Here is a 72,089-nt window from a genome sequence, read left to right on the forward strand (position 1 = left end):
AAAGTCAGCTCAGCATGTCATACTTTTACGTATAGTAATTTTCAGTAGCATAATGTATCCTTGCACGTTTGTAACAATTGAGCATAAAACTTATACATGCACCTTTTCTCACAGATCTTTTACTTTCAGTGCAAGCAGCAAATGCAAGTAGTACAGAAGGTCACGACAACAAAGGGTTTTATAACTTGTGTCTTTAAAGGATATTCTGACTGAAGAGATATTTAAGAAGCTCTTCTATTTCACCACTAACTATTAAGGAATAACGATCAGAATTCTAGAAGAGGGAACAATCTCATTTAAGTGAATCTGTAACTCGTAAAGACAGAAGGCAGGTCGGTGACCTAAGAGCAACAGTCTACTTGAGATTTAATTTTCATTATGTTGTTCATGAACACCCAGAACACTGCACTATAATGCACAAATGGATACTGACATGGATCCTGCCAATTTTGCTCTACAGATCATACTTTTACATTATCTTTCTAATGGGCACTATATCTTTAGCTTGCAATGACATGACTCCAGAGCAAATGGCTACAAATGTGAACTGTTCCAGCCCTGAGCGACACACCAGAAGCTATGATTATATGGAAGGGGGGGATGTAAGAGTGAGAAGACTTTTCTGTCGAACTCAGTGGTATATGAGGATTGATAAGCGAGGCAAAGTAAAAGGGACAAGAGAGGCAAACAACAACTACAGTAAGTAATATTTTTGCTTTTCCTATTTCTAAGTTTCTATAAAGTTACACATCATTTTCTCCTATTCCTTGATTTATCCTAATTCCAAAACAATTTTGTATAGTGTACTGAGCATTGTATAAGACAAGTTTTCCAATTAGTCCTACAGCAGGACATTTGTTATTGATTTTGAAATGCGTCATTTTAAATACTACATTGTAGATCTGCTAATGTATTAGTTACAGCTGGTAACTATTAGCAAACAGAGAGCCTATTTTAACAAGTGAATTAAGGTTGTAAGTATGAAAATGTATAACCACAAACTCTACTCATAAAATACTTATGAAACATCAAATCACATTTATATAGTCCAAAAACTACCTAAGGTTTGGTGTGTTAGAGTTAACAATTAAAACATATGCAATACTAGAAAGTTAAATGGAAAGAATTATGTAAACTCTCTTGCAAAATCTTTTAGATAGTTTGCCAAGCCAGGAACAAAATCTATTATAGTTTCTGCAGTTCATTATTACAATGATCATGATGCTGAAAAAATACTCTTTCCCCTTTCTTCCAAAACCATGACTCATCTAGAGAGAATGGACATACAATAGTTTGCAAAGCTCTACCAAATACAAGTTTCGAACTGGTAAAAGAATTGTTGTACTGATCTGTGTTTTTCACACAAACATTTATCTTCCATTTTAAGGCATCAATTCTACAGTCACTTCTTTTTGCCACTTTGGCTTTCATGTTATTACAAATATAACATTTACTTAGAAAAACATGACAGCCACTTGAAATATCATTATTAAGATACAACAGGAAAATATATAGGATTATATTACATATTTCAAAACAAAATTGTAAGGAAAGGGAGGCAGAGACATGCTGGTCTAGTGTACAACCAACTTAAAAGACAAATATATTTCCAAGGATGCGATTAAAAACAGTTTTCATGTAGGTTGTATGTATTATTGTGCCTTTTATAACAGCAGCAGCAAAAGGAATCAATAAATCAAACTTCAAGAACTGTTACTGTAATTCAGCTTTCAACTGAAGCTGCCTGATTATTTTCTGTAAGAACAGCACTTTTGCATGCTAAGCGCCTGACTAGTGGGCTTCATAATTTATTTCTTGCCTTCACGACTACATTAAGTGCTTGGCAACTTGCATGGCTAAAACCTCATTGACTAATGTTACTGTTTCTTTTAAAATTTGTTTCCATATGTCTCCTTTCTTCCTGCACTATTACGTAGTGAATAACCATATTGCTCTGAAAGAAAACACATGGCCAGCAGCCAAATAATTTATTTGGTCCGTATTCAAGAAGACTCCCATTGAGTTTCAGGACATTGCTGCAACAGAGATCCATAGGGCTAGTTTTGAAGTGAAACGTGTTCCCATAAAAATCACTGGGAAAACGGATGCTAACTGTTGAAATTGTTTCTTCTAAATTTTTGAAGATAAATGAATATCAACAGTACCTTTTTTTTTGTTTTTGTTTCTGTTATTATTTACAAACACTTCACAGAGATATGACAGCACAGGGGAATGAATAATTACAAATTTGCCTTTTTTTGTTCCATGATGCTGAAGTAAAAGCTTTGTTAATAAAGTAAAGGTTCTCAGTTCTCTGTAGGATGCTGGAGCACACTAATGACACCATGAAATGTTCTGTAGTGAAACCATTAGAGGATATCAGATCATCTTGTGCTAATGGCAATCCATTTTCCAGTATTTTTCTGAACAGTTTATGAATATTTAGTCATGGTAATTAACGATTACAAATTACAGAAAGACAACCTAGTGCTGTTAAACCTTTCATTTATACTGGAGTGAAAACAGTTTTGAATTCTTTTTCTGGTAAATGCAACAAGTAGCAGGAGAAAAAACAATCAATACTTGAATGGTTTATCTGGTAACTGATGTGTGCTATGATGATTTGCCTCCACTACATTTAGCTAAAGTATGTGGGAAGTCTCCCACCATCTTAAGTTTATGTCTCTTGATGTAATTGATCTATTGTACACTAGGAGATAATATCAAAATGATTTTGTTGGACAATAGGGAAATATAGACAAGGAGGACTGGAAAAATGTGAACACTGATAACCTGGATTTTCTGAGAAACTAAAAAACTAAATAGTGTTCTGAGAAACATTTTTTGTCATACTGTCTATTCAAAAAGGCATGTGAGCAACCTTCTTGAAGATGTGTTTATGGCTTTCTACTAAAATACCTATAAAGAAAATAATTTATCCTATGAGGGGAAAAAACAAAACAAAACTAGCACACACACACACACACCCCCCAAACCCACCTGGAATAATACACTCTCTCTAAGCAGAATTTTTAACATTAGAAGACTAAACAGGATACCTATATGCAGGGGCTCTGAAAAGCATAATTTAAAAATCATAACTATTACAAAGATGTATTAACCTGGGTGTTCAAATGTTCTTGTTCTCTAATTTCTAGTTCTGAAAGTTAGTAAAAGGGAAATCATACCTGTTTCTCAGGATGGAATCCTAGAACAATTGCAGTCAAATTAATCAATGGGTACAAAAAGTGTTGCTCCAAGAAGTGTCTTCTTATTTTGCCCTCATTTTCCACTTACATAATAAACAAAATGAAGCCTTTTCCCTTCTGAATCACTAACATGTGATACTAACATGAAAAAAAATCACATGAAAATCATATTTTTAACTATCATAACTTAGCTTCATAAAGGAAGCTTCATTGACAGCTTTGCAGACAGAGTCAACTACTTGTTTTCAGCCCATGAATTGTGAACATGAATAATGTGAAGAGCAATCTTCACATTGAGAAGTGTCTGTAGAATATCATCATCATAATTCTAGCAAGTGCCAAAATTCACAGAGCTTCTCTCATCAGTCAAGACTATAAATGTAAGACTGCCAAGATGGTGAGGAATTAGGGTCTTTGTATTTCAAACTTCTCTAGCAAGTTACAGAACATATATACACATCCTATGAAAGGAGTAGCAAAAATAAAGTGTTAATATTTCTTAAGATTTTAATTCAAAAGCAAGTGTATTACATATATGTAGCCTGAAATTCCATGACAAAATTAAACATTGAATCAAATCCTCACTCACCAATTGCAATTACTCTGTATTTATAATTAGTTTCAAAATGCATTAGAAGTTAACTGCTTAGTCCAATGTACAGTTTCAGTGAAAGCAAGTTCTTGAATCCCATTTACAACAGTGATGCCCTTGTTAGGCATCCAAAGAATATTTTTCTATGCACATTTCAGAAAGCAGTAGAGCCTTCTGGTGGACATAAAGGGGGTAGCTCAGGAGAAAGGTAAGCAAATTAGAGCACAGTGATCTCCACTAAGCAGAGGAAATCACTTTGCACCTGACAGCTTTGCTTTCATTCTGAACACTAAAAGGCAGAGTGAGAACTGAGAGTCACATACTGAAAAACTAAAGCAAGAATTAAGAAGCTGCCAAGAGATTAGGTCACCCAGGAAAAAAAACTGTCTGCCATTATTCATAAATAATTTTCTCTCTGACAATCACTTATTATCCTTTGTCCAAGACTAAACTATATTCTTTTTATTAAAAAACAAAAAACAAACAAACAAATAAATCTTGTTCATGCAAAATATTCTAAATGGACACACAAAACAGACTTCTTGAATTCATGATTATAAAAAGTGAGAGTGACTGAACAAATCTTGGAGATAATGCAGCAATTTGTTAACTCCATCTTTGAGAGAAAATAAATCTCTCCTTATTGCTGCTTGCTTACCCCTTTCAGTTTGTGCTTATGAATTTTGACAGATTTTATTTGATTTTGTTCAGAAAAAAAAAGGGCAGCAAAAAAATCAGAGTTTATTTTGACTCTATCAAGAGGATTTACAACTAGCACTGGATGATGCTTTAGGACTTTCCACGCTCTGCTGCCTTTGGAATCTCATTTTAAAGACTTCAAAGGGTCTCTAAGTTACTAGAAAAGCCTTCCTGGAACCTGAATCCTAAGATGTCTGATCCTATCACGGTCCATGTGTGCTCTAAAGCCAGAAAGTGCCTATTTCCTCTTCTTTTCAGTGGATAAAACCAACCATAAAAAAAAAAGGGGGGGGGGGGGAGGGAGAGAGAGAGGGGAGGGGAAGAGAGAGAGAGAAAAAAAATAAGTCTACTGACATCTTAGGCAAAATCTTGATTTTATTTTTTTTTTCTGGGCAAAATACTTCTATTTTGATCAAAATCCAACAAGTCAGTTTTCAGCAATATTAAATTAACTCCAACTCAGTTTTGTTCAAACCTAAACCCTAAATCATGGCAAAATAAACTTTATATGCATCTTAGTAGTTGAATACTCAAACTTGCTTAAAAATCAAAATTATTTTATACATGCTTCGTAGAGTAAAACAGATATTGGACTATGCATGCTATGCCACTATATAAATTTTCATTTCTGTTGCTTAAATACATATTACTTAGAGGAGCAAAAACATTCAATATCTGAAAATCAGCTATTTCAAGGCAGGTATTGATATTCAGTCAGGGATTCAGCTAGGGTGTGTTCCAACCAAACAGGAAGTCTGCCTTTGCAACTGCATTCTTGATTTTTTAAGAGGCTGCCGGTTCAACCAATACAGTGGCATCAGAAGAAAGCCTTCACTAATGTGAAAGTGCTCTGGCTTCACATTAGTATTCTACTAATCTTTTCAATTATAAGAGATTTAATCCACTGGCAATCTATGTGTATCCTCTCAAAACTTAGCCTACAGTGCCAAGGATTACTTTCTCTCTACAGTGATTAATCAGATCTAAATATAACAGATCTCGCTGATCCCTCTCTAGCTCTTTGTCTAGCACTGGTTGCAGATCTAGCACTCCTCAAGTTTCAGCACAAGACTCTCTGCCTACGTTTTAATCACAAATCCCAGCCTTTCACCATCAGCTGCTGACGAAGATGAGTTTTAGCAAAGATACAGATAACAGAAGCAGCTGAGTTATACTTGTCTTACAGTTTCTATTGACTTTTTCAATAAGAGTACTCTTTGGGAGAAGTTAAGAAAAAGAACTGAGTGAGTAAAGTCTTGAACCACTGCAGCAAGACTCTTCAGATCTCACACACCAATGCCCAGATCAGTGCTCAACTGACACAGTATGACAGGGGTACCACAAAACACAATTAAAACTATTCATCACTTTGTCTGTTCCATGGCATTTACCAACTGAAAAATATGTGTAAAGTCAGAACAGTAGCAGTTTATACTTTCTTTCTTCTCACCATGAATACAAAATGATTGCGTAAGCTCTGTGAAGGGAGAATCAAACCTCTGGGCACAGGCACAGGCAGCAGACTCACAAGTTAGCATGCATCAACAGGATATGTCATCTTCCTCTCTGTGCTTCAAAACTGGGGTAAGAGCTAAACTCAATATGAGCAGTGAAAAACATACTGAGATTGATCAGAAATGAGAAATGGAACCATCAATCAAGTTCAAAAGCCAACTGCAGAAGCAGTTACAGGATATATTTAAAAAGATAAATTGCAGCCCCTTTTCCCCCACAGCTTTTTCTTTCCCCCATTGTTTAGAACTTCTGAATGTACGAAAAACAAAAATAAAAAAATCAGTATTGTATCATTAAGCAGTTATTGCTCTATCCTGAAGAAATGTGCTGAAGTGGTCCTGACCTGAGACTCAAGAGATTTGAGGCTAATTCAAAGTTTTAAGCAATTTGCTTACAGACTTTGGGAAAATTCTTCAAACTCTCTGTGCATCTACGAGAAATAATTATTCAGCTCTGGGTAAAAAGCTTTAAAAATTGCTAGTGAAAAAGCTTTCAAACCTACAAAAGAACTGTGTGCTAATGTTGAAGATATTAGATACTTTTATCATAGAATATCGATTGACTAATAGAACTAATATAACTGAAGTCAGTAGCCAGGAAAAAAAATAAAGAAAAACAAAACACAGAGCTCAGATGAATCTTAAAGCAGCAATTTTCCATACAGGCACACAGTTTGGCAAAAAAACCCTAATTTCTTATACAGTCAGTCTTGCAAAACAAAACCAGTATCTCCCTTTGCAGCTTCCAGCTTTTTGTATTGTTCAAGTATCTGAAAGTGATTCTTTTAGATTTCTGGGATCTCAGAGTACAAACAAACCTGGTTTTCCTCTCTCTGTTCCTTAAAGCTTAGAAGACCAAGACATCCTAATACATATAATTATACTTTTCCACACTATAAGATGTATCAACTAGTAGGATATTTTGAAACGCTTTCCTCATCAAAACAGAATAAGTTTAGGCAAATGAAGGCTGTTACTCCTCTTGGGTGGCACACTGCTTTCATTGCATAATTGACTATGACTATATTTGGCAAATGCATTTCAATTGTCTTTTTTGACCTTTGACTTTATTTTTAATTTTTATTCTGAATAGGAGCTGATGGAAAGGTCAAGTTAGCATTCTGGTGTAAGTAATTTAGAAACGTCAGTGAGGAAAAGTTAAGTGAAAATTCCTATGGCAATAACATAATAGAGGTTAACAATCATAGCACTGAACTGTCACACTTTAAAACTTTCATAACACATGACATCATTTCTACAAATGGAAAAAATTTCCAGTAACAACTGGTGCTGAAAAGTTGGACGTGGATATTCACAGCTGTGGCCCACAACTTCAAGCAAACACATCAAAACCCAATAAAAATACCAATGCAATCAATACGCTGTCTTGACTGTTACTTAGCTTTTGAAACAAAGTACAAAATGAGGATTTTACATTAATCTAGTACCTGCACAGTTTATCAACAGAAGACTAATATTCTAAACAGGCTGAATCAGACAATCAGGTAAATTTCAGTTAACATCAGCAAAGCTACATCAACTTATTCCAACTGAGCATTTGTTCTTTTAAATTTATAATGGGAATCTGGCAATTCAAAATAGGGTGAAATGATTAAAAGGTCTAGATATTCTGTTAAAACCAGTAAATTTTTTCTTCACTATGCAGTCTTTCAAAATTAAGCAGTCAGAACATCGATAAATCAATATAAAGGAAAGCATAGAAACATGAACCCTTTCATAGCATTTATAACCACAGTAACTTCAACAGGGGACTAAGAAACACCACTTGTCTCCATCACTTGAATCAAAACACTTCTGAGTCTCCACATTACCTGTGAGTTTTTTTTCTGAAGGAGATTCTTAGCATCAGCACTTCCACCTTTAATAGCCCACATGCCTTACCTCCCTTTTTTTGTAAGCTGGCTTGCTTTCCTTTAAACGTGTTAATAGACACTGGGAGGTGCTATAGACTATAAAAAGAAACGGATCAGACTTGTCCTTAGCCGTTTTGGTACCTTAGAATTTTGATATTTTTCTAACTAGAAGGGAATGTATTTTAAAACAGAGAAACCCCACACCTGCTAACAAGCAGCATATTTTCATTAATAGCCTGTGCTAATTTTAGAAGTTTTTATTATGACCTTTATATGTCAAGTGGGATTTGATATTTCAATCAGAAATAACTGTTTGCAGCAAAATAAAATAATGAAATAGACAACTTTATGATTGTTAAAGACAGAAACTATTATATATGAACATACATATTATCTAGAGCTGAAGATACTGGGGTTGAGAGGTATTTTGAAAGGCTGCAACTCTGCTGAAGTCCCAGAGCTGCTCAAATGACCTGGTCCTGTAGGCGTTTGTATGCACAGCACCTGTAAGCAATGTAGTGGCAAATGTGAAGTTTTAGATGTTTGTCAGGTGTGTGAAGATACTTGCTGCAAGAGCCTTCTCACTTCTTCCAGAACATGTGCACCACATCACATTGTGATGACAGATTTTCCCTTTCTGTGGTCCACATGAACTCTAGGAGTGGTTATGTTCAGGCTCTCCAGCTAGCCACTAAGAGGATGCATTTGGGAAAATCATGGTTCTAGCTAAGTGCTTACATAGTTTCTGCAGAAAAGCCATTGTGAAAAGAAGAGTTGTACTCCCTGACAGAATTCTGAAGTAAAATAAGAAGGATAGCTGAATCCTAAAGAGTGCAGCCAGTACTAATACAATTGGAAAGTGCAGCTTTCACCAGCAAAAGAAACTTCAATTCTACCAAGCTGATTTATTTCCTTTGGAATAGCCTACACAGCTGAGGGACTGCACATAATGTGTAAGATAATACAAAGAGATCCAAGCAGTTCTTGAGAGCTTATTGGTGAGATCTTACAAGGATTTGGAGAACTAGCTATGTAAACGCAGCACAAAATTATTCAAATAATGAGACTTGCCTATTATAGCCACCTTGCAACAAGAAACAGATTTCTGCTGTGTGAAAGGCCAGTACAAGATCTTCCTTTACATTTGCTTATGCAGGGAAACTGCACCTGAGAAGCCTTGAAGTCATCACAGCCATATCACTTTCCAATGCTACAGCAAAAAAAATTGTTACATTACCTTTACATAAGGACAGGAATAAATACCTGTGCCCAAAGTGAGATTCTTCCCAACTGAATTCCCCACCCTGTATTGTTGCCTGATGGTTTAGCACCATCTTACCAAAACCACATTCTAACAGTACAAAACAAAATCTCTGCCATGTACTAAGCGCATCTCTGACAACATATTGGAACTGCAAGTATGACAAATACTAAACCAGTACCCTGATTACAAATGTTGTTTCTAATCAAAAGCTAAATTAGTTACAACTTCAATGGACTATTTTTAAACCAAGTAGATACAAAATGCCATTCTTCCAATTAAAGTTAAGATCCATTCTTCTAACATAACCTTTTACAATTTTTACTGGGCATGAAAATCCTGGTCAATATTTCCATCAAAGACGGAAACCCAAAACCAAACAAAAAGGTACATAACTTCCAGGGCAATTTAGTTTTCTTTAGAGCACTCTCAACCATTGTATACAAATTAGAACAAAGAAATAAACTTTTTTATACCTTATGTCCAAATTATGATTCCAAAAAGACTATTCATCCACTCAGGAAACAAATTCTACCACATACCTCATGAAGTAAGTGACATCATAAAAATTGTGGGGGAAACACATGGAGAGCCTCTCCCCTGCAATGAACCCTCTGTTGTCACTGCTAGTCAGCTACAAGGGGCTGTGCCCTTCTTCCTCCCACTTACTAATGTAATCAACGACACAGGTGTGCTGAACCTCTTCCTCTCTTTTACATCCTACAGTACCCCTACAGTACAGGGATTATATTTTGAAGTGCTAAGCACTCTGTCTAAGCATCTGTTTCAGCAGTCAGGAAGGAAGCTTTCTTATTGAGGCTGTAAAAGACAAACAGTCTGGCATGTTTTCTTACATTACCAGCAGTGTAACAGCCATGTATTTGGGGGAATTGGTATTGGTGTTTGTAGTAGTTAATATTTATTAATTCAAAGAAAGGCAAACATTGCATGAATTTTGAGAGTAACCTTAGGAGAGTCTGGTCAAATTATAAAGGAAATGGCAAGAGTCCTAGGCCTCACACTTATCCCTTTAAATGCCTTTTGAGTTAAGCAATGAAAATAATACAGCTATTAATAAAATCAATCTTTTAAATAATTATACACCAATTTCAATCAGAACGTTCTAATTAGCAAACTGGTACTCAGGCTAATTGATTATAAATACCAAGCTAGAATTACTTAATATGCCTTCATTTCTGACTGCATCTTTGTGTGACTTGAGAAATTCAATCTATATTACTAAATGTAAGAAAATTAAAGGGGAGGGGGAAGATTACCACATCTTTCGAGGAAATCATGCTCTGCAATTTTTTTTCTTCAGCTAAGTAATGCAGAGTTTTGAATTTTAGTTCCTCTATTTTAATCATATTGTTCTATGAAAGACACGTTCTGAATTATTTAATGAGAATTCTTGAACTGCTGGTTTCATCCAGAAGGAACACTGCAAGCAAAACTGGTCTATACCAAAATCCTAGAACTGACATTAGACCAAACTAGACCAAAAGTAGGATTTTTCAGGTGATTCACAACATATGATGCATAAACTCCCTAATTTAGTGAGGTGGTGAATAGCCAAGCTCTGATCCATTCAGATTATTTGAGTTCCAACGGCTATAGTATTTAAGCAGAAAATGATCTAGTGATAGAAGATATATTTACTATAATTATTGGGAGGAAATTATTGGAGGAATTATTCAGAACTGTGTAACATCTGCAATGCAACAAACACCTCTATTTGCCAAAATAAGATGAAATATTAATCCCGCTTTTTCTTCTTAGATAACAAAATATTACATAAACGCGAGTACATATTCTGTGCACTGTTCTTTCCACACAGGATCTATAGACATCTCAGAGACAATTTTCTAAAAGTGCTGACAAGTACTCAAGGGACATTTCGAGACATTTCAAAAAGCACTACTTAAGGCTAAACCCCATTGCATATACATGGTACTCTCATTTTGAAATCCCTTCAGATGATATTTTAAAAAATGTGCAAGTAGCCACTGTTATGCAACTGTGTGAGACAAAATAAATAATAGAAACCATATTTCCTGACTTTCTCCTAATCACTTGCAAGTGATCATCTTGTATCCATAAGATACACAATTTTTTCTTTCCTGCTAGGGAGAAGTTAAAATGTATGACTTCCATTAGAAAATTTTTTTTTCCCTTTCTCCCTCTTCACATTAGCTATTCACTTTTTTCTGTCTGTGCTACCATTTTATTTGGGGTTTCCTTGTCCATATACGACAAAATTCAACAAACTTCAGTTTCGTACAAATGGCACATGAAAGAATCCTCCTTATTTCCTGCATTACATGCACAAATTCCAAAACTGAAATGCAGGTGATCACCCCTTTGTGGGAGATGCAGGAAAATGCAGGATATTTCTGCCTGTATACAGCACTGTAAATATTGAAGATTTTGGATCACAACTTGTTATAGTGTCTTCTTGATCATACTTCAACAGTGCAGCTATGGGCACTTTTAGCTTAACTCAGCTTAGCAAAGTAGAACTGCTAGTTATAACTCCTGTTTTGTGAGTTAAAGACCCATCCAGACCCATCACAGTGGGATGGTTTCTTTCTTTGATTTCCTCCTAACAGCTATCTGGCAGCTGCATTCCAAACTAGCCTCTGTTAGTGGATCCCTAAAGAACTATATATACATCATCTATTGTAATCCCATGCTGCAATTCACCTCACAGGTGGTGGTGTACAAAAAAGTCCAATTTGAGCCCTGTCAGACTGTGCCATATTTATTTCATTAACACAGATCTCTATAGGAAAAAAATATTTCTGTGTGCATGGTGTCTGATTCAAATACTTTCTCAATAGCACAGAGATGTAAGCAACATAAGAAAGTAATTATTGAGAAGTACAGCAATAGTTCTCTTCAACAGTAAAAATATGACTGCTGTATTCATATTGACTTACTGACGAACTATAGAGAACTATCAGTAACAGTCTAAATAGTTGCTGTTGAAAGTAAAAAATATTGCCCAGCTGTGGAGGAGTTAAGTTACTGACTAGTGGAAAAGATATCTAACCCTGTGATTCATTAGGAAAAGTTTGCTCAAGAGCTGAAAGACCCATATTAGGAAAGGGACAAATACACGCCTTTTGTAAAAGCCTGGCTCTACTAAAGTAAGTTAGTTTTGTTACTGATGCCTATCAACAGCTTGAGGAGTTAACTTAAAAAGATGCCAAAAAATAACTATTGCTTCTGCAAATCCATGTGCTTTTACTTTAAGATATGGTTTTATAACATCAATAATACAGACTGGGCACAAATTCCCGATCCACTATTAATGTCTTCCTGAATTTCAAGTCAGAATGATTTATCTGTATCTTACCAACATCTATGTAGTAGTAATGTTACTCTCTATTTATTCTACTGAAGATACAGGCCTGAGAGTGCAAACACACCAAAATATCCCAATTTAAGGTACTCAACTTATTTATTACTTTTCAAATATATGTGAAAAATCATATCCGTATGGAATAAAAAAATGGAGTTTTTTGAGCTATATTAAAACCACAGATCCACATTTCTATACTCAGTAGAAACTAATCACATTATTTATACTAAATAGATAATTTCGTTGTAGAAATATATTTTTGCAACTTTTGTTCTAAAACAAACATTTGCATTCATATATGAATCAAGAATACATTGATAGTCACAGAGGAATTAAGGCAGCACAAAAAGACCAAGTTAAGAACAGCAGAAGCACTTTGGTTTGGTTTATGTGGTAAAAAAAAATCATCTTGTCAGTCAACTTTGGTACTTTCTCTCCAGCTTCTGTTGCAGTACAGCTGAAGTCACAAGTATTTTATGCAAAGAAAAGATTTCTTCACCACTTTAGCCTTAATTGTTTCAGGCAGAGCAAAAAGCATAGCAAATTCTTTACTAGGATCAGGTTTTTGTATGTATTTTAGAACATACCATTATGGGTACAGCCAAGCTCTGTGCTGTTCTAACTTCACGGTCTTCAAGGCAGTTCTAAAATTTCCTGCAGAGCTCAATGTTCCACAGTAACTTTTATGTTACTAAGACAGAACAGCACCAGAAAGATTACAAATTATCATAAATTCAATGCAGAATAAAAAAAAGGCTTGCAAACTGAGTCTGCCAATCACAAGATTACACAACCTAATGTAAAGCCTCCACAAAAATAAGAAAGAGCTGCAAACCCTTTATTTGCACATACAGCTTCTGCTACTCAGCCCATAGTCTAATATTAAAATCCCCACTAACCTTTATCTGAGTGCCCTAGCTCTGTGAACCTATAGAAGAAATCTCTACCATGGTACTTTGCCTCCTTACAGGGAATACTTTATTCTTCCTTAAACAAGGTCATTGTTTAAACCCATTAGATGAAATATATATTTTCAAACATCTATAAATGACAGACCAGCTGTTTCCAGATTTTGAAGGCATCCACATATTCTGCTATAGGTTGCTGATGTATTTTACTTCTATGGAGCTCATCAAAACCTCATGACACCAATACGTATAAAAGCAAAATAAGAATTATGTGAATTGTAGCAGAGAAATTGGAAAGTGAAGCATTCCCAAAGGCCCTTGTCTGATGCTGTTATCAAACACTTAAGTGGTATGAAATCTTCCATTTGTCTCGAGATCAAGAGAAAAGTATGACTTTACACTTATGCCAGTGCACTGCACTGGTAGTCTATCAAACAGGTTGTTCAATTACTGTCAGAGATGGCAATTTGGAATGGTGCCAATATAATAATTTGCCAGGATGGATCTGAATTTGAGGTATTAAATCTTTGAACGGACTAGTCACAGACAACTTTATTATAAACAGTCACCATATAATGATATAGTAGTACCTGTGCGCTCTGGGAGCCAAGAAAACTAACTACTGCAATTTTACAGGCACAGGAGAGCTCACATCCTTCCCTTATGCAGTTCATAGTCACAGGAAACTTTCCTTATCTGGTAAAAAAAGTGAAGTAGTTTCTATCAAATTTTAAATACTTTCCTCCAGTTAGTTGAGGGATGACTATTATGGCATACCAATTTTACTAATATGTTAAAATTTACTTTAATTCTTTGAGGGCAATTTCTATCAAAACGATTAAAGAATCTTTTTAAGAGACTTCTAAGTCACTAAGGGCTGGGTTTTTAAGAATGTTTCAGTAACTAAAGGTGGAGTTAAGCAGCATTGGATATATATGAAAATCCTCATTTTAAACTAGCCTGTCGGTGGGGTTATTGGTAATACTCATAGAATCATAGAATGGTTTGGATTAGAAAGGACCTTAAGCTCATCTAGTTCCAACCCCCCTGCCATGGGCAGGGACACCTCACACTAAACCATGTCACCCAAGGCTCTGTCCAACCCAGCTTTGAACGCTGCCAGGTATGCAGCATTTGCCACTTCCTTGGGCAACTTGTTCCAGTGCCTCATCACCCTCGCACTAAAGAATTTCTTCCTTATATCTAACCTGAACTTCCCAGTGGGTAACAACCCAAGGCAGCTTTATAACTTCATAGTTTCCCTTTTATATGTCCCCTGTATATTTCTTCAGCTGATATAAACAATGATAATTTAATTGAAATAAACTTAACTGCTCTGATTCACACATGGGGATATAAAAATGAGAACAAAAGCAATGGGAAATTGGGTTTTGTACAAACCAATGACACATAATAAAAACGTGTTAAAGTGAATAAAAAAGTTGAAAGAAACCTTTCATGCTATTTGGCTAGTCCTATGCTCTGTTAACTTTTCAGTACTGCTACCTTTATTCCATGACTTTTTACATTTTAGCTATGACTGATAACTTCTCTTAGAAAGATCACATCATACTATTCTACCACAACACACCAGAATATGTGCAGCCCTTAGTTCTAGAGTCCTTCTTTCTACTTTTAAGGTGCAAGTAACTTTCCCTAAAAAGCTTTGACACCATTTCTATGTAAAGCTTGAGAAAAGCAAAGCCCAGAAAGGCTGTGGCCGCTAGATAGTATTTACATGACACCAGTTGCAGTAGTTTTCTCACTGACTTCCTGATATTATGCACATGGGCAAAACTGTGTGCACAGATATTTATACCATCAGACTCAAAATCGTTGACACCTTATTTCCCTACATCCTAGCATTTGAAGTTAAATCAGAAAAAAACCCACAAAACATGATTTTCAAACTGAATAATTCATCTGAATTTTAAAAGGCAGATTAAAAAATCACAGAAATAAATACAAAATAAAAGAGAAATGTGGCTACAGCTTCCATAATACATTTGCTCTGGTAATAGCAACTGGTCGTGAATCAGAAGGATAATTTTCTCCACTGCTGCTGATGCTGCTGTTTTTCTCAGTTTTGCTATGGAATTGTAAAGCCAGAAAACAATTAAAGATTAACTGGATGACAGTCAGACATTTATAAGTATCTGATCATGTAAAGAAAGAGAGAGATTTTGAAGTGCTGCCTGTGTGTAATGGTATATATTCTACTACCAAAACCTACAGCCTGATTTCCCTAAAGTCAGGCTTTCATCTTAGGCAAAAATTTTAGACTGGTAAAACCAGTATGTAGTTACAAGTAAATGAATGAGATTATGCAAAATTAAAACAATGAAGTATTAAGCTATTTGGGGAAGAAGGAGGAAGATTGTTGGATAATTGACACATATTTTGATCCATATACTGAGCAAGATAAGATAAATATCAGGTACAAAAATCCTGATTTATTTATCATAATTGGATTAAATTTTTAGATTGGTTTTGAATTTGAGGGGTTTTAATTTTCTCCTTCTATTAGTTTATATTTCAGTGTTCGGTCTAATATAGATCTTGAAAGTTCAACTAAATCTAAATTATTTGTCGGCAGCAAACCAGAACAATTTGAGAGACCATATCATATAAATACGTCCAGTAATGTTTTGAAGGCAGAAAGAGTGAGCCAGATGGTTTCTATCAATTCCCACTCCGTGGTGCAGCAAGGGGTTAGGATGATTTTCTTAGCAGCTTCTTGCATTTTGTACCTTGGAAAGAATTACGCGTTGCCTGCTTGTGTTCTTTTAGACGCTGTAATTGATATATTTAGACGTCTGGATTGAGCTGTTCCTGTACCAAGTAGCAGATCTGATTTGGAAATGGCACTAAAATATATTTAGTTGGGTAGTGCTTGCCCTACTTTTTATATTACTACTTAGAGTGAGTAGATATCTCTCTCTCTCAACAGATTGCAGTCTTTATGAATGAAGTGCTCTCTTAACTGTGTGAAACAAAATGTCACTGTCCAAAATTTCAAACCATTTACAAGTATTTGGTGCTATGCCAGAGGCCCCTAAGTATACATTTGAGCTCTGGAACACTGCACAACCTTCTTTCTTATGTGTCCACTTTCTGCATTTTACTTATTTTAATTAATTAAGCTACATCTGGGAACATTTTCACCATTAAAAATGCATTTTACTTTATATTTAAATTGTTAATAAAAAGTTTTCAGCACCAAGAATGTCATTATGATCATTCTACGAGCATCTAATAATAGCTTTTAGTTATGTTTCTCAACAATGTATAATTCTGAATTATCCTGAAAGAACAGGAACGCAGTTCTCAGATTCAGTTTTTAGAATATGGCTCTGCTATTCCTTCTGTCAAGTCTGTTTCAGGGACCGGAAAAGCTGCCACAGGAATGGCTGAAGACAGTACAATACACAGAACAAAACAGCTAGACCTTGAGGGTGATAGAATACTTCCTATAAAAAAAATCCAGGTTCTTAGATGCGCTTTCACCCCTTTAACTAAGTCCAGCGTACAGTGCCATGTTATATTTATGCCATCCTTGCAACCGTTTGCAGATTATACATAACGACACACAAAATGCTCCTGGAATTGAAAATCTTCAGAAAAGCATTCAGATAATGAATCATTTGATTTCTTATACACAGAAAAGGTATGTGAATATGCACTCCTGTTTTCCATACAAAACTGGAAAAAAAAGGTCTTCCATAGAAATGACATGGCTAATTTTATGTCAACTATGATTACTAATTCTACTCAGAAAAGGGGGAAGGAAATTTAATCCGCAGTGATGCTGGGGCAAGATACCACCAGCTCTTTACTAGATGAAAAGACAACATAGCATAGTAAGAAATATCAAAGAACAAATTCATATATTTAAAGATTTTTGCATTATGGAAGAATTTGGAGAGACAACAGGCTCTGGTCCTATGTGGAACTTTCCAAGCTTCAAATAATCAAAATAGCATTAGACACTGAAACTCTAAATTTGGGAAGTTTCGCACCACTGAACAGATGTATCTCATTTTGCTGTGAGAAGATTAATTAGCAGTGGTTTACATTTACTTTTGCTATTCTGAAGCTAGATCCTAAAAGTCTGCAAAGCTTGAAAAGATCATTTATTCTAGTGAAATCAGCACAAAAGATTTGAATACTAGAAATATCCTTCATCTGAGCTGTAGAAAAGTATTTGTTGTACAGGTTTAACTCTAAACTCCTAAATCATTAATTTTCTTACTGCTTGGAAACAATTATATTTTGCAAATGCTCATTCCACCCTTTTTTTCCATTTTTCATATCAGTACATTATTAATGTTGTATTAAGAGAGTACTTTTTCAGACTGAGAATTAAGACTTGGCTTTTACATGACACTATTAATTCTAAAAAATAATATTATTTTTTATTATAACCACATGTTTAGCTCCAAGGCAATTTTTATTGGAGGGAAATGTAGTTTCCTGCAAAAATGAGAAATGACTACGTGATGTATAAGAGGCTGAACAAGAAAATATTTATATGAAATGCAGACTGAAGGTCAGCAAAGTGAAGGGTTTTTACAAGTTTAATGAGAAGTTCAACTTCACATCTTAAGGTCCTTTCCAACCCTAACTATTCTTTGATTCTATGATTTTATGATTCACAAATGAATGACTGCCTTAGGCAGCATGTTACTCAGTTGTTACTATATACTGCTGTTTGCAAGTCAGACCTCTAAATTGAAAAGTTAAATACTTTCATAATCTACTTCAGTGAAAACTGTCAAACCCTCTTGGTTCTGAAGATCAGATCAAGAGAAATACTGGAGAGACAGTGGTTGAAAGTGCTGAAGTTCCAGGTTCATATACAGAAGGAGAAAAGGCAATTTAGAGTCAGAATATCCTAGACTCGTTCCTATTATGCTACCATTTTCAATGAAGAATGAAGCATTTAATTTACAAATCTAACTCATCAACATTAGCAAACAGTATATATAAAACTGAGGCCAAACATGTTGTACAATAAGGAAGAATACTGAGAAATTCAAAGCTATTTCTCTTCAGCAGTAATTCATTGCAATACGGTCACTGAAATCCTCACTGCTGTAATTAGTGGAGGTACGCTTTACTGAGTGTTGTAAACTGATGAACACTGCTTTACATCTATTCACTTTGAAAAATAACTAGAAAAAGTATTATAGCTTTTAATGTTTCCCACTGCAGATCAAATATGATAAGTTTGTAAGTAAAAAAGTGTGTTTTCTAAACATCAATCTGGAAGATTCAAACCAGACTCTCCTTTCCATGCTGTGGTACCAGGAACACATTCAGAAAGCCAGATTATACATTTGATGATGCATGTGAGACTATGTAAATACTTTGAACAATGCAGACTTAACAGCGGAACTCAGCTTACTCCTTCTTTTCTCTCATAAAGGAAAACACCCACAAGTCCAAGTACGCATGCAAAGAATAGATCTTGTAAGTAAAATAACAGCATTTCTAAACAATCATTTTAGTTCCCTGTTGTATCTTCTCTCTTCTCTTCGGTTCTCATCTTGTAGTTTTTTATATATATAATAACTTCACACAGTTATTCAGTTAGCAGTTTCTTTCAGAAGCCTTGACATGGCTCAAATTCTGTAACTAACTTATCTGTCAGCTGTCGAATAGCACCAGGAGAGTGGTTTATTATAAAGTTATTCTATCTAGCAATGCATGTACTAATCAGTTTGTAGAACTGGCAAAGAGTGGAGAAACTTATGGATAATGTAATGTCAAGTAAGGAATCTTTAAAATTATCAATAAATTAAAATCCTCAGAAGTACAAAAAATACTTTGCTGGACTTCTGGCTAGCAATTAGTTGATTTTTTAAAATTCAGCATGCCTACTGGTTTTGTGCCAGTGAATTGCAAAAGGTAATTAAACATCAGCTACTTATGCCTAATCAAACATGTTCTGCACAGAGACTAAATCTTACAAGCAAATTCTGCTACTTGAGGATGCTTGAACAATATACTGCATCAAGCCCTCAAGGAATATCCCTCTATCATTAATCATGTTTCCTCAGACAGCTACCATTTTTCCTGCTTGGAAATTACACACTGGACAAACCCTGGAGTTTTGCGTGCTTTGAATATTTGTCCATGGTATCCAGATGTCTGGCACCTCACTGAAGCAGTAGCTTCAACTGTTCTACGGAAAATCCTTGACAGATCTGTTGTTTATGTGTAGATCATTTTTACAGTCATATTCATATCTGGAGTGCTTCAGATTGTCTACACAGGCACAGCAAATGCACGCATGGATACAGCACAAAGCCTCCAAATGAAAGCTTGTTTAGCCTTTTATATTGGTCTGTGCTGTAAATAACAATATATTTTGTATGTTTTTATGCCATAAATCAAAATTCTGAGTATCACAAGGAGAAGCAATATATGACAGTTTAAAAAAGAAAGTGACAGTGAGTCTCTGTACCAGCTTGTTTTCTGTTACCATAATTAACTGTTTATTAAAATCATATCCACAGTCAGAAAAGTCTTGGGGTGGAAACAATCTCATGTCTGCTTTGAAAACCATTATAGCACGTACTTATGTATCTATTTCTACTTACACACCTTATGAAAATAAGTTCTATGAGGTACCACCTGGGAAACTCTTTCAAGGAAAGTACGAAATACAAATGCAAATTCTACTTTCTATCAAATGTAATTTAATAATGGGGAAGGGTAAAAAAAATAATTAAATAATATTAAAATATCTCTTTAATTAAAATTTTTTATTTACATTATTTTTCTTACCATTAGAGTATATTCAAGAGAGAACGAGCACAGAAATTGCTCTACCTGAAAATGAATTTTAGGTTGCATCCATTTAAAAATATGATTAAGAATCAAAATAACTTCAGCACAAACAAATACTTCACGATATACACACTATTCTTTTAAAAGAGATATAAAGGGGTAATGCTTCCTGAAACCAATGACTTAGAAAACTATCCAATGAAAGTATTTATTTACTTTCAGAAAACAAATACTGATAGACTCCTTTGCAAAAACATTTCAAGTCTAACAAGCCAGCTAATGAATGTATTCACTGTGCTAGCTTACCAGCGCCCAGATGTGCTAATAACACCGTGGAGTTCTCCAAAATACTGTATGATTGAGCATCGTGGTTTGTATTTTCTTGCTTTAAAAGGCACAAACATTAACTTACTAAATCCCAGAACAAAAGAACAAATTACATTAAATACTGCTAAACACTGTTTCATAAGCAACTACAACGACAGCATTCTTCTTGGCCTTGAATCATCTGCAAAGGTCATTTGAATTCATAAATATGTGCTCCAAATTTAATTACTTAGAAATACAAGTTAGGGAAATTCAGAAGTTTCAATTTGTTTTGATGGATTCTCCATCCAAGTATTTTCTGCACCCTCTTTCACTATTTGAGATTCCACATATTTTATCTCAATATAACTCTGCCAAAAAAAGGGTGTTTCACAAACAATGTTTCTCACAAGTGCTGAACTCTCATTGCTAGCCTCCCTACCCCTAAGAATCAGCAACAGACTGGTTTTTCAACTTGAGTGCACACATGGGCCTCAAGCAATAAAGTGCTGTAAATATCACATAAAATTTGGCATTGTAAAGCATTTAAAATTTCTTAAAAAGCAGCATTAAATATATTATCTATTAGCTACTTTTTTAAAAAAATGAGAATGCAACATAACAATTAGCTTCTGAACATTTGCTTTTGCTTTTCTTCTCTTAAAACCCATATTTTTCACTTCTTCTTTCCTTCTTTCCTGCATTTAGAAGACTGCAGAATTTTTAGCAGTTTCCATGCTACCCTTAAACATATTCTCATTATGTATGTTCCTAACAGAACAGAAAAAAACCGGGATGAAATTGCTGTCGGCCTTGCTGAAAAACACAATGGATGCCAAAATTTTCCTTTGAATTAATGTCTACAGAAACTCTGACACTAAGAAATCAAGAATTGACCAGAAACATCATATGATAGATATTGACAGGATATTGGCAACACATGAAATGTTCAGAAAAAGAGCCAGCTTATGAGGCACTGAACACACTGTGTACTTTAAAACCTCTTCCAAAGTCTTCCTGAACAATCTTATAACCTGATATATTTGGACAGTTCCTAGCATTTAAAAAGCTATGTAGCTCCATGGTTCTGCTCTCATCTTCCAAAGACCCATGGGACAGGTCACTACCACCTGCTGGATGTTCAGTAATGTGCTGCACTTACTGGTTTTCTTACAGCTCTCCGGAGCAAGAATCGCAACTGCTCTTTCAGCCTCTTGGCTGCAAAATGATTAAAGAGAAAAAGCACTAATTTTGCTAAAATGCAAAGCTCTCACTACTTTGTTATAGATAGGATATTTTTATTTGAGGATGTTATGGACAAACACTATACACTATACTAAACTGCCTATACAACTATGGCTGCATACAGTTAGAAATCAGTTCAATATAATCTGTAAACAGATTGTGTAGCAATAAAAGCAAAGATTTGTTAAAACAAATAGAATTTCACAGTATAATTTGTTGTAAAAGCAAAATAGTGTAATAAATAAGAAGAGAAAAATGTGAAAATATTAACTAAATCAGATAAAGATTCTTAGTATCAGGTGATTAAAACCAAAATTCTCAAATCTCACTTGCCACGAATGAATAATCTCACATGAGAATGCCCAATTTTGTATCACCAATGTAGCTATTTGCCATTTTTTGCTACGTAAACTTGCAGCCTGAGGTACCATCCTGTCTTCCAGGCCACAGTCATGGATTAAGTCCAGACATAAACTGCCTGCTTGCAAAGAACTGAGCAACTGTCATTCTAGACCAGAATGCCAGGAAACACACCTCATTTGTTATGTAAATTGTCTCCAAAATCCAATACATATTTCACCCACTAAAATTGTTTTGTTTCTTTGTGTTTTTTTTTTTTTACTGGATTTTATTTCAACTTTCTCTTACTTAATTTGCACCAAGTGGTTAAAAAGACTGCTGCCAGCACCCATGGTCATCTTCTTCCAAAGAGAACCTGTAGCCCATCTTAGCTTAGTGTCTTTTATGTACAGAGGACGGAACTCCAGCTTTGAAGGAAACTTCATTCACTGCAGAAATTTTAAGCTATACTTCATACATTGGCCATACAACCATATAAAATTGTTCGGAATTTCATGCTGATTTTATGGAAATTACAGTTGTTTTCAATTTTGTATTCTCATTTTCAGTTGTTTGTTTTTTTCTTTTTCTCTCTCTTTCTGGCTTTCATTTGATTTCTTTCCCAGTTACTTTGTGGTATATTCAAGTTTTCTTTTAAAACTCTTTTGAACTTTTATGGGGATGCTTTAGATAAAGTAACTGAAAAACATAGCTAACATTTTCATTTTTAAACTGAAGACATTTAAGACCTCTTTGAAGTCTGGCCTTCTGAATTTATCATCATCATTATCTTATTAATTTAAGCATGTCTTTAAAGTAATTTTTATTATTAGAGTATTAAAAGACTATTTAAATTAAACAACCTACATACAAGAATTTTCTCTTTCCCGTCCTACCTTGGTGGCTTTCTCCTTTCCATGAATAGACATTGAAAGGATTAGAGCTTTTTACTTCAAAAGAAAGCACATAAGAATATACTTACTAATATATGACAAGGAATGGTCTACTTTTAGGCTGAGGAGAACAGGCTTTCCTTAGTAGAATTTTTAACTGTAGATTTTAGTCCTTTATAACTTCTCTGAAGTATCTGATGCTACATAAACTAACACTTATAAAGTGGCAAATGTCACGTGTGCCTGTTCTGCATTTCTCTATTTCTGTGTGGTTTTTGTGTGAAAAGATTTTAGCTTACTATGCCTCTCCTGCCTCACTGAAGGAACTAACTAATCAATAAAATTCTGGCTCTACTGAGTTAGCACAAATCTTACTGTTGTCTTTAATGAGGACAGAATTGTTGCCTTTATTGCCTTTTTGTATAAAATGGCCTACAAACATAACACAACATAGTAGGTTTACTTCTATTACAACTTTTCTACGAATGTAGAGGTTTACTTCCTTCCAATGAATCAGCTAACATGAATTAGCACGAACACTGAAGCCCAGCCACACCTAGGTTCCCAGTAGAGGAGCAATGAAACTAATACATTTTAATCCAGTTCATGTCTTAAAAGGCAGTCAAAAATGGTATAATGGAAAAGACACTCTTTAGCTTTTGCTGATTTTTGCTTAACTCAGGTTACAATCCTTATAAAGCTAATCTTTAGAGTATATTACTGTTTTGTTGTCAACTACTCAGAAGCAAAGCTCTTCCTGCATTATAGAAAAATGAGATTATCTGGTTATTTTCCAGTACACCAAATATTGTTCCTGGCTAGTCTATTAAAGACACTGCAACAGTGCAGAATTTCAAAATGAAAGAGAAGAGAAAAAAGAAGAGGTTTTGGTTTTTGGCTTTTGTTTGTTTGTTTGTTTTTTAAAAAAGAACTAACTGAAAAGATCACATTCACAGACTTGGATGAATTTATCAATCACAACTGTACAACAGGCCATATACACTAACAGCATAAGGATAACCAGCTCAGATCCAAATTTAATTCAGCCAGCGTCCTGTTGGCAAGAATCACCAGAAAGATCATTACAGAAAGTATAGAAGAAATAGGAAATATCTGCAGTTTGTGAAAATTTTGGTTGAACAGTTTTATTATCTCTTGACACCTACTGATGGCTTAGATTCCTATCTGCAACAACCTTACAGTGACTGAGTACCAGGAACACATACACAATAAAGACAGACCAATATGACTATAATATCATATAATGTAATGTGATAACTTAATAGCGATACTGACAGGAAACAGAACGAACAGGGAAAAATACAACTTGTTTTCTCTATTTTATGGATTTGATGTTTTCTTCTTTTGTATATCCTTTAGAAATGTCCTGCTTTTGTAATTAAGAAAACAAGTGAGCTCCATACAAAAGCCTATGTACTGAAAGATCATTAATCAAATTCTCGGCTAAAATTAGCTGAGATCACAATTCTAACTACACAGTGAAGTGCTACTTTTCCCAGTTTGCTAAAACTCATGTTTCCATTTCCTCAAAATTTATGTCATTTAAAGAAAAAAAAATGCAGTGATTTGCAGCAGTACTACATTTCTGAGATGAGTACAAGAATTACTAAGGCACAGCCACCAGGAGAGGAAAAGAGAGCTTACAGGGTGCTTACTGCTTAAGGGACTTGTGTCATGTGCCTTAAAATAGAGAGAGGAACTCAGTAATGAATCACTGGCACATCGAATAGAAAAGTGCACGTGAGATGCTGCTTCAGAGATCTAAATCACATAGATTTCTGAAAAGCGAAAAATTCATGCTTTGTTTTCCCTTCAGGGAAACATTAAGACACATCAGAACAGATAAGACATTATCTAGAACTGGGAACAGAAAAACAAGCACATGCAGTTGATGACAGACCATTTAATTCTGATGTTCTGAGCAAAGAATCAAGAATACACAAGTTACTTCCACTGAACTTTCTGTGGTCTTTTTCCTTCTTTTTAACATTGCTAATATTGCAACATTTTTAACGTGACATAGTTATTGGAGGGTTCATGTGGTGTTCACTCACTACCCTTTATAGGGAGTATCTTTAGGAAAGTGCCATTCAAAGATCTAAAACATTCTTTGGATTTCATATCACCTCTGAGTCAGGGTGTCAAATGTTATATTTCGTAAGTGCTAGCCCTAATTTTGAGAATACATAATTGCTTAAAATTGTGAAAACCACATAATAATATAGAAAATAGCACTGAATATGTGTAACAATATATGAATATAAATCTCGAATTATCTGTCTTTAATCAAAATGCACTGATTTTTATGACCAATGGGGTTTTAACAAATAATATGGAAAGCCATGTAAAGATCTAAACATAATAAATCTGTCCCACATAGTAGAATAAAACTTTGAGAGCTAACTTTTTATTCTGTCATTCTGAATTTGCTGTACAGGAGGCTTATAAAATATTTTTACATCCCAAATTTCTATTTTATAACAAATTCTGTATGAATAGTGTAAAATTTCCACATGAAAAACATTTATGTCTCCACTGAGAATAAAACAGAAAAACAAGTATCCAAACCCAAATAAAATAATTCCTACAAGTTAGAATAAATGTCATCACCGACGTCAGAAAAAAAAACAAACTAAAAAATAATGCAAAAATTCCAATAATAATATCGCTTTGGACAAAAGCTTTTGGCATTTCCTTTTTAAAAGTAGTAGTATTTCTTACTACTCTAACCTCAGCCAACATCAGCTTACTTAAGGAAATCTCAATTCCTATTAGCATGCCTTGTTTTAAAAAGTCATTTTGAATCTTCCATTTTTCAAATTCTGTATAAATAGAAAACTCAAACATAGATTTTAAAAAAGGCTCTCCTTAAGTTACTGGCCAGCACGGGCAAAAGAACAACTGGATATAAGCTGTCACTGAAAAAATGCAGATTGCATGTTACTACAGAGTCTTTGGCCATTAAAATAAATCAAATTGGAACAGCCTTTGGCAGAAATACTGGGGGCAAAGAAGTAACGACTCCAATTCAGCACTGGCAAAGTTTATGAAAAAAGAATGATCTGATGCAAATCCCAGGCTAGCAGACACTGGACTTGATGACCCAGAGATCCCTTCTACTGTTATGTTCTTTGGCTAGATGCAGATGTTAATCTGTTTTTCAGTCTCCCTGTGGTTTTTCTAAAGTGAAATTTAAATGAAAGTTAATACAATTTTTGTAAGTTTCGGTTATAAATTACCCTTTGTAAGAACTGTCACGAGGCCTGCAGCAGTGTGGAACTTGTCAAAGAATTCTAAAAGCTTTACTTAAAGTTGGCTCAGCATTATACAGAAGTACAAAAGTGTAAGTGTTCAGAGACGACTGCCCACCAGGGCACACACCATGAGAAGATGTAACTGATCTACTGGCAAGGAAAATAGGAAGAAAAATTAAGCAATACACGCTAGGACTGACACATCAGTAATATCAAGGAAGAAAGCAAAACAGAACAGTACAGCAAAAAACATCAGGATATTAAAAAAAAAGTATAGGGAAGGTGAAACATCATAAATATGTAATACCTTTTTTTAAAAAAAAAAAAAAAAAAAAGAAGAAATTCATTAAAAATTCCTATCATGTGTGGTGCCTGTGAAGAGTCAACACAAACTTGGAAGAGAAAATGAGGAAATGTTTTGTTCAAGAGGAAGGTCACCTTTTAAGTGACAATCTAACCCAAGCTGCTCTCTCTCCCTCCCTCCCTTGTCTCCCCCATGCTCAGCTGCTGGAATTTGCCTAGAGTTAGCTGGCTTTGAAAGACCCCGTTTGGAGAGCCAGTCACAGTATAGATGCTACTGCATCATTCTCTAGGTGACTCAATATGGAAGAAAACAGCTCAAACTCAGAAGCAGAACTCTAAACTATTGCTTAAATCAACAACAATAATATGTAAACTTGAAAACAACCTGGTGTTCCTTAATAACTTGCACCATCCTCCTGCCTTTGCTCAGATATTTTTTTAATTAACATAAGAATATTTTTTATGTTGCAGGTAACTTAAATGTATCATAGCAACTACAGAAAGTTATTGCAGACGTACATCAGTGAGATTAAGTAATAAGTAATTTATAGAAAACAACTCTAAATGTTTTCTGGTTTTGAAAAATAAGTTATCAGAGCAGCTTTTAATGCTTCTCAAATGCACGTATCTTTACAGCTTCGATCAGTCATAAAAGCATGCAAAGGTCAAGCAAATACTTTATCTTATTTAAGACACTGTGGTCTGCTTTCTGTCACTCGCAAGTTCTACGGTTTACACTCTTTCAAGGAGATGATACTACTCCACAAGTCTTCAAAATAAAGGCTTTACACAAATTCTGTGAACCTTGATGGCTATGTATATAATTCTTCTAAATGAAACCTTGAGCCTGATTAAGTTTAATACATGCTGATTCTTTGAAAGCAGAAATATTACTTCTACTAACATCATAACTTCAGCATACCCTTAAAAATTATCCCCATACAATTTTCAAGTGGCTTTCTGCAGACATGATCACACGCAGATGATTTTTAAATTCTATCCCTTTCTTCACATGAATAAATATATAATTTTTATGAGATTTTCAATAAACAGAGAAGTATTACAGAATGCAAGTTCAACTAAACCTTCTAAGTTGACTGGAGAACAATCATTTAACAGCCCTTACTGTGCCTTTGCAGGTATTCTAGAAATCCGAACAGTGGCTGTTGGAATAGTGGCAATCAAAGGAGTGGAAAGTGAATACTTCCTGGCAATGAACAAGTCAGGAAGACTCTATGGAAAGGTATGGATGCAAACTTCTCTTGTATGTACAATCATCATGTGATAGATACATATCTGTAGATGTAGCATTTGTATAGTTTGTATAAAACAGATTCCGAACAAATTAAAATGTCACCTGTATTTATCTCATACATCCCACACTAGACTTTTATGTCCATGTAATAAATTCAGTGATTAGAGCTTAGATACGTTTTAAAAATCTGAAATACTGTGTGGGAATAGACAAAGCTAAATATTCAATACTCAAATTTCAGAAGTCAAATTATTTATTAAAATATTAATATGTGGGGTTTATAATTCATATTCTTCTCCCATCTTCCCTAATCTATATTGAAAAGACACTTGTACTTATTTTACTCTACTTTATTATTTCCTGTCAACAGAAAGTATGCAATGAGGACTGCAACTTCATAGAACTGATTGAAGAAAACCATTATAACACATATGCTTCTGCAAAATGGACACACAAAGGAAAGGAGATGTTTGTTACATTAAACCACAAGGGCATCCCCATGAAAGGTAAAAAAACAAAGAAAGAACACAGAGCATCCCACTTTCTTCCTCTGGCAATATCCTAATCATAAATGATCTATACAAAAACTAGTTCCAGCAGGAAGATTATTTTTAAGAAGACTATTTGACAAGTTACCAAGAGAGGCTGGAATACTACTGAGAAACTGAACAAGCTGGACTTGCGCATTTATCTTTATTTTTAAAAGACTACATGAAAAAGATTTGAAAATATACACAAAACCAGATTTACTAACTAAAAGCTGTAAAAAATTCTAAAGAGTTGTACAATCATTATCTTAGTCATTGTAACTGGGTAGTTTCTTAAGTTAATTTACCCTGAAGAATAAGTCATTACTTGATTATCTGATAATATTTTATTTAAAAAACCCTATCTGCTTCTTAAATATGGCTGCTATAATAATAATAAGCAGATGATAATGTTGTGTAAAATATGTCAGACTTTAAGGCTGCTGGAATGAGTTGTCAGATTATCAAGTCAATAGTAAATGTGGAGGCTGAGCAGTATTTTAAATACTTCCCCAAGAAACTGATATCCTATACATAAACTATATGATCACAAAAAAAAATATAATCTTGTAAATGTTTATTGTTGTATTCAGATAAAAGAGTTAGTTTGGAAAAATTATGTTTAACACAAAACGTTCCTATCTATTAATAAAACAAATACCTAATGCTGCTCTAAAAGATGTTTCAAATAGAGTATGTAAAATAAGAATAGGATTAAATAATGTACTTCATCTCACTTTTCACAAATTAACATTTTATATAACGATGAAGCAAAAATTCAGACATATTAAGGTTTTTTATGTAACATATCCTATCTTTTGTATAATTCCTGTTAGGGCATACAGCTTTCAATATCCATCCTTATACATGCTTTTTCTGTTGTTACAGCATTAAACTTTATTTTAAGTTGTATTTGAACTTTATTGTTCTAAGTTATTTAAATGTTATTTATAAAAAAAAAAATCTTATTAAGATGCATCTGTTTCATATGCTTTTAATTCTAAAGGAATAACAAAACAGTCTGGCTGAGATGCATGAATTTGTTTCTGTGACCAGACACAAAGACTAGTACACAACCCTCTTGCCAACATACATTGGAGAGCAGACAAAAATGACAGCCTGCAGCAAATCACACAACGGACATCTGAAAAGAAACAATGCAAAAATTTAAAAAATCTTTGCCGCATACTCTTGCTAATCGAATTACCAGCAGGCTCAGAGTTACAGCAGGTAAAAGAAGGTTACAGCTTGTTGTGGTTTCGACACAGTTCCAGCAGGTACTGGAACCAATCCCTCAGAGGGTAGAACCTATACTCACAGGTAAACAAATGTGTAAAAGCCTATATGACTAGTTTGAAACTTCAGCTAAAATCAGTATGACCTGATGAAGAAAAGACATCTCCATTTTCTAGCTACCGAAGTGCTCAGCTAAGCCCCACACAACTAATGCATTATATAATTTCATTCTGCTCAGTTTGCCTGCAAGTTTTCTAGGTATTATGGTAACCATGCACTTCAGGATCACAAAAAAATATCTAAAACAGCTGCTAGATGCCTGAAATGGAGTCAAGTTAATTACTAACAGTCTAAAATGCTTTACTTTTCATTACTAGTGTCTAGAGTCAACCATTTTTTCTAACATGAGAACCTTTTTTTGTAACAGCACTCACAGGAAATGGCAAATATTCTCTTTATCAATAATTCTTAAAAACAAAACTAAAACTTGTTTAACAAGTACTATAATTTGGAAATCATTTATGATTTTTGACTTGCTAATATCAAACAACAAAGTGAAGATATAAATGGGTCTATGCAGAAAAAATCTGTCAATACAGCTATCTCAGTCAACATTCACTGTGCTTTTTTTATCTACTACTAGGTCACTGAAAACAATAGACTGTACTATCAAAGAAACTGTTTTGCAAATCACTGTCTGCACCTTTCTTTGAATATGTAAACACTGACACAAGGTTCACTCTCATGATCAACATTAACACACTAGTGGAAGTTTCTAGATCTACACTAGGTTAGTTGGAGCTTTGAAATAAAAAATTAAAGAACAAAATCTCATTAAAATTTGAAGTTTGAATTCAAACGTGAATATTCACATTAACACATTAATATATATGCAAAAAGCACTTAAAATGAAATCCAGATACAGACAAGCTCTTCTAAAGATCTTTTGGTTATGTAATTCAAGAATAAAGGGATGCAGTCAAACAATCCTGAACCCCAGTGGTTATTCGCCCTTACTACTATATGCTTTATCTAATGGAGTGCTAAATTACCATCATTATCAGGCTTTATGTGTTACAGCTCCCGTATCTGAAATGCATCAGAACAGCAAGATCAGATCAACCCACTTGAGCAATTTTTAACACAGCTTTAATTTAAAAGATCTCTTTAGAAATACAATAAATTTATTTTCAGCTGCCTCCAAAATAACCCTTTTAGTGCTAAAAACAGAGAATAATAATCGGAAACTTTATAGTGGTGATCTACAATAGCAAGCTATTATAGGATAAAAAAAAGAATCTATTAGATTTTAACAGGTATTATTCAAATGATGTCAGAAATCCTCACAAAACCCTTTTACACCAATTGCATCACAATCCAATCTTAACATCAGTCATGCGATATCCCATCTGGGAGGAAAACATGTTCATACGAAAAGAAACAGATATACCTGTCTGGATACAACTCATTACTAACCTTTATGATACTAAAGATTCAAGAAAATCCAAACAAAGTCAGCTATAAAAGCCACTCTCAATTGTTATTTCTTTGTTTTTCCTTCAGACGCATTGGCTTTCATCTAGCTTTCTTCTTTGTTTACCACAGATACTACGAAGCATAGACAGACTGTGGTTTAGAACTGAAATATAAGCTCCTGTGGTTTAAATAGCCATTCTATTTAGCCACCTTCAATGACCATTCCCATTTCCCCGAAACTGTTCCATTACGCAGGCTCTTTAAATTTAATTAACAAGGTTCTACTTACTTACCTTTTGTATTACTGCTGATAAACACTCTGTGACACAGAAGTGAGCTAATCTCATCTGAGGAATCTCACACAAGACTGCAGAATCTCCATTCTTGTTGGTTTTCAAGACCTGACTGGACAAAGTCCTGTGCAAGTACGTCTAAAATCAGTGTGGGCCCTACTTTGAGCAGGGAACTGGACAAGACACCTGCAGCACCCTTCTAACCCAAATGAGTCTGTAATTCCAAGTTACTTTTCTTAAAAAACCCATTTAGAGTGCAGTTCAACCTCTTGAACAGCTACACAAAACACATTTTCTATGTTGGGGGATAACTACACATTTGCCTCATAGTTTATCTATAATAGCTTGTATGTCACTAAAGGTATGCAAAATGGTGTAAATACATTTCATAACACAATAAAAAATGACAATTGGACAATTTCCATGACCTTTAAAAGACATACTGTACAATATGGTCTCACTTTAAATTCTGTTGCAAGTACTTTAAAACAACTCTGTGCATAGCATCTGTAATCAGATTACTAATGATTAACCAACTGAGTAATTATTAAAATACACTTGTCTGTGTTTTAAATAAGAAAATATGTATATTTTTGAATGAGCTGAACCAAAATGTAAGTTAACATTAAATCAATAAAGTAGTAAGACAGTAACAGTATTTCACTGCACTTGACAACCAGTATCTGAGTAGTCTAAATCCTTCATAAGCCTCTGCAATCTAACTCCTCAATACTAACTTCCTAAAAACCAGGATAATTTCATAACATTTAACATAGGTAGAAAACGAAAGTGACAGGTTAGATGACTTTCCCCAGATTAGGGGAAGTTATCATCAGAGTTGAGATCCGTCCTTAGACATAATAATATACTTTTTTCAACTAACATTAAATTAAAAAAAAAAAAAAAAAAGGAAGAAATCAGCTGTTTACATCATTGGACAAGTAACAGGAATTTACATCACATTTTCCCTTAAAACAGAAAAAAGGTAACTTTTCCATGCTGTCAGAAGAATTTGAAGATTTTGAAGATTAGAAGTCTTTAAAGCAGAAACTCAGATGGGAAAATATTCAAGGAGTTGTATGAAGTTTTTAACATGACCTTTATATTAACTTAAATGATACTCGCACAACAAAGTTTCCAGGAAAAACCTTTTAACACCATGCACTTAAATCCATAGTCTTACACAAAATACAATATAGTATCCACATAGTATTAAAACTTCCAAGTGTTAAAACTTGAGCTCTGTAAATAACCTCACCTGGCTGAGGAAAGCAAGACTGTAAATCTCAGCCATTCCAGACACTGAAATTCTTCAACTGCTTACCTTTCAGACCTAAAAAGAGAAATTTTCTTCAATTCTGTATGGAAGGCAGATTCTAGCTTACCAAGATTGGTTGATTCACTAAGAAAACTCTTTTACTTAAAGGCCTGGCACTTTAAAAGATTGACTCTTGACAAAGAGGGGAGAACAAGAACTCAATTTAGAGGAAATTATTTCCTCATGAGAATAAACTGTTTTCCTTCAGCACTAACCAGAAAAGCGGAGCAATTAGAATGAAGATGCATAAACTTGTCATATAAATGTTACAGTGCTTTCAGACTGAAGTCCAATATCAGATAAGACTCTTTACTTTTAAGGTCATTTCTAAAACAGTGTTTTAATAAAGATGGTTAAAGATCTGAACACTGAGCATTCTTCAATGAAGTATAGATCTCAAAGGATACCAAGTTGCTAAAAGGTGGATATTGGTACCTAGTGAGAATCTGAAGGTGTCAAGTTAAGTAGGTTGCCAAAGTCCAGCAGATTTTATAGGAATTATATATACATATATATATACATATACATATACACACACATACATATATATATACACACAGAGGAACTAGATATCTAGTGTGCTCAGCTACATGGAGAAAGTAGACACCTGGCTTACCTAGTACCCAGGTAGCTCTGTGAAACTCATTACAAGTTCACTTCACGTAGATCAACAGCTTCCCCATCTTTGAGAAGTTACAGTCAATTTAAGGGCTTTGTCCTCTGCAGACTAAGCTCTTTCTGGAGTTAATAGAGTCTGTTCATTGTGCTATTTGGATGCTCAGAATTTTGTAAGACTAAAACACAAAAACCCCTTTTTCTAGCTTTGCCAGGTAAACACTGAAAAGAACTCATTCTACAGACAAGTCTTCATTGGTTTGTACCTATGTTTTCTGACCATACACCAACAACGAACTGACACATCTATGGTGTTATGTTAACTGAAACCATGCAACTGAAACCATGCAAATCCATGTGTAATGTTTTATGTATTTCTGGTTTTATACAGCAGCAAAGGCACTACTTCTAGCCTGTACCCCTCTCCCTGAAGGGAAAGACCTGAATCAAAGATGTTTCACTGTCCCACCTTTATTTAACAGACCCTGCGTCACACTTTTATTCACAGAATTACAGCATGGTTGATATTGGAAAGGACCTCTGGAGGTCTTCTGGTCCAAACCCCCTACTCAAGCAGGGCCACCTGCATCCAGTTGCCCAAGACCATGTCCAGACATTTTTTTTAATACCTCCAAGGAGAGACACTCCTCAACCTCTCTACACAACCTGCATCACTGCTCAGTCACCCTCACAGTAAAAAGTGTTTCCTGACATTCAGATGGAATCTCCTGTCTGTCAGCTGGTGTCCACTGCCTCTTGTCCTATCACTGAGAACCACTGAAAGGGGCCTGGCTCAGTCCTTTTTTGCACCCTCCTTTCAGGTATTTACATACATTGATAAGCTTCCCCCAGAGCCTTCTCTCCTTGAAGAGAACAACAGTCTCAGCTCCCTCAGCCTTTCCTCATAGGAGACATGCACCAGGCCACTCATCATCTCTGTGGCCCTTTATTACTCTCTCCAGTATGTCTGTGTTTCTTCTGTACTAAGAAGCCCAGAACTGAACACAGTACTCCAGGTGCGGCATTACCAGTGCTGACTAGAGGGGAAGAATCACTCCCTTATTCTTCCAACTAACTCAGTAATATCTTTACCACCACTAGAAATGTTTTTATAATAATAATGTTATGTGGTATGATTTTAATCAGAACTAAGGGCAAATTCTCTTTATAATTACTATCTTCTGTCTAAGCATAAACACAGATTACTATTACCTTGGACAGCACCATTTTTGATGGACAAGAATCAAGTCATCAGCTGGTGACTGCTGAGTTTTCATGGTTCATCTACTGCCCTTTGAAACCTGGTTCCACGAAAGATTTCTTATATAACTTTACACTAGCCACTTTCAGCGAGCTATTCGATAGGTAAGTTTGAGTCTGGTACATGCCGCTAAAACACTAAACATACCCCCACACTAGCTTTAAACTGCCAGACTAAACACAACAGACCACAGGGTCAACAGAGGAGATGTAGCTGTTTCTACCAACACTCATAGGGACTTGTGTTGCTACACAGGATACCATACCCTCAAAGTTAGATGGTTCTCTCTGTTCAAGCTAGCTAAAAAGGTAGCCTGTTTATGTCTATGAGTTGCTGTGATATTATTCTCAGTACGGGAACACTGGATGAGACCTTTAGAGGAAAAGCAACATTTGGAAACCATGGACAGTCAATTCTTGTGTAAGACACAACATGTTAATGCGACTAACTTGCCTATACATGCTATTGCTATTGATTTCACTGAAAACTAGGCACCGAAGTGGATCTGGACAAGCAACAACTTTTCAGTGGTCATAAAAGAGAACAAATGATTATTGAACAAAACCGTGAGCATCCTGCAAGCCTAAAGCAATAAGGTAGACCACAGGATAGGACACTAACAGGAAGAGCTAAAATAGTAGGGCTTCTCCTTTTTGTTTTACTGTCATAGGAAAAAACGTCAATTATACCTTGGAGAGAACCATCAGGATAACAATAGCTTCAGAGACTTTAGAAATTAGTCATTAAAACAGACTCCCTTAAGTAAGCAGTGTTCTAATGAGCAGCTGAGGTAATTTACTGAACCACCTTCACAAATAATCACTTTCTACTCAGTTTCATATTCTTGTTTTCGTATACTAGTATAGTACTACAGTGACCATGATCCAAGAGGAAATATGATTATACCAGAATAAAACCTTTGGAATTCATAAAAAACATGCAAATGTTTCCACTGGTTTTAGGTTTTGTAAAAGCATATTATTTTTAAACCCAAATGTTCCTCTGTTTAAAAACATAGTCACATTTCTGTTTCTAAAAACTGTCCTGCAAACTGAGCAATACACACAAAATTGATTCTGTAAACAAGAATTTCCTTTCAAGACTGTAACCTGATGAGAGTAACACTGACTTTCAACTTTAAATAAACCACATTTCATTTTTTAATTGTGCTTGAAAAGAAATACTAAAGTAAAAAAGGAAAATTCTTCAGGAAAGCTAAAAGGCAATATATAATGACAGTAAGATAGCTCACTTTTTTAAGGCACAGATGTGCATAGCCAATCCATACAAAGGTTCTGCAAAGCTGCATTAATCTGTAGAGACCAAATCCTTCAGCTAGGCCTCAAAAGCAACTCTCCTCATTGCTTAGATAGCCTGTTTCACTGGGGAAAACCCACACAATTCTCTCACATCTACATTCCAAGAGAAAGATTTGTGGGAATCATGTCACACGAGAGAGTACTTCCTTTCTTCTGATATGTCTGCAGTACTGCACTAATTCAGGATTTCCTGAGTACATCACGTTCCAAACCTTCTCTCCTTAACACATACAAGAGACAACTCTCTATCTTTTCCTAAGCACTTAACCATAGAGAAAACATGTCAGTGATACTACGGAAAATGGTAGAGACTGGGGAGTGGGAAGCCTGTTGCCAACAGAGCAGGGTGAGTAGCCCTGAAAAACTACACAAAGGTATCTTCTTCCATTCAAGTAGATTCCATCACTAAAGAATTTCTAAAATAATTCTTCAGCTTATCTTTAAGACTGGCAATGAATAACCCTATATTATACAGCCAACTATACACTAGAAAATGGAAAATCAAAGAACTACAGACTTCACTGCCTTAAATGACACCTATGATGCAAATTTATGAGTTTTCTCCTGAATTATTTTGCAAAAATAAGGTTTTTCTACCTCAATGACTGGGAAATTATCTAAATAGAGAAAAACATATGAGCTCATGGAAAAAAAGATGGGAGAAAAATAGGCAGGGATGGGAAAAGTTGTTTGGTTATGGTTGAGGCAGAAGGAAGTTAAAAAGGAGCAAGAGAAGATTGGAAGCATAAAATTATGGCTGTAGTTGTTAGAAGGAAAACAGTAATTTTAGGCAGGGAAAAAAGAAAAGAAGCTGGCTAGCTTGAAGAAACAAAACGTTGGGTAACACTCAGAAAGAGAGCAAGCTAGAAGCAACATCAGCACAAACAGCTTGAGAAGCGGTTAAAACAGCAGCACTGAGAAAGCACAGCAGACTGGTATGGAAGAATAAAAGTTAAGACCTGATCCATCAGGACAGGGAAGACAAAGGGGTAGAATTTAGAGGGAAGAATGCAAGACATACTGAAAATGGGAACCAGGTGCCAGAGAAAGGAGTAGAAAAAAAGAATAGCTGTCATTAGTATGAGAGGAACTGACAAAATCAAAACCGTCAGATTTTACTAGCTAGAGTATCAGTACCTTCTTCAAATACCTGGTAATATTGCTTACAGCTTAATCAAATGGAAGTATCAGTATTTGGGAGGATGCATGTTTAGAGTAGATCAAAATCAGCAATTCATGTTTAATTGCTGTAACATTTTGATTTTGTGCAAAACAAACCAAAAATATTGCTAATAATTTATGTTGACAATTAGATTTTGCAATATACTCTAGATTTCATTCCAAAATGCATAGAGTAACATGCATTGTGTGTTTAGAAATATTTACAAGACTTACTGGTTGCTGTAGAACTGGCAGATGCACTAGCTTGTATTTTAGCAGTAGCATCTTTACTAGTATAATATACTGTGGCAGCCTTCAAGCATCCAACATTCCATTTCTTCTATACACCTTTCCTTGGGTTTACACCTGAAAATCAAAAATTTAATTTAGAAGAATATTGATGTTAATTTTGAAAATCACCCTATGAATATTCCTGAATGAAAGCTGCTTTTTTTCCTGTCTCCAATGTGCAAATTTTTATGACCATGGTCAACTTCATCCTTGGGGTCCAATCCTGTTAACTGAAATAATTATAGCCATATACTTAAAGTCAAACAGGACAGTTTTTGCCATCTCCTTTCTGCTTTGCACATGAGTGAATATCCTTACTTTGTGTTGTTCCAATTCTGGTAATTTAATACATTTGTTTATGTTTTGTTGAGGTTGTGAATTATTCTGGCAGCAATACATAATTTACTTTATTCAGTGGTTTTCCATATTCACTCCAGCAGCACTTTGCAGAGCTCCATACCATAGGTTTCATGCAAATATACAATCTATGCCATAGCAGTGGTCTCCCAGTTTCTTGGGATTTTTCTCTGGTCTGACTAAATTTCAGTTAATTCTATCTATTATCTATTTGTAGTAGTTACAGAGTACACTGTGGGTTTACCCAGCTCTTCCAAGTTAAAGGCCCATTTGGAGTTTGGTGCATATATAACTTTGAAGCATGCAAGCCTTCTCAAATTTAATTTTTCAGGATGACTTTTTTCTACATACAATTTTCTGTGTCTGTAACTAAAAAGAAAATTCTGCCCAACAGTGACTGACACAGAGAAGGGTTTTGAGAAATTATTTCTGTATTTTATATCTACTTCAAAAACATATTTCTATTGCATTTGTCAATCAGCTTCAACATACAAGATAATGAAATCCACATTGTCATGAAATCTAAATAAATGAGCACCAAAGATAGAAATGTGCTCTAAATGTAAGTTTTTAAATGGATATTAAAAGACAAATAAAATCTAAAAATCATAAACTGTTACTGTTAAAACATTCAGAATGGCAATATAATACTATTGCCAATAGGACAGGCATAGTCTGAATCCTATAAGAATATTTAGACAAAGTGATAATTTTTTACAGAGATATCTTCAAAGCCACCTACAAATACTTACTGGGAAAGTTCCCCTAGTCTTTTAACACTCTGTTCAGCAGCTTTTCCAGGAATTAGTATAGTTTTACCTAGGGCTTGAATTTTTAAGGCTTCCTTCCTGACTGCATTTATGTGCTTACCATAGATTCTTCCAGAATAATTCTCCTACACAGTAGCACAAAGAAAGCAGTGAAATGAAATCTGCATTCATCATTTCAATTATAAGTTATGTCTCTGGGTATGATTATATCCTTGCTGGCTAATTCTGCAATAGTTAAATACTTCTACAGCTAAAAGAGCTACTACAGAACACAGTCACCGCAGTAAGGCAATGATTGGACTGGATCAGAGCCTAGGTATAACCTTAAGAATACAATACTTTCTTTTCGGTATCATTATACTTTTATGAGCTGAATCTAACCCATACATCACTGAAAATGCTAATCGTACTATTACCTGAAAAAAAGTATCTTCAGCATCCTTGGGAACAAGAAGAAAATGTGCCACAAAACCTGCAATTCTGTCAAACAATTGGTCTTGATCTTCTTGGTTAGGCTGCAAAGGGAAAAAATTGGGAAAAAGGTATCATCATAAATTCAGATATAGGTGTGTGCTTATATATTGATTATTAAAGCTCATGCTTATCTAATACTAGCAAGGTCTACAGCCATTCTCTGAGTGCCAAGACGTTATGTTTTATGCAAAAAAAAAAAACCAAAAACTTGTAGAACAACCAATTACTTCTGTATATCAATCACTGTTAACTTTCAAAAAGCAGGCTTCTGTTTGTATATAAACACTGTATGTCAAAAATGTTACATTTGTGCACACATTTTGCAGCAAGTACTATCAACAGGTCACTATTTAGACACAGAATTTATCTAGACTGCTCAACTATCTGAATTTTATATCTATCCTTCACTCTGCACAACTTGTTTTTATCACCTTGACAGTATTTGGACTTGGACAAGTAACAGGAATTAATAGTTTTCTTCATTTCCAAGCCAAAATAAGTCAAAATTCACTCAGAAAAATGCAGTAAACGACATAACATTTATAATATTCTTCAATCTATCAGTCACTATTTTAACATAGATTGTGAAAGTCTGTATAATACTATACGATAGGTTAATTTCTGAAAAAGCAATAAAACAATCTTTGCTCTATTAGTAACAACTAAATATGCAAAATGGATCAAAAGTCAGGATTTCAGAGTGTTTGATACTAGCAACAATGTAGTGATTGTTTTATGTTGGTGAGAACTATTATCACATGACTATTAAAAATCTGTTCCTCTTATTTCTATGTACTTCTGCAGCAATGCAATCCTACTGATCCTACAGAATAAAGGAAGGATTTTTGAATAGCTGCTTGCCAAATTTTTAAAACGTTTCTATCGTGAGAATTCAAATTTGTTCTTAAAATAAAATACTTTTTACTCGTACTAATTTATACTCTTAAGTATGTATACCCATCTAATCTGTACCTTAGTACATTAAGCATTTAAATTTTAAAGATATAAATTAGTAAAAGCTTACACATTTCCACTTCAAGTGGAAGTTATAAAAAAATCTAATGTACTTTATCTTGGCCTTTCACAGTGCCATGGATTCTGATTCTGCTCCAAACTGACGTTCCCAAGGAGAAAGCTACCATGAGCCACAGCAGCAGAGATCAATGCCTGAAGCAGATCACAAAGACAGAAGAGGCTTAGCTCTAAAATCAGCCCTATTTTTTCAACTGTTACTTAAAATACTGAATTCACAGGAAGAAAAACATCATACTTAAAAAACCTGAGCTTTTATAACTAGATCCCAAAGTTCAGGAGCTTCCAAATGTCTTGGTAATTCTGAAAGTTGTTTTACCTTGAAACCAGGCAAAACAACTCTAAAAAAAAATAAAATCATTTAGCAACTTAGCTAATTATTATGTTCCTTTTGCATTAAATAGCTGCTACGAGAAAACTAAAGTAAAGTAAAATTTAAACGGTATTCTACAATAGAGGTGTTCACTTGCTGGTGACCCCATTCTATAAAAATACTTTCTTTAGCAGTTGCTTTCTTTTATTACCATTAAGAGTCTGTCAAAGTACATGAAATAACCACCTCAGTATTTGTTGAGGTTTATTCCTCATAGGATCACAGAATCATTTAGGTTGGAAAAGACCTTTCAGATCATCAAGTCCAACCTAACCTAACCATAAACTTAACATTATCAAGTCCTTGTGAGTTTCTTCTTTCTCAAAACATTTTCATTACAATGTTAATAAACTCATGACAAATTTTCAAGCTGTTTCAGAAGAATCTAACAAAGAATTTGTTATTTTTATGTATCTCTGTATTTACCTCAACAGAAACTTTAATTGGCCTTTAATAGTCAAACCAACATCCAAGAAATACTAGGATCAAGATATTCCAAACTACCAGAAACATTTTGTTCTCCTTCAAGGCCCTCACCTACCTCACTGGAAAGTCCTAGACAACAGGCTCCAAAGATTTGACCATAATACACCAGATGAATAACATGATTTGTTGCATTTACACTGTATTTGGAATTTCTATTACCTAATTCATGTAGTCTTAGAAAAATTAACTGCTGTTCAATGAGTGGGTCTCAAAACTTTTCTTTCCTTTGATTTGGTATCAGAGCTATTTATGTGACTTCCAACTCAAAGCATACTTATAAGAAAACACTGTGTACTTGCTTACATGTAGTGTAAAAAAATCTCTTACCTCTTTATTTCTACCTTTGACTACTCAACAATGTATTCGGCAAGGTGAGAAATGTTTATATACTTAATTCATAAATTATGCTATTTCACACAATGCTAGAAATTATATTTTCATCTAAGACAATTTATACTATGAACTATCAATATACCTCAGATAAGGAGCAATGGTCTAAAACTGAGACTTTTGGTGACTACAAAATACCTCTGGAGATACAAAGAAAAAAAAGTGGTTTTTTCAAATTGTTTTGGTGTCATCAACATTGCCCAACCTCCCTCCTACCAAACATTCCAAGAATGATGTAATTCCACTTCCAGATCCAAGGAAAAAAACTTGAACATTTAGTCTTTATTGTCTAATCCATTAAAAGAAATAAAAATCTGTACTATACCTCTGCTTTCCCCATCTCACTTGTCTGAGTCAGAATTTCTTCTGCACCAATTTGCTCAGTAGCAATGTCTTAAAAAAATTAGCAAGGTTTAGCTAGAAATAGAGGTTGGATTGATGATTTTACTGGCTACAAGCTGTAGTCAGGCAGACTTCTTATATGTCTAGATCTACAATTAAATGTGTATATGCACAAAACTTAACACACAACATACATGCAGTAGTATACTTCTACTGCACCACTGGAATGACTGGAAGGCTTAAAAACCACCTTTTTGGTCTTTCAGTATGTCTCATCTTTCCTTTGTAACACCAAGATCTGTGGAGAACAACATGTTTTCATAGCCTTTTGCTTGCACTTTGTTCAGGCTTGAAACAAAATGTTTTTAAAACCCAGGCAGAACTGGGACTTCGGCTTATCAGCATTTTTTAAATCATAAACTTGACACTTCACACTTGCAACCTGAGGCAAAGCTATAACACTTCTCTGAGCCAATGCCTGTCAGTTTGTCTGTTCAAGGGCATGAGATATTCCTCTAGATATGCTGGCCCACACTGTAATGAGAACATTTTTTCAGTGGGTTTCTCCAGTTTGATACTTACGTTTATTCCCTTCTCCAAATCTGAGTGTGGACTGACAGTCAATGGAAAATACTCATACAGATATTTAGATATAGTGCTGAAGGAATAATCTTTTCTAGGCTCATTGAGAGATACATGATTTGGCCATTCCTTTGGCACTCAGTACATGGTAAAAATAGTTATTTCTGAAAATCATACAAATGCAATGAACTTTATTTTGCAAAAAGAACTGTAATACCAGTATAAATCCATTTTATATACACCTTGTAAGACTCTCTAATTTTGAAAACATTGTTAATATCTACTGCAATTTCCTCCTCTCCCATGTACTGCATTCAGAGCTGGTTACATCATCTCAAAAAGACAGAAAAACAGAAATATGACAGGGAAGGGAGGCCCACTAGAGCAGATACCAAGTAATGAAAAAGATTGTAACTTTTTAGTTAGAGAAGGAGATAACTCAAGGAAAATAGAAGTTATGTTTCTAAAGAGACAAAATCATGTGCAATTTAAGTTCTCAGAAAGGACAGTAACACCTTCCATCGGTTGAGAACAGAAGTGGAAACACAGAACGAAACTCTGTTCCTTGATCTAGCAAAGAATTTAAACTAACAGCTTAAATATTTGAGCAAATTGTTGAAACCAAGGGTAGTCGTTTGAAGTTAATCATCAAACTCATCACTTTTGGAAAATAACTTACTAAGTGCTAATACAGAGTAATCAATGTGGTCTTAAACCCTCTAGTAGACCTGAAAGACAATGACATGTTCTTTCTGAAAAGTAAGGCAGTAAGACAAATTATTTCTTAAAAAGAAAAAAAATTAAATGCAAACTATTAATGCACAAATGTTTATTTTAGGGTAAAAAGAGAGAAAAAACAATTAGAATATTAAAACATAGTAATATTTTGTTTTGACATGATGCCAAATGAAAATGTCTCCACTTTTATGTCAAATTGCTCCTCCTAAAAATATACGTTTTAAAGATAAAAAAACTTACTATGGAATGTTCTGTCCACTGAAATTATTTTTATCATTTTTTATTTCTTTGTTCCTGTGATAGAAGAAGTTCTAGTTCATAGCAAAAGAGTGATTTTTCTCATAGCTCTGTAGTTAAAGGCTTTGAGTGAATCAATACTTGCAAATAATGTAGGCAGGTCAAAAGGAAAGTTCTGTTTCCTCTAAAAAGAATGTAATTTCAATGAACCATTGGTAACCACATTATATCAAGTTCTTTAAGAAAAGAAACACATATTCAAAGATTTCCCCAGCAGCCTTATCAATACAAGAAAAGAAAGCAACTCATTAAAAAGCAAAACGAGCTATTCCCCTTTTCATACCCATCAGAGCTTTTTGCCTCAGGGTTCAGGACTTTCTGTTATGTTAGTAATACTGTGGACTGACCAAATATTTTAAACACAGCTTGATTCAGTGTCATCACTCAAGCATACTTTAACAACAGCAGAAAATCACTGTACAGCAGACAGAAATTTTCCTCCATGGGTTAGCTTTGAAAAAAAAGGAAGTTAACAGAGAGGCAGCTCTCTTAAAGGTTTGCCATTTCTACAAACCTCTTAGTTTCCAGTGCCTGAGGGTCCTGGAAATACAATCTATGCTCAAACTCAATTCTCAGTATTTACATTCACATGGCTTTGCTCAGGACCTGCGTCCTGCTTCTTCAATTCACCATACACATGGGTAGTTAAAATAATAAGCATTTGGACTCACCAAATCTTGAGAACATAAGAATTCTTCAAAAGTAAAAGGAGGCTTCTGCATTTCCTGCAGACATACAGTAAGAATTGTTTGCACCAGAAAACCCTAAGATAACCTACATTAGCAAATATTTAAACTTCAGGTAACTAAACCTGACAATCAAAGCTATCACAACAGCACACATAGAGCACGTGCACTGTCATTTCTTCCAATAAACAGAATACTAGCACTCATTCTTAGATGCCGAGAAACATGCTAAAAATGTGGGAAAATATGCAAGGACCGTTAATCATAAAGGCAGAACTTCCATCATCTTTTCAGCACCTCCATGCAAAACGTTCACACTATTATTATCTGTGTACCTCTAAAACATATACTGAAAAAAATGTAGCACTGTTCTTACATAAAGGTTTCAAAGTTGGAAGAATGTCACAGTTGCAGATTAACCAAAGTCTCACTGAAATCCACCTTCTGAGTTCAGTATAATTAAAACCTCAAAACTTTACATTGTTATATCTGAGCAGAAACCATGTGTGAGAAATACTGGTTTGAAAACAGTAATAATTTTAGTCAACTGTGAAATTAAGAACCTCAAGCAAAAACGATGCAGCAACCATTCCTAAAACCAGTTTTGTTAATATCACAGCTTTTGTGCAAGTAACTGTATAGAATAAAAGTATACAAAGAAGTAATTCAGATTTCAGAGTCTGCTTTTAAGTATTGAGCAGGATGCTTGTTCCCAAACAAGAAGTACCCGAAGAGATCATCCAAAGAGCGTTTAGTAAAACCTACTGTAATTAAATGCGGCAAGAAAGAATTTAGGAACTATTATAGAAGTCTTCTTTGTGTTCAATAAACTTTTTTATTTTGACATAATTAACTACATCAAGATGCACTGTCACAGCGTAAGGAGATTAAAACTACGGCGAAATGTCGACATTTTTTGTACTACCGCAATGCATTTCATAGTGCTGGCATGAAGAACTGAGCAAGTCAAAACAAAACAAACAACAACAGAATGCTGGTAGAAATCCTCTGCCCCTGAACGTAAAACCACTGAAGTCAGTGAGGTTTCTGGGGTGTAATTGAGATCAAAGTTTGGCACAAAGTCTCCCTACAATGTCAACTTTCCCCCCTAAGGCTATTACAACTAATATATCACAGACTTCACTGAGTTGAGAGAAATATTCTCTATACCAAAATTACTGGTTTAGTTTAGTTACTTCAACCTAAAAATGGAGTTACTGAACATTGAATATTGGGTAAATGCTACCGTAGAGCAGCATCCTCAAGCAGGCCAAGGAATTCTGCAGAAAAGATCCCACGCACAACTTAGGGAGAGCTGCAAAACAAGAAAGGAATAGAGTAACATAATTGTTCCAGCTCTTGAAGTCAGCCATAGTATGCAGCAAGAATACTAATAAGGTAGTGGAAAATAATACAGGTAAAGATATCCTGCCTAGCTTCCCCAGAGTTAACAACGGCGTGAAGCAAACCCTCAGAGGGTTCCAGGTGTTTCTACAAGGCAGACAGACCTGCAGGGTGCTGCCACCGCCCCGGAGAAAACGCCTGAGGAGACATTTCACACCGGCTGAGAAAACCTGGGAGGGAATAGGGCGGATTTCAACCCTGCAGGTAACGGGATGTGCTCTCTGTTCAGATTTTTGTCACACGCCACGTGAAAGAGACGGTTCGGGGCCAGATGCCCTCAAATAAACACAAACCCCAATACTAGAGCAGACCCGTAAGGAGGGAGTCACTGCCTCGGGCTGCTCCGACGTGTCCTTCATCTACCGGGGCCACCCCGAGCTGTCGCCAGACCGCTGGCCACGGAGGCGTGCGGGGGGAGGACATCCCGCCGTGGAGAAGGGCCCTCAGTCAATCAGTCAGTCTGTCAGTGTCTGTCTGTCGCGTGGGCACGCCACGCGCCTCCTCAGCGGCCGCAGCCGGCACGCGCTGCCCCTCTCCTGGCACGCGCTGTCACTAAGGGCCCCTAGCAACTGCTCCCGCCGAACAGCGACGCCCCGCGCCCACTCTTCCGGTCCCCTCCTTCCCGCGGCGGCCGAGCCCGACAGTTTCGTTCCGGGGCCTGTGAGGGCCGCGGAAGAGCTGGACAGCCCTCTGCGGCGAGCGCCGGCCCGCGGAGGGGCCGGACCCGAGGGAGCGGGTGAGGAAAGGCGCCTGAGGGGGTATGGATCTCCCCGCCCACACCGCGAGGGCGGCGAGGCCACGGCAGGGAAGAGAGCCGAGGGAGCGCATCGCGGAGGCAGCGCCGCTCTGGCAGCCCCGCGGCCTGCGAGGGGCGGGCGGGGCCCCGGGGCGGCCTGGCCGCTCTCTTCGGGGGGGGAGGCGGCCCCACTCTGCCACTGTGGCCTTCAGCTGGGCCCTCGAAGGCCTTGGTGCCTCTGGGTGCCGGGGCGGAACTGCTCTGTTGTTTTCGGGCGACATCCCAGCAGCGGAGGGCTGTGTTCCTCAGAGTACCGGTGCATTTCCTACTGCTGCTTTGTGCAGCTCCGCCGCTTCCTTGCTGCAGAAAGCCCGAGTCCTGTATGTTGTCGGAATCCCTGGGTCGTCCCCAGAAGCTGTTACCCTACAACCGGACCTAACCGTGCTGCTTCCGCAGTGCTCAGCAGGCAGGAGCGAGCAGAGGTGCGTGAGCACCCGGCAGTAACCGAGATGAGCGTTGCCTGGCACTTCATGAGCTTGACACAAAATCGCTTTGTCCAGGCTGAGATTTTAAGTTACCTTAAGACTGCAGTTGGAATGCAGAGGGTCCCATGCAGCAGCAGTGATTTATCGGGGTTTTGGAGATCAGGTGTAGATTTTATTTACAGTCTTAAAATTGTAAACTCCATTGTTGTCTTTTTTTGAAAAATAAACAACATACGCTGCTGTAACTGTGAACAGCTGTTATTTTGAGACTTGTACAAAAGTTTTCTTGTGCCATTAGTGCAGCATATTTCATCGGTATCAATAAAGTCCTTTGGGGTGTCATAGTTGAACAGTGCTGTAAGACGTTATATGGAAAAGAATCAGGCTGGGAATGCATGTCAAATTACAGGGCTTCTCACTGTCCTTGCTCTGTGTGGAAACATGAGATTTAGGGTATATTTGCTTTATCTCAGAGATATGTGAAAGCAAGTTGCACTATAAAATTTGTATGCATATTAGATTTTATGTTAATTTGAATGGACACCCCTGACCTTTCAAAAGTTAGAGCTTGGCAACAGAGGAGAGGAAGGTATCATATGATTCATATGATCATATGGTATCATGAGTATTTAATTTTACAAGAAAAACCAACTAATATTTCTGGGATTAATTTTAAATTTTTATTGGAAAGTTAGTGTGTTTTGGTTTTGTTATTTCTCAATTAAATTACACTTGGTTTTATTTTAACACTTAATTTTGGATCACATCTCCAAAATTATTGTTTGTTTGTTTTTGTAAAACATGACTGGTTTGTTACATCATTTCACAAGTGTGATCCCTGACATGAAAAAGTAAACCTAAATTAGCTGAAAGTAAATACTGAGAATGACTTCTTTCATTTCAAGTGATGCAGCGCAGAGTGTAAAAGGCAGTTTGTAACTACTGCAGGCTGTGCAGGCTCCTGCCTGGGAGCTGCTTTTAAGACCAGAGAGTGATCTAGTCAGAAGGGTTCCGCAAAAACTGTGCCTGTGAGCTTCTGCACACAGCAGTGCTAATTCTGGCTGGATCGGGTATGGGCATACAGTCAGGTTTCCAAAACATTACTGAGAGTACAGAGTGAAAATTTTATGCCAGCTGCAAAGGGTGAGACAGCATCTGTCCTGCAGAAAGGCTGAAATAAAAAACATTAATAAATACGAAGTTGCAGAGTGAGCCTAGACTGGATCAGCACTTACTGTCTGGTATAGGGAGCACCAAAGCAGCATTTTAGTTCTTAAGACTAATTTTTCAGCCTCAAGCCTTGCTCCTGGAAGATTTCTTTTATCTCACAAAGTTCTGTCATCAGGGATTTCATTCAGGTAGTTTGATTTACCCACACACAATAAAATTCAGGATAGAAATCTGATTTTGTGCAATTACCTCTTACGAATTTCCATCCTGTAGACATTTAATTCATTGGCAGTAGTCATGCTGAAGACTAATGGGACTATACATCCAGGTAAATGGTGTCTACCAGTGTTTTCACAAGCTTTTAGACAGTGATCCTACCAAAGGAAAAAAGTAGTTCTGCACACGTTGAGTGGGAGAATTTACCTCAGTGAAATGATGAATGTGCACATATGTGCATTAAGGATACAGATCTCAAGCTCCTTCTAGCCATTTATCTCATACTCTCCTGAAATATGTTTGGAGTTCTTGTGCTGTAACAACTGAATCAGATAATTTTGTTTTTCTTTCTGTTACAGGATATACCTTCTTTGATGAGTATTTTTTGCTAAATTGGATCATACAGAATCATTTATAATAAATTAGTTCACAGTATATTGGATTTTATTTAACAGCAGCAACATACTGTCTGTTTCAGCTAACCATGTCTTTAAATTCACCTACACTGGTAAATGAAGAAAACTCTCAAGAACCAAAAAGAAATTCTGAATGTTTGGAAAGTGTAGAATTGCAGGCTCCATCATCGTTTCAAGATAACCCACTTCAACAACTACAGCTAGCATCGCAGGAAGTACTTGAAAAGGCAAAGAAGAGTGGGAGATCAAAATGTCCTCGATGCAGTAGCTCAAGGATGTTTTATTGTTATACATGCTTTGTTCCTGTTGAAACTGTCCCTACCAAAGAAATTCCAACTGTGAAGGTTAATATTTCTTACAGATTTTTTATAATATTCTTGTGCCTTTTAGTTACTAGGGATGGAGAACAGTCTGTCTGTGGATGTTTCATTTCTGATTAATTCGTTATGGATGTTCATCTTGAACACAGCTATTAAGTACAGCTATAAGCTACAGTTAGGTAAAATTCTTGTTCTTATGTGAGGAATTATGTGTACAAACACTGACAGTGTTCCAATCCTCATTTGCATATCTGCTGGATGGGAAGGTATGCTGAATCACTCAGCTTTTTGTGCAAATGGTTGTTTTCACTTAGTTCTTAAAAGTTTCTGTACAGTGCTAATACTTTCATTCTTCAGTGTCTAAGAACTCTGGCCAGAACAGAGCACACCGGGAACAAAAAATGATTTGTCCATAATTTCTGTCCATAGAAATTTTACATAAAATGCAAATGTGAGCTAAAAGGCATTCCTAAATGTCATGGTTGTATAATTCAGATAACACTGTTAAATAAAGACTAAAAAGCCTAATGCCTTTCAGCTAAAGTACTTGAATAAATCATCTGAGGACTGACATTTTGCAGAATCACCTAGGAACTAAAATGCACTTTGAAGGCACTGTGTAGTTTGAAAGCATCATGAAAATACGTATTTTAGAAGTACTTTGGAAATTTGACCTAGTGTATTTAAGTGCATTTTCATTGAAACAGCCATTTTTGCAATGAGGTGAATGTCTAATACAGATAAGCATTCATATTTACAACCATTATATTGATCAAATCAAGACCACATATTATTTACCTTAGAGATACTATTCCTAAATGTTTTATCACACTAGTGCTGCAGCATTCCAAATTGCATTAATTGCTTAATTATCTAGATGAACTGAATGTAAGAGGTGCTTCACATCACTTGTCTCTGGTTTAGTTCTAAACCTGTTAAAACAAAAACATTGTCAGAAATTGTCAAATATTTCTTAATTACATGTCCATAGGGATTTCTACTGGATCTTGCATAACATTTTGCACCTGCATAAATAATTGCGTATTTCTTTTCTTTTTTACTATAGTTACCTTTGAAGATTGACATCATTAAACACCCAAATGAAACAGATGGCAAAAGCACTGCTGTGCATGCTAAGCTCCTGGCACCCGATGATGTTACAATATATAAATACCCTTGCATTCCAGAATACGAAGAAAAAAGACATGAAGTAAGAAATTCCATACAGATATCTGGGCTTTGTGCTGGGGAAATGCAGAGGAATCTTCTGAACTTCCTCCTGTAGTGGTACTGCACTCTGCTGGGAAGGAGTGGGAGGGAAGCACTGTTCTGTTAATCCAGTCCACTCTTATCTTGCACTCTCTCAAAATATACAGTGGTTATGGAGTGTCCTACAAAGCTTGTAAAAACCATAGTACTACTTAACCACCTTGAATGTCCTGTATTTGCCACCTTAGATAACATATAGTTTGATTCACTGTGTACCATAAGAAATATTTTGCCCAAACATATTTTCAGAAACACATGAAAGTATTCAACTTAGAGCAAGTTAAATAGCAGTTAGTTGTTGTGCTCACCCTATTCAGCAGCTGCAGTATTTAAACTTCTTTGAAATTTTTAACATTCCCTATTTCAGAGAAAACCTAAAATGCCTACTTCAGTCAGGACAGAACCTGAAAAATGTGAGCTATGGACTTGGATTTATTTGCTCATTTAAATGGTGTGATTAATCTGAAGTTTACACATTTGATGTAATTGTCATGTTTGACTACATGAAGAAAAAAAGATACGTATTTCATAGATATGTTATTTTCTTGAAGGAAAGCAGAGGTGGCAAAGAGGTAGGAAGCTAAAATAAGGCAGAATGAGGAACAGGGAAGATACTGCAGTAACTCTGTATTGTCCAGCCTTCCCAAGTCACAGATTCTGAATGCTGCAGTAAGCAACTGAAAAAAACACTAAGGTCATCACTGGTCTTTTTCATACAAGATACTTGTGGGACCTGCAACAGACACAAGGGCAGAAGAGATTTTTTTTCTTCTTATCCAAGACTCATGAATAAAATGTGAAACTATTTTTTATGGCCTTCCTGCCCCATACATGGCAATGACAAGTGAAATTTTAATTTTCTCAGGGCTGACACCATTATCTAGGCTGAAAAAACTGTTATTTACAAAGTATTAGAATTAGTAGTAGAAGCATGGAGGTGATACTCAAAGATTTCTAACAAGTATTCATTGTTTTAACATAGTCTTTTATCCTTTTAGACAACAGAATATTTTTTATGAGATACTTTTTCTTCTTGTCCTGACTTAAATGTTTGTGGATGGGGATAGAAAATCTCTGTTCTTTAATGAAACAATTCCTGGTGTTTTATCAGATTTTGTTAACATCACATTTCTTTTTCTTTGTTTAGATAGCACTTATATTTCCTGGCCCCAATTCAGTTTCAGTAAAAGATATTGCTTTCCATCTCCAAAAGTATGCTAAGAAAGGCACTTGTGCTAATGATAATGACTGTTCCAGAGAACCATTTCTTAAGCAAGCAAAACTAGAACCTAAAGAAGAAAAAGTTCTAAATGAATGCATCTCAACCAATGGAAACGAAGGCACTAGACTGAAGAAAATAATATTTATTGACAGTACCTGGAATCAAACTAACAAAATAATAACTGATGAACGACTTCAAGGTAAAAAAAAAAAAAAAAAAAAAAAAAAAAGTTGATACTGAGATATTTTTGCTACAGAAAAGGAAAAATATACATCTCTGTAACAGACCTGAGTATGGTAAGACCTCATTACTTTCCAGACAAAAAAGGAATGCCTGCTTGCCCTCCACACCCTCCAATCACTGAAAGCTAAAACTTGTAATTCTGCAAAGGATTTTTGTCTTAGGTTCATTACAAGAAGTTTACATTTAAGTATTCTAAATAAAACCACAAAAGATAAAACAATTTAGCAAGAGCCAGGAGTTTGAAATACATAGGAGTTTGAAATTACTTTCATTAGTGAAAAAGGTGCACTTAGCTGGGAGGCAGGCTATCAAGTTTATATGTAATACATAAACCCTGCTTGATAGGGCGTACTTTGCACTGGATTCTAAAGAGAGTTTCAAAGGCTAGGATGCAGGATGAATGTTGCTTTGCTTTGCAGTCTAGTCAGCTTATTAAAGAACCCCACGTTAGTATAATGTATTGGCTAATTAAAATCCTGTTACCAAATATCTCCCTAATACTGTAAGCTTTGATATGAATGATCAGTGTTTGTAATAAAGCATTGCCTATGGCTATATAGATGCAGTACAGATGAGGGAAACATGCCCTGTAACCCTTAAGCTCCTTTGATTTTTTTTTTTTTTGTTAAAAAAAAATCCTAAAATTCTGTGTTTGAAATGAACTGATCCTGCATTTGTAGTAAGCTCAGCAGTGTCAGCAGTCTTGCCTTCAATGGACTGTTGTTTGTATTCAAACCACAAATAGGTGGGAGTTTACATTGGAGGAATCATCCACTAAATTTAGTTCACTGCTGTTAAGGTGGGAACATTGCTGAATTTGATGAAGATTTCACTTCGGTTAGGTCTGAGAATTCAAGTATTGAAATCTCTTCAGGGAAACATGAAGTTTCCTATTACTATTTAGGATACTTATGTAAGCATTATTAGAGGTAATAATTAGGCTAACATAATGCCAACAATAACATTTAAATTCAATGATGGAATCTCTTGTTCAGTTTTTTTTTTTTCCTGAATGCTGTTGAAGAGATTTATTTTACTATGCAAGATATCATACATTCCTAACTGCAAAGGAAACAACTAAATCCATCTTGCAATTACACTAGAAAGAATTAAATGCAGTTTGAAGGTAAAAAGTATAGAATTACAAGTGCTGGGCTATAGGCCAGTTTGCACTCCTGAATTTGGATCTTACTGAAACTTCTTTGTAACTTCCAAGCAATCCTAAAACCATAGTTACTTTTACTTTTACTAAACCATCCCATGACACACACTTAAGGATCTGATTTTAACATTCAGAAAGAGATAATTTTACAAGCTGATGCTGGTATACACCTTGATGGGTGTATAAACTGTTTTTTATAATGCAGCTGTCCATCCTGTTTACAAAGTCATTACACATTAAGGTGGTTTTAAGTTTGTGCTTCTTAAGGAACATAAAAACCAAGATAGACATATAAAATTCATCTGAATAATAAAACAGTTAAGAGACTATAGTAGATAAAAGATTTCCATGTGCCATACAGAGACCAGATTTCATTCTTTCATCTCAAGTGGGAATGCTTTTTAGTTTCTAATAAAATTAATGACCAGATTCTCTTATACTTACTCCTGAGTAATCCCTGTGAGATTTCAGTTACTTAAACAAATGAAGTGCCTAGCTCTTAGAAAATATTCCTCACTTCAGCAAAACTGAGGCATTCTGTTTTCCACTGAAAGCTATTAGCTTTGCAAACAATGAATTTTATTAATAATTTTATGAACACTGATGAAACTTTGTACATGTGGTTTTCACTCTTCCCATCTGAACAGACCATGCAGTTTGCTGAAGGCTATGAAGCTGTATGAATGAGAGGATTAACCTATAAATTTAATTGCAGATGAGGACTGTAAGCTCGCATTTACAGCACTTTCTCATTAAATTTCAAAGTGGTACACAAAGGAGAATAAAATTACTGCCTCCATTTTACAGAAAAGAAATTGAGGTACTGGAAGAGAAGTTACATGCATGCAGGCATCGAGCAGGCTAGCAGCAAATTCAGAAAACAAAACTTAAAACTTGCTTGCCATCCCATCCACCAATCCACATTGTTTAATCTATGAAATCTTTTTTTCTTGACAGGGTTGCTGCAAATTGAGTTGAAGACAAGGAAAACTTGCTTTTGGCGTCATCAGAAGGGGAAGCCAGATACATACCTTTCCACAATAGAAGCAATTTATTATTTCCTTGTAGACTATCATCAGGAGATTTTGAAAGAGAACTACAAAGGACAATATGATAATCTGCTTTTTTTCTTTTCATTTATGTACACATTGATTAAAAATGCCAAGTGTGCAGGAAAATAGTAAGATGTCTGTCTATAGGTAAGTTACACTGTAGTTGGTTTCTTTTATGATGATAAACTGCACAAACGTAATCTGGAAATAGATTGTACTCTTAATAATGGTTAAGTATTTGTCTGAAAGTAAGCTGCAGATCTTATGTCCTGTACACTTGAGGTTGTAGAACTACTCTGATGAGCAGTCTGATAAGAATTACTCCTTTGAAAAGTCAGGCTGTGCTAAGTGTTGTGTCATCACAGTGAGATTATTTCCTGAGGTGGGGATAGGAGGACTTGGCCCCTCTTGCCATAAGGAGTCATGTCTGTGAAACTGTGAAAAGGAATTAGCATGCTAGCTTTTTATTGTTATTAATACTTTATTTCAGGTGTTTTCATTGTGTTTTACCCAGTAAAACTGATTTCACTTTCATGACATGAAGAGCTGAGTGAAATTGTTAGGATGGTATTTAACTGAGGGTGTGCCAGTACAAAATGAAAGACCACATTAAGTGACTAGAATATAAATCATGTATTTTCGAGACTAATGCTGGAAAATTGTCCTAGTAATAGAAAAGAATGCTCTCTTTAAACATTATATAGTGTATGATTTCTGTAGTACCATTCACATACTTTTTGGATAATTTTTTAATTACTATCATTTTCTGCAACATAAACTTAAATGTCACAGTGGCATATCATAAACAGTAAAATTTTATAGATGCCACATACTTTTGTCTGGAAACATATTTTTGCAGGACACAAGACAAAGTAATTTGCAGAGACAAAAAATAGGGAAGATACTTGTTCTGACCACAACAATTCCAACAAGACATCCTTAATTTAGGCAGACTATCCATCTGCTGTGTTTTTCTTTTGCAGTAATAGTGCAAATTTGAACAGCTAAATGAGATTTTGTCTGATGCTGATGAAAGTTTTGATGGTATATATAGCACTGCTGGCAGAGTCATCACATGTGAATGTAATTATAGAAGCGTGACTGCCAAGCTATACCATGCAGCTGATGCTGGCAGAGGTAATAGTCCTAAACTGTATCTTTACAAGCAGTTATACAAATATATTTGCATCATGCTAGGATGTTCTGCCAGAAAAAATCAAGTTGGTAAAAATTACAGTCTTAAGACAGAAAAAGAATGTTTCAGTAGAGGTACAATGTAAGATGGATAAATATTTGTGAATAGTCTCAGAAGCATGTTACTTAAGAAAACACTAAATCTTATCAAAGTGACACAGAAAAAATATAATAGATAATTTTTTAAACAAGAAACTTGAAGTTTGTTGCATATTTTCCTCAAAAAACTGGCCTAACTTATCAGCTGTAGCCCAGGAGGGCCCTATCACACCCTGGTGATCATAGAAACAATGCCTTGAAAAATACCGCCAGAAAATCTTATGCTGACACAGCTATATACAGGCTCAAACAACAGATTTGTAGGAGATTTTTTAATGCTTCAGGATATTGAAATCAAAGTTAATATTGCAATATTAACAATTGGGCAGCTTGATCTAGTTGAAGATGTCCATGTTTATTGAAGAGGGGTTGAACTAGATGACCTTTGAATAATGTCCCTTCCGACCCATGCTATTCTAGGATTCTTTAATTACTTAAAACAGAAGATATAAATACACTCTCTGCAAGTCATACCTATCTTAACGAATGCATATGAAAATGCATTTCAGTGGAAAACCAAAACACAATTCCATTTACAGAAAGAAATGCTAGTTAAGTTACATAAATGCATGTGAAATGTGCGGGAACTGTAACAGCATCATGAGAAACACAGGCTTGAAGAGAATGAGAAACATCATTTTTAAATACACATATATATTGAGTTCATGTGCCAGGCAATGAGAAAAATCAGCAGTCATGTCTCAGCGTTATTGAAGCAACACATTTCTTATTCATTTGGTTCTTATTGCTATTGAGAGGCTATTTTAGCTTTCTACAATGATTAATGCTATTTCCTTTGGTATGAATTTTGATAGTCTTTTGACATTTCCATCTGTTCTTGTGTTTCTTAAACAAAGATTGTTGTAATATTTTTTTAAGTCACACAAGTACAATGGCTTGAGAAGGAAACTTTCACCCACTTTAAACAAACAAAAATAAAATGAACCCACTGACCTAACGTTTTACAAGAACCAGAGAGAAAAATCCGGGGAGGAGGGGGAGTTACTTCCAAGACACATTTCCCTGAAAACATGTTTTTTTATTTAAGAAGCAGAGGTCAGATAAAAGCTTATATAAGCTGTTCTTTGTTACTTTTGGAAAATAGTTTCACAAGGTTAAGAATGGTTTCCAAATTTAAGTTTTGTGTCTCTTACTTTATTTGAACAATGGGAATTAAGAATCTATTCCAAAAGTAAATTAGTCTTAATTCTCAGGTGAAATCAACGTACAGAAAAGATTGTAAATCTGGAACACTGCGTCCCGGAATTGGGTTCAGATTCTTCTTCCAGTGCAACTGCGGTGTAATGCAAGAGTCATTCTTACACAAGTGACAGAGGCACATCTAATATCTGTCATTAATTATGGTCTGTTGATATTCCTCTGATAACCTTTCATGAGGGCGGGAAGGAGGCTATTGTCACTTCTGCTGCAGATCTGCTCTGAGCAGATGTAGTTCTCCCTCCTCTCCCATATGTAAAAATGTTTAAATCCTCTATTTAATTACCGTATCGGTATAAGCAGCCAAACCAGCGAAGTCCTCCACCTCACACTGAAAATGTCTCAAAACTGCTGATACATTTTTCCAGCTTTGAGACTGAAAAATAATTTTGTTCCACTAAATAAAAGCGATCAAGTGGTTAATCCTTTCAAGTGCAATTAGCAGCACTGACCTCGCTGTTCTTTCAAATTAAGGTCATGGGGAGGTAAAGGCCAGTTCTGGGCCTTCTCTTTCATATCAGAATACCCCTGCACTAACTATCTCTTCTGTTTCCAAAAACATCAGAGAGCAAGGAGGTAAACAGGCTTCTACTTCCATTAGCAGTAACTTAAACAGCCATAAGTTAAAGGGGGAGGAAAAGGAAGAGCATCTCTATCTATCTCCTTTCACAACAGAAGACATCTGGCCTCCTGTGGGGAGGCCCCAGATAACAAAGAACCTGTCATTACAAAGCTCCACAGTGTGCTCAGAGAACCATTTTACCTGCAGTCTGGCTCATTCATTTCCTGCCACTGAAGCCATCTGCTTTTGCTTATTGTGGGTATTTTTGTTCTTTGTTTGGCCAGGAGCATGAAGTGGCTTCACTTCAGCATGCCTGTATGCTTGGTCAGAGGCACTATTTAATCCTTTTCTCAAAAGGAATAAGAGGGAGCTGCAAAACCCAATTCCTTTCCTGGAAGGTAGCACAAATGTTCCAAGCCTAGGTTGAACAGAGGGTCGTATCAGTGCATGGGTGAGGTAAAGATATATTGAGACTGAAAAGAGATGGCAACTTGGAATCTACAGAAGCAGCTTCCAAAGCACTTGTAATCTCACCTGATTTAAATCCTTTGCTACTTCTCCTTGCCTTTTTTATTCATTTTTAATAGTTTGAGTCCATCTGGTTTTCCACAGAGGCTCCTCCAGGCCCAACTGCAGAATAATGTAGCAATCTGTTCTTGTCTCTCACTTTCACTGACTTTCAGTATTTTGCCTGAATGCTTTAAAAATCAGTCTATATTCATAAACTATGTCATAGCATACTTACAGAATATGTAACATGATACAAAAATCTATTCCACCTATACCTGCCTTTGAAAATACCAAAATAAGGGCGGGGGGTGGGGGGGTGGTGTGTGTGAACAGCTTCCTACTAGTTTCCCATCATTACTATAATGCCATTAATACACACCATTAACTTGTCTCAAAGAATTCCAAAAAGCTGAGCATCAGCTGAATTCAAACTTGATTTGTGGCACAAAACTTAATGGTGACTGCAGCAATGTTAAAACAGGAAAGCTTTCCCCCTAAGATGAAAAGATCACGTGGCAGTAAGTCACTGATCTATTGATGCCAGATTATGAGGTCACCCATCAAGGTACTGAACAACTCAGCATAGTTCCTGAACTGTTATCCCCTGTCTTGAGACACATTATTTGAGTAAAATTCAAATGCTGTCGTAAGTTAGAATGTTGATTTTGACTGGTGACACTTAGTAATGCCAACATTCAAAGTAAGTGTTCATATGAAAAATTTACTACATTCTTCCTGTACGCCTGTTGAGAAAGTTAAGATATTGCTGACATTTTATGGATTCTGAAGAGAAGTCAGATGCTGTAGAAGTTTGAAAGTAATGTATCACATTAAACTTTAAAATTATGGTGTGGCTTCCTCACCAGCACCTGCCAGAAAAAAAAATACAAGTATTTCTTGAGTCCCATAGCAAGAAGTGGGAACGACTTCTCTAACACAAAACAGACTTTGTATTTTCACTTCACTGGAAAAGGGAATTTTTGTATAACTTTAGCACTACTGGTGGTGTTCTCCCATTCAAATCAACTATCATTTTACTGCTGACTTTTCAGACCACTGGTATTGTAATAGGATGTTTAGAAACATACCACTAAAGAGTGAACAGAAGAGAATGCTCCACACCAGTATACCCAAGTCCTGCTCACCCTATCATCATGTGTGCTTCACTTTCCTTACCTACAAAGTTGATTTCCAACTAACATCTCTACATACGAAGCTATAAGCCAGTTGAACTCAGCATGAAATCTAAAGGTTGAGTATTATTACTTCAGCAGTTCTAATGGTAAAATTTTCCAACAACAGGGCTAGAAGAGCTGTACAGAAGTACATGTATATATGTAAGTATCAATAACATATACCTTCATCCTACCGATAAGTGCATTAGGACAGAAGCCAAAGATTTTCTCCTATGCTGTTTCTATCTTAGGGAACATACAAAGAAAATTAAGCCACGGTATCAAGAGTTTACAAAATTAAAGATTAAACTGTTATACGTACAGACCAAATGTATATTTTAATTAGATACAGCCAAACAGCTGAGCCTCTATACAGGCATACAGCTGTGCCTTTTAATGTACACAGATGAGTACTTTGACTAGGAATTGATTTGTTAAGTTTGGATGCACTAATCAGCACAAGTGCTGTATTATCCCTCCAAACAATACACTGGAAAAAACAAATAGTATTTCATACCTTTCCAGCACTCCCAGTAGTGTTGCTAATGAGTCTAGTGTAGTTCCCTGCTGCTGTCTGAAAGTATCATGTTTTCTTTGCATCTCTAAGCAGCACCAAAATATTATTTGTTAAAACAGTTTAGCACATCTGTCTGTCCATCTATCCAGGCTTAACAGGGCATGTCAAAAGATGCCAAAGGAATAAACAGATTATTCCAAAACAACTAAAATTATAAAACTGCAAAGAAAAATCCAAAGCATGTTGAACTACACAGAAATTCTGACTCACCTGCACAGAGGAAGTGCTGTGGATCATGCTCCACCATTAGCTCAGCAGAGAAGGGGAGAAAGGAGCAAAAGTGCAGCCTCCCTGGTATGAAGGAAAATGTATTTGCCCCAAGTAATTGTGTGCAGGAACACCTACAGTGAACCTACACATATACAACCCTTGATGGAAAATTCATACTGTATATCATGCAACATGATGGTTTCTTTGTTGTCTTTTGATTATTTACTAGAGACTAAAATAACCAAACCGGAGACAGTGTTTCTCTGATGTTTTGGGGTTTTATTAATAATACGCGATTAGTTTATAAATTCCTCAGTTTATGCTAGTGTTTACTCTATTTCATTGTATTTTTATGGCAAACAACAGCATGTAAACCTATTAATCTAACTGTGAATTTTATAATATACCTTCCGTACTACCAAAGTGAGGTAAGACCTGGCCTTTATTCTGTAAGAATACTTTTTTGTGCATATGATCTGGAATAACATGTACCTTTCATTAAAGAAGTTGTCTGGGAGGTAAATAACATGAAATCTTCATTTTTTTGTGGCATTTTATGTCTCAGTATCATCTTCAACAGACATGCTACTAACAATGATTGCATATAATCTCTACCCGTATCAATGTCTGTATCTGTTAATGTTTACCAGTCCTGGTTTTTGAACAAACTTAGGACTCTTGAGGCTTTCATCATCATGAGTCAGGCTGGCTTCCATATGGAAAACCTTACTTCTACTCTATTAAAAATTGAATTCTAAAAAACATTCCTAGGATGCACTCAATTTTGGAGGGTCTTTTTCTTAAACCATACTTGAATGCCATCCTCACAGCCTAAAAGTCTGCTATAGTACAATTCCTGGAACTATTTGCTTTGGAGACAGATGCTAATGAATTGAACAGGATCAGACTCTTTCTAAGTCTAAATATAACCTATCCTTAGTGTCTTTTCTACAAAAGAACAATACTTTGGGTTCCAGCAAAAAAGTTTGCTCAAGCTGAAACTACAGACTTGATTTCAAAGTTTGCTGCTAATGCTACATAGAAATTCCGTATTTCAAAAACATCATAAATGTTTTATTTCTTCCAAAATTGGGGGGGGAGGGGGGACTTTCAGTTTCATGACTAAATTTGTGCCAAATGCAGCATGAATTCCATTTGACCTGAACCTGCATTTTCTAGTGATTAGGCTATGCAGCTGAAACATTCTATCTCACTTTCTCTGTTCACGGGCTTCATTTGGGCCAAGTCAATGCTGCAGAGCCTGGTTTGGGTTTTTGGGGTTGATTTGTTTGGGTAGTTTTTTTTTTTATATTTACAGCAGACAAGGAAGTAACTTAATACAGCTTCGATCATCAGAAACATGTAAAGCACCTCAGTGTACTTGAAACAGTTGGATCGCTTTACTACCTCTTTTAACCTCAAAACATATTGAAGTGTGGTTACAATACTGGCTTCGATCTGCATACCTATGTAGTTCAGAGTACAAAAATGCTTGCATTCTGTTTGTCATGACTATGTTGGCAAAAAACTTTTACATTGCCAAAGGCTTCAACTTTTCCTTGAACATGGCTTACTTGATCTGAGGAACTGGTTTAAAACCAATGCCTGAAGCAGCTGCCAGGGAATTTGCCAACAAAACTGTACTGTCAAACTCTTAAATGCAGAATAATCTCTAACATAGGCATAGCCTGACTTTTTTTTTCATTTTAAAAGGAGAATCCATTGGGGAGGGGGGAATATAATGGGGTAAGAAACAAGAAATCTTGAAACTTTTGAAGTCCATGCAAACTAACATGGTAGATTCAAGCAAGCAAGGTAATGTTCAATACTGTAGCTGTTTGACATATGTATGGTCCTATGGAAATGGCCAGGATTTCTCTTTGTAGGCCCCTGCAAAGTTCTACCCTCTTCATAGGCAGTGACCATTTTCAGTTAAACAGCTGCCTATGTGTGTTCATCTTGAGAAGCATCAGTTTAGATGTCTCCACGTTGGCACTTGCAAGAAATTAACATAATATAAGTAACACTGTACTGATCTCTGCCATTGGTTTTTAGTACCTTTTTGACTTTCCAGAGTTCCAATATTGGCACGCTAGCAATAACAGAATCAGGATTTTCCTCTGCTGCTGAGTTCACTATGTCATTTGCACCAATGACCCGAGCCAAGTCTGTATCTGAAACAAAAAGGAAATATATTACAAAATGTGTTATTATGAAAGGAAAAGCCACTGCTTCAAGTTATCAAGGCAACACCAAAGCGCATTAATCAAGCATAAAATAAATGATGACAATTTGTTGTTTCATCTGAATTAAAAAAAATTGGGTCCATCTGTTGATCTTCAAACCTAGAATCAAATCTTGGCAGTTACATGTCCTAACAAAAATTATTTAAAAAATTTTGTGCATTCTCTGTGTAAGATACCATGAAAATAAATGCTCCTACAATTTAGAGGCAGTCTTACACAAGGCCCTTGTGAGGTCACTAAATAAAGCACATATGTGGAATCTGAGGATGACATCCACTATGTTGTACCACGTAGTTTAATTCAACACTGCTCACTTACAGCCCAAATGTACAATCTCTATTCGGTTCAGTTCCAGTTCCATGGCTGCATGCAAGAAGCATTCCATTTACAGACAGTCCATTGTAGGTCTAGGAATTAGCCTTGCAGTAGAGCAAGCAATTGCACAGCTTGGGTTAAGATGGTAGAACATACCTCTAAAAATTTTCAATAGTTCCTTCTAGTCAGTGCTGGTGAATGGCGTATTACTGGAGAAACTACTGATAAACAAATGGGGCTTAGTTTAGATCTATAACACCAGCAGTATTGAGTAAATCACCCTTATCTTCACGCTCAGTGATTGCTTCAAGAAACCTTTAACGGCTTTATGAAATGTGACATCTGCAAAAGCAGCAGTGACTCATCTGCCAAACACACACCCATTTGCCTAGCAATTTTCATTCTTTTTTTTTAAGAGTTGCTCACAGTTTGCCCAGAGAAGTCAAGTTTAATGGTCTGTACATCTGTTCAGTCTCCTAGAGTCCTTATTAAAATCAGCATCACATTCCAGCTCCCATTCCTGTTAACCTTTTTAACAACAGGGCTGGCTATGCCTCCCGGGAGCCTGGCAACCAGAGAAGGCAAGGATGTTCTGGCTGCACCAGAACTGATTTTTATATCTTCTGCAACAGGCCTCCAAGTAACCAAGAGGCATGAGCCAAAGGAATTTAGTGTACTGTTACATGGAGAACAGCCTCCAAGTGAAAGACAACCAACCACAGGTCTACTTTGAACAAAGGGGAATAAAAGCAGTCTAATATAGAAATACTAGTTTTCCCTGCTAAGTTCCTAAAATACAATGTAATTGTCAACAGGAAATGTAATGTTAACAAACTCATAACATCAGATACAACAATGCAAGCAGATCAGCCTCATTACAGCAATGAAGCTACCGCTATTTCAGTCATTTATGAAAGGCAGATACATCATCTTACTTCCCAGACTGAGTTTATAGGATGGACAGTGAGTCAGAAACATTTTAAGATTGTCAGCTGAAAAGATTTGAGATGGAAATCTTCTCAAATGTAGTAAATTCAAGATCCCATGATATTCAATTTAGCTTGTAAATCTTCCTTCATGAGCTATCACCTGCATATTTGCTTGGAACAAAATAATCTCATTTGACTCCCATCTGTTAAGCTGAGTCCGGAAATGCAGAGCAGCTCTAAAACAGATAAAAGCGGTGAAGAGCTCTATGGGAAGGAAATACAGCCAGTGCAAGGTAATACAAAAATCTGAAAAGGTGCTGTTGAAATTAAAAGATCCCTACCTGCCAGTGGCCTACATAGGCTCTAGTTTAATAGTTGGCAGCTTCAGGAAGGGGAAGCCTAGAGGCAGAGTAGAGCCATTTTTCGCCTTATGAAGCCCTGAAGCGACAGATCATATGCATCTCCAGAGAAATGATCACAGCTGTTATGGCCTTCGTTACTTATGCAGTATGGAATATATTAGGAAAGATGTGCCATACTCCCAAAATTAGGACCTGTACAGAAAAAAAGAAGTGAAAATTAAAACCACAAATCATTAACACCCTGAACAGTGATATGTGTGTATGTGTGTGTGTGTGTGTGCTTTTAACACTGCTGCATTCTATTTGGAATTCAGTATTTTACTGCAAATAAAGTCTCTGACCCTTTTAAAAATAATTTCTTTAATCTTCAGTGGAAGAGTATATAAACATCTTGACTAACAACGAATTTCTAGGACTTAGAGTGTTTTCTGTTGGATTTTTTAATGTGACTACACAAAAACAACAGCACTTAACATTGCTCTGTACAGCAGCCTGCTTTGCTGGGGGAGGCACTTTGGCAGTTCTCTTCCTCTTTTTCCATATCCCTCTCCTTTCAGAGGCCCCTCATCATGATGACCCATCCATTTGGCTAAGGGCTTCATGCAGCTGCATCTGAAAGAAGCCAACTGTATTCTTGGGTCAGCTGGAGAAGCCTGCCTGATTACAACTGTAGGTATATACAGTGCTTGTAAGGCCCACAAGTTGGGGGAGAAAAGGCCTAGGCTCACCTCAGCTTCTAGCAGAGTGCAAAACATACCAACCACCTCCACAGCAAGTTCTCAATAGCTTCAGGCAATCAGTGCGTAAAAACTTTAAGGATTTTTGTGCATACTTGGAACCATAATCTTTTGCTCACACGCATTCATAAAACACTGTAACTTCTCGCAATTTGTTTGCAAAATGAAAGAAATGATTTAGCGGACACATTTTAACTCAGTGGCTCTGATGTCCTCTAGATGGGATGTGTGAAAACTGAATGTTTCCTGATCTCTGTTAATATTTTCCATTTATAGTTATCCTACAGAAATTAAACTCTCCTAAAATAGCATGGCACAACCTTTTTGGTTCTTGTTGCAAACTGAAAATGAGCATTGGCCAACGCTTGCCATTCTTAGAGGAATCTGAGTGAATTACCCTGCATAAACCTCAGCAGTGCTGGGTTACCCATTTTTAGGAAGAGCAAGAGATTTTTTATTTTATGAGGATTAACACAACGAGGGAGTAACTTCAGTGACTTCATCTCATATTTATTTGATGTAAACTGAGATTTGCACCCAAATGCTCTGTATCCTCAGCTCTGTGCTAGAGACCGTCATTAGTTTTTAATATGAAAAAACTCCTAGCAGGGTTCACAGATATAAAGTAAGGCTCATTGAGGGCTAACCATAAAGAGCAAGTCTGACATCATAGCTGGAATATGCATCAACAGTAAAACTTCAAAATTCTAGGATATGACCAGCGGCATAAACGTGATGAAAGTAAGAGCAGTGCAGTTTTAGGTCTAGGGTCTTGATGAGCCCTTGTGCCCTGTGCTGTATCATTATATACATGGCATAGTCCTGCCAATATCTACGCTGTGTTATCAGGTGTGACACTTGTAGTTAAGCAACTTTTTTCATTAGAACTATAATTATGGTTGTAGATCACTACATCACAATCAGTATTCAGCTTTCACTAATGTTGCATACCTCCAGGACACCGAATTAAATGGGTTTACAGGTGACAAGTAGGCACTAAGTCACAAAAATGTTATACTTTTTAAATACATCTAAACAAAAGGTTTCACTGCAAACACAGGAAAGAAGAAATAAAGCCTTGTGTTTTGTGACCAAACATTTGTTACAATCCCTTCTTAGCTTTTATTGTATTTTGAGTGTCCATAACGCATATTTCCAAGTCTCTTGCATATTTGTTCATCACTAAAATAACAGTTAATACTTAGCACTAGTCTGCAACAGACAAGAAAGCAAAATCTGTACCCTGAAACACTTAAAATCAAGGATAAAGTTTGGCATCAAAGACAGAAGAGTAGACCTGTCAAGGTGAAGCTCAGCAATGCTTTAATAGTGTGCACTCAGGTAGTCTGCAAGTAAGTGACTTGGCAGGCTTAGGATTTCACAACAGATTTCAAGGTAAAGAAAGTTGGTACTCTTCTGGGAAGCACAGGATACTCCAGCTTCCAAGGAAGCAGATCATATACATAGGAATAGAGATGATTAGGCATGATTGTAGAGGTCTGTATCTATGGGCAAAGCCCAGGCAGGTATAATTGCTAACATCAGATGAGCCACAGGTCGCATATAAGGAGGGAAGAGGTATTTAACAATTTTAGTATTTACATAACAAGCATGAATTGGATAGATTCAAATTAGGTGGAAACAAGAGTCTGACGTGGTTAAAGGAACAGTGAAATGTTATGCAAGACCCCAGGTAAGTTGAAAAGCCTACTACTGAGTAACTGAACCACAAATACCTCAACTCTCATCTGTAGTAACAATAGAATTGGTCTCCATTATCATTTCAATAGCTTGGTCTAATCCAGTTTCAATGCAAGTTTCAAAATTCCATACGTTTCCTTCCTGCTGTAGATGCTGTGATATATCCCCCCCAAAAATGACATTTGGCAAAGATCTGATCGTGGCCTAAAGGTGAACATATTAAAAGAGCATATTGGTCAAAACAGCAGTTCCAAATCCATGAAAAGAATACCAAAATAAATATTTCATTTGCTGTTAGTTCCCATGTAGTTTGTTTGGGAAGGCAGACTGCATATTCTTCAGCTCATTAAAGTTTACTTTAACAAGCTGTGAAGCTGATACAGCAATGGTTCAACAGTTCAGTATTGCATGGCCTTTTCATTTTTTTTAAAGAAAAAAGGCTTCAGCATCCCACTTGGCATAAAAATCACGTATTTCAAACAGATTTTCAGATACACCTTTGAGAAAACATTGTTTTCCAGCCCTTTTAAAACTATTTTTCTTCTCCTCCCTAAACTACCTTAACATGTTTCCCTAGCAAAACAAAGATGTTCTTTGTTTAAATAACATCGCCTGTCTTGCTTGTTATGAAACAGCACATTTAACATTTCCCGTTTCCTCAAAGTCAGTTGCTGGGTGAGATCCTTCAGAGAAAGCCATGCAGCATTTTATAAAATATTACCTTACATTGTTGGTTTTATGAGTAAATCACATTGCTGTTATTGCTTTTCCTAGTTGCTTTTAAAGTTCAACTGCCAGATTCGGTGTACTAGGAACTGTTTATACCCAGAATAGCTAGAACTTTGGCAAAGCTATGCAAGTTCTCTTAGGGTGTAAGACCAGCACTCTGATATGAAGGAATCAACCCTCCCAAGGCCAATTTAATCCCCCTGCTGACGTGTGAGTGCCAGTCAATACCTAGTCCACCATGCCTGTGACCAGCCACAACTGTGCTGTTAGCATGCTTACACTGTTCAGTGATGTGCCACGTGGAAGTGCTTAAGCTCTCTGAGCACATACGTACTGCTTGCAATCCTTGAGTTGGCTGGATATCTCTATACAGCTCCACATCATACAACCCAGATATGCTCTGGTTTCTTTGCTGTTCTTGGCATTTAAGGAGTTCATTGCCAAACCCTAATTCTAGAAACCCACCAGACATCTATCCAGTTGTTGTAACTTTTCATTATTTACTACCATTATGAGCAAAATTGTCAGGGAGCCAGTCCAGTCATCCAATCTCCTGCAACATCTTATTTATTTCTGAAAGTTTCCAAAGTAGACGCCCTGGTTTTATTTCACACAGAAAAGGGGACAAACTAGTGGTATGTCCTTACCACGCACACAGCACATGACAGAATAGCTCCATCCAGAGGAACCAGTCAAGAAACCCACAATTGTCAAGACTGTTGTCAAGAAGTTCTTCTGCACATAAGGTTCAGCCAGAGTAACTGGTATTTTAGTAACAGGCATATTGGCTCCACCTACAGCTGTCAGTGTCAGACCCTGGAATTTAGTAAACAACACATAAGCGAAAAAAAGATAAATTAACATTTCAAGAAATTATAATTCCTGAAGTATTAAATCAGTGAAACAAAAGCTAATAAAAGTTCATTCAAGCACCCAGTTAGCAGAAGATTGTCACCTTTGATCATTATTGGGTTTGGTCATGTAAGCAGATACGCCTTTAGAACTTTTGATGAAAGATTATACAGCCTTAATAGGAGCTGAAATCATTTGTTATTTTGCAGGACAAGACCTTATTCTTTCCAAAACTAGTCCACAGTTACAGCAGTGGCTAGGATTACATATACATCTGACTAGATAAACATCCACAGCTTATTTTACAGCACTGCTGCTGGCTAAAAAGTTTTGGATCTCTGCAGTGTGGTTTGTGGGATCCTGAAGGGTCTTGCAGACTTGTTATGGAATTTCTATAGGGCTAGATAAACATTCTGCAGAGTACTTTGTTGATTCCTCATAATTTATGCCAAATTTTTCAGCTAATGTGCAAGGCTACATAGTGGCTAGCATTCAGCAAGCACTGGATGTGCGTGCAAAACCTTTACATTTATTTACAATGAAGTGGTCCAAAACAAAATGATACCATTACCATAATCAAGGGGAGTCCTGTAACACCAAGATCGCACACTAATGCAGGAGTGAAGCCTGGATCCAGTGTAGCAATCATGATACTAGCCATGGATGCTGTGATCAAGCCAGCATTCAACTAATGGTGCCGCAGTAGAAATGGTGCCGCGTTCAGCTGGAAGTGAGCATGGCTGCTCTAACGCTGTATTGACTTCAGTACTAAAATACTTTAATGCTAAAGTGTTGGAATTTAAGATAGACTACAGACACAGAATAAAAATATCAAAGATACTGGGCTCCTTGGAAATTAGTTTAGCTTATTGCAGATACAAGACAAGAACTCAGGAATTTTTTTGGAAGGAATTCTCAGAAGTAGAAGTGTGTCAGTTCCTGTCATTCCGGGTGACTCCTGCTGCAGCCTATTAATTACGGGGAAGCAAAAATAGTTTGATATACAATTGCTTTGTATTTGAAAATAGGACAAATTATTCATAACATAAAGCTTCAATAGCTGTATGTCATCACAGTAGAAAATAATTGATACATACGGACCTAAAAGATCTTACTACAATTCCTCTAGTCATTAGTTGTTCACATAGGAATCTTGGGAGTAATGCTCTACGGAAGCTAAGTCAGACTCATAGTTGAACACTCTCTAGCCAATTCAGCAAACTAAATCCTTGAGACCACCATTAGCTTCTCTCCTAATCAAACAGAAGTCGAAGTCACCAACTTCCTCCTCCTTGTGTTCTAGTTCTACCAAATTTGTTAAGCTAAGTTGTATAAGGCTACTTCCCTACCCTCGCAAAGGAGCTAAGAGAATTAGTCCTTACCTCCTCCTAGGATTCAACTGTATTTTGAGGAAAGGAAAACAAGGCCTCTGATTCATACTAATTTCATATGACAGACTAAAGAGTACCCAGCAGTTTTCCAGTAAGCCACTAAAGCAGCAGTGAATGCTACATCTCCCTGCAGTGCCCAGATATGCCACAATGTTGAGAACCTTGGCAGAAGGGTAAACATCAAGGTGTGGATATTCAATGACATACTTGGCAATACACATAAGAGCTGATGCTGCCAAACCAACTAGACTGTGAAATGCAGCTACAAGCTGAGGAAGGTCAGAGATTTCATTTTGCAATGGTTAAGACCTGCAAAATTAAATGATTTAGATCCAAAACAAAATATTACATTGTGTTTCATACTCAAAGCATAAACAGACCATTGAGCAAGAAAGGGCTGTTTACTTTTTAATGCTGTTTTCCTTTTCGTACAATTAAATAGAAATATAATAGTTATAGGAAATTTTAACCTAATTTAAGTCTTTTCCAAAAATACATTGCTAGAACATTTTGGGATGACAGCTTGTAAGAAACAGAGCCAGAACAGCTCTTTTGAAGCCACTGTTTCTTACATATGGGAGAAAGTTGTGCAGATGCACCCACCAGAGTTTCCAAATACATTTTGCCTACAGAGAACCAAGGCAGCCAAAATGGCTCTGAACACCTTAGAAGACTGCTACAATCTAAGTGACAAACTGGCAAAGAAGTAGTACCTTCCCCTCTTCTCTCTGACTAAGTTACAGCCTCAACCTTTGAGAATGTCTGTTGGCCTTCACAGCATCAGATACAAAATCCTCAGAGAAGCAGCATTAAAACTACATGCAATTTTAAAAATATTTGTTTTCCTACAAATTGATAAATTCTAATTCAGATCAACTGTGGCAGTTCATAAGTTCACAAGAAAAAATAGTTTCAGTTGAGAAAATAAATGGGCAGTTCCAAAAAACATCCAATAATTTCAGTCCTTTTTGAAACACTAATTTTTTATTTCAGAATGTTAGACTTTGACAAATTAGCTTTTAATCAGTAATTCTTTCACCCCAACTTAAAGTCCCCACCTTCAGTTAAGAGTGGCACCTTTGGAAATTTATATACTTTCATTATAACTTCTATCCTCTCAACGAGTAGTAAATTAATTAATAACACTTAACAAGGATGCTGTGAATTGAACCCTGCATAAGAAGTGTACATACACATCATGCCACCGAGAGCCATGACTACAGATATCTGTGCAAGCACTTCTGGTGAGGATTCGGCACTCCTACTGCTGCTTGCTCCTAAACCTCTGACACCCCAGTCACACCAAGGGCATCACCAGAAGTGTTTTGGCTAGAGTAAAACCCTGCCAGCATTCCTGCACAGCACACAGCTGGACCAAAATACATCATCTGAAAACAAAACCAAAGGAAAAAAAAAAAAAAAAGAACATGTATCACTGCTGTACAAAGCTTTACTCTTTGTAAAAGAATACAAAGGCATTGGAAGGGTTTTAAAATCTCAAGGAGGATGAAGAACCAATAGTTTATGTCAAAGATGAGAAAGATTTCTTCTCGGTTTATTAATGCAAGTATCCATTTCTGATTGTAAGGCTCCTGCACATTCCTCCCTCCACATTTTCTGGTTTCTATATTTCTTTGACATCAATCCACCAAGCGACCATGAAACTAATTAGCATCCCAGCAGCTCAGTTGCAGGATCCATTGACATATATTGGAGTATATGTTTTTAATTACCATCAACACTGGCATATTGTTTTCTAATATTAGTCTACAATGCCTCAACTACTGCTTTATTCTTTATTATTTTCAGGCTTATTTCTTAATCCTCTGTATCAAGAAAAAAATACTTATCACATTAGTTCAAGATGAAAGATATTACACCTTTCCTAGGTTTGTCCAGCACTGGACAAATTTAAAACTGTTTTAGACACTATAATCCTCATGGGCAAAAAGCAGCATATTTTATCAAATTAAATATGAAGTACACATTCTCTCTTTTTTGATTTTAGATTTTTTTATATTAAAAATGTTCTGAAATTCCTACATGACCTCATTTAGTAAACATGCAGACTTCCTTTGGTATTTAAAGAGCACATGGTGACAATTTTAAATAACAAATTGTCTTTTAGCCTGCATCACAGAATGAGTTGAAAGTATGATCAAAAATAATCAGAAAAATCCATGATGCTCAAATCATAACTATCAGACAAATATAGCCATTCAACATTCTTGGAACATTGTAAAGGCCAAAGACCATGTGTTGGCTGGTATCCTCAAGAAATATTTATGGGCTTTTCAGAAGTCTAAATCCAAAACCATAAATCTGACAGAAGGGAAACTGTCATATAAGGACATTAACAATGCTGAGATGAAGCAAGTTTTATATATATACTGTATCCTGAGGAGACTTGGGGTTAAACAGACTAGCTGTATGACTGTATGGATGTGACTTGTACTACAGCCTATGGAAAAGATGCAACATAACAAGCAGCAAGAAGCAACAAAACCAACTTCCCAGAACACATCTCAAGTATTCATACATAAGACATCTGGAAAAAAAAAATATTAGCTTCAGTGATTTTATACCTTATCTCTAAGAAGCAACAATGCAGCATATAATTTTGATCCAGTGTTTGTTTAATTATTAGCCTGGCCCTCACAATTCATCAGGTCAAAATCTAAGTGTTAAGAATGAAAGGCTCCTTTATTTGTTTGCAGAATATAAACTGAAAATACCTGTTACAGCTTCTAGTTCAGTCTGATCTCTGTCAGTCTTAAATATTTATTACTTTTTAAGATTTTATTCATCTATTCCCTCCATGCATTACAGCACAAAGTAAAATGTTTTACTTTATTCTTTTAATATACATGAGCTATTCTGGTATGGCAGTACAATATCATTTCAAAGAATGGGGTTCCAACGTAAAACTAACCATGAAATAACCATTTGGAAAATAACCTTTATTACTTTGTATTTTGACTGCCATGTAACCTTCTAGTAAGTTCCAGGACATGCATCAGATTTCTCTTCAGCAATGGTACTGTTTGAAAAACTTTAAAGAATTAATGAAATCCAACACCTCATTTCTTCCAGATTTAGTGCTGACATTTACCTCCTTTCTCTGTCTTCCTTTAGTGCAAAATACCACCTTTCTCTGTCTATACTAAAGATAACTGCCAATTAGAATCTACCTCTAGGAAGAAATTGCTCAGTTTTAATAAGTTTTGAACACCACATGCATCTGGAAGTAGATAAAAAAAAGAGCAGATAAAAGTAAATATTGTCTCTCTCCTGATGTATTTATAAACTAAACTAAATACAGACTGGTACTTCTGCAAATGAATTAAATCCTTTGATGAATGTGTTGCTGCTTTGTAACTAATGGAACATTATGGAACTGGCAATGAAAGGATGTTTTCTCTTGAATGAAACATAGCACAGTCAATGGAATATGCTCAAATAAGGACAGTACAAAACAAAAAGGCTATAAAATTGTCTCCCTGGCCCTAGGAATAACAAATTCCATGATCTAATGAAGAAGGGTGGCAAATATTTGCCCATATAAGTGAATGGTTTTCTTGCAGGGCCTGATTCTGCACATACCCCTTGTTCCTCACTGCTCGGAGCATTAATATTTCAGGCAGGCTTAGGCTCTTTGCTTGCTCATATGGCTAGGTTTGCTAGCACAGACCATCCTCCTAGTTTTGAATTACTTAACTATTGAGCAGAAG

The 72,089-nt window shown here is 36.0% G+C and overlaps 2 protein-coding genes across 2 annotated transcripts; both read left to right on the plus strand.

Moving 5' to 3' along the window:
* Nucleotides 1-413: 413 nt before the first annotated feature.
* FGF7 (fibroblast growth factor 7) lies at nucleotides 414-28,397 on the plus strand (the record flags this gene model as incomplete). Its single annotated transcript, XM_080626157.1, has 3 exons — nucleotides 414-699; nucleotides 27,717-27,820; nucleotides 28,203-28,397. 3 exons carry the CDS (start codon nucleotides 414-416, stop codon nucleotides 28,395-28,397), a joined length of 585 nt encoding a protein of 194 aa, XP_080482283.1.
* A 19,954-nt stretch (nucleotides 28,398-48,351) lies between these two features.
* On the plus strand, nucleotides 48,352-53,680 carry DTWD1 (DTW domain containing 1; the record flags this gene model as incomplete). The annotated part of the gene is made up of 4 exons (XM_080625980.1): nucleotides 48,352-48,627; nucleotides 49,670-49,813; nucleotides 51,020-51,293; nucleotides 53,457-53,680. The coding sequence occupies 4 exons, from the start codon at nucleotides 48,352-48,354 to the stop codon at nucleotides 53,678-53,680; spliced, it is 918 nt and encodes a 305-aa protein (XP_080482106.1).
* Between the last annotated feature and the right edge of the window lie 18,409 nt (nucleotides 53,681-72,089).

Source organism: Psittacula echo (assembly GCF_963264785.1).
Source record: "Psittacula echo genome assembly, chromosome: 10".
Taxonomy (NCBI): domain Eukaryota; kingdom Metazoa; phylum Chordata; class Aves; order Psittaciformes; family Psittacidae; genus Psittacula; species Psittacula echo.